Here is a 67500-nt window from a genome sequence, read left to right as displayed (position 1 = left end):
ACTGTCGGTAGAACACTAAGACGTCATGCTTTGAAATCATGCATGGCACGGAAGGTTCCTCTACTTAAGTCAGCCCATGTGTGAAGTTTGCCAATGACCATATGGATGATCTAGAGGAGTCATGTGGTCAGATGAGACCAAAATAGAACTTTTTGGTATAAACTCCACTTGCCCGGTTTGGAGGAAAAAGGATCCCAAGAAACCACACCTACTGTGAAGCATGGTGGTGGTAGCATCATGCTTTGGGGGTGTTTTTCTGCTCATGGGACAGGATGACTGTACTGTATTAAGGAGAGGATGACTGCAGCCATGTATTGTGAGATTTTGGCCAAAAACCTCCTTCCCTCAGTCAGATCATTGAAGATGAGTCGTGGCTGGATCTTCCAACATGACAATGACCCAAAGCACACGGCCAGGAAAACCAAGAAGTGGCTTCGTAAGAACCATAACAAGGTTCTGGAGTGGCCTAGCCAGTCTCCAGACCTAAATCCAATTGAAAATCTTTGGAGGGAGCTGAAACTTCATGTTACTCAGCGACAGCCCAGAAACCTGACTGATCTAGAAAAGATCAGATCTACACACAGATATCTCCACACAGATCTAGAAAAGATCTGTGTGGAGGAGTAGGCCAAAATCCCTCCTGTAGTCTGTGCAGACCTGGTGAACTCCAGGAAAACTTTGACCTCTGTAATTGCAAACAAAGGCTTCTGCACTAAATATTAACACTGATGTTCTCATGTGTGCAAATACTTATGAACCCCAGTAACACAAATAAATTATTATAAAATCATACTATGTGATTTCCGGATTTTTCTTTTTAGATGATGTCTCTAACAGTGGAAATACATCCATGATGAACATTTCACACCTTTCCTGATTTCTAAGTGGGAGAACTTGTGGAAGCGTTTATGTCCCTCCCTAATTTCCATCAACTCCTTCCTTCTGTAATATTTTTTTTTTTCTCCATTTCCAAGTTTGAGGATGAAGAGAAGTTCCAGCTCAGTGAATCCAGCATGAAGGGAGGAGGAGAAGAAGAAGAAGAAGAAGAAGAAGGAGAAGAAGAAGAAGAAGAAGAGTTGATCATAGAAGTGGAGGAGCTGCCAAATGTCAAGATGGACGACGCCTCTTCACCATCCATCATCAGCACCTACATCAAGACTTACTGCCAACCTTCTCTCTCTCACACCTCCTTCTGCTCACATCTCACTCACCTTCAGGACCATCACCTTCACCACCTTCAGGACCATGACCTGCGCCACCTTCAGGACCATGAACTGCACCACCTTCAGGACCATGAACTGCACCACCTTCAGGACCATGGCCTTCACCACCTTCAGGACCATGAACTGCACCACCTTCAGGACCATGGCCTTCAGGACCATGGCCTTCACCACCTTCAGGACCATGAACTGCACCACCTTCAGGACCATGGCCTTCAGGACCATGGCTTTCACCGCCTTCAGGACCATGGCCTTCACCGCCTTCAGGACCATGGCCTTCACAATTTTCAGGACCATGGCCTTCATCACCTTCAGGACCATCACCTTCAGGATTATGGCCTTCACCACCTTCAGGACCATGGCCTTCACCAACTTCAGGACCATCACCTTCACCACCTTGACCTGAAGGACCATCGCCTTACCCACCTTAGCATTAAGGACCATGACCTTCAGGACCATGGCCTTCACCACCTTCAGGACCATGAACTGCACCACCTTCAGGACCATGGCCTTCAGGACCATGGCTTTCACCACCTTCAGGACCATGACCTTCACCACCTTCAGGACCATGACCTTCACCACCTTCAGGACCATGGCCTTCACCACCTTCAGGACCATGGCCTTCACCGCCTTCAGGACCATGGCCTTCACAATTTTCAGGACCATGGCCTTCATCACCTTCAGGACCATCACCTTCAGGATTATGGCCTTCACCACCTTCAGGACCATGGCCTTCACCAACTTCAGGACCATCACCTTCACCACCTTGGCCTGAAGGACCATCGCCTTACCCACCTTGGCATTAAGGACCATGACCTTCAGGACCATGACCTTCACCTCCAGGACCATGACCTTCATGACCATGGCCTTCACCTTCAGGACCATGGCCTTCACCACCTTGGCCTGAAGGACCATCGCCTTACCCACCTTAGCATTAAGGACCATGACCTTCAGGACCATGACCTTCACCTCCAGGACCATCACCTTCAGGACCATGGCCTTCACCACCTTCAGGACCATCACCTTCACCACCTTGGCCTGAAGGACCATCGCCTTACCCACCTTGGCATTAAGGACCATGACCTTCACCTCCAGGACCATGACCTTCATGACCATGGCCTTCACCTTCAGGACCATGGCCTTCACCACCTTGGCCTGAAGGACCATCGCCTTACCCACCTTGGCATTAAGGACCATGACCTTCACCTCCAGGACCATGACCTTCAGGACCATCACCTTCACTACCTTGGCCTGAAGGACCATCGCCTTACCCACCTTGGCATTAAGGACCATGACCTTCAAGACCATGGCCTTCAGGACCATGACCTTCACCTTCAGGGACATGACCTTCACCTTCAGGACCATGAGGATGACGAGGAATGTTCACGCATGATGACCTTCATCCCTGCTTCACACTCCTTCACGCACACACTCGACCTCACGCTAACCCTCGATACTGTACACATAGACTGTGGTATCATATTTGATAACTCATGATAGACATCGATACTGTACACGTCGACTGTGGTATCATATTTGATAACTCACGATCAGCGTTGGGACTAACGCGTTACAAAGTAACGCCGTTAGTGTCAGCGGTAACTAGTAGTCTAACGCATTATTTTTTTATATTCAGTAACTCAGTTACCGTTACTACATGATGCGTTACTGCGTTATTTTTTATGTAGTATCGGCTAGAAACTGACAAGATCTGAGTGAGTTTTATTGGAGAGTTGCAGTGCCGTCCTTCTGAATCTTTCTGTGTCACACGGAAGAGAAGAGGTGCACTCTGTGTGTGTGTGGGGGGAGGGGGGGGTTACTAACAAGACATGGCGGAGCTGAAGTCGAGTTTCTTAACATGGAGATATTCTCACTACTTTTATTTTGTCGAGCACAAAGAAAAGAACATTTTAGTTAAATGTAAGTTGTGTCTTAGATCAAAGATCCTATCTACTGTCCAAAACAGCAATTCAAATCTGCTGAAACAGCTACAAAAGCAACATGCTTCGACAAAGCTAGTAAAGAGAGACACAGACTCTGATGCCACTTCACCTCCACTTAAGGCTTTTAGGTATCATTTATGTCAACTCACGATAGACCTTGATACTGTACACGACGACTGTTGTATCATATTTGATAGACCTGGATACTGTACACATCGACTGTGGTATCATATTTGATAACTCATGACAGACCTGGATACTGTACACGTCGACTGCGGTATCATATTTGATAACTCACGAAAGACCTCAATACTGTACACGTCAACTGTGGTATCATATTTGATACACCTCGATGCTGTACACGTCGACTGTGGTATCATATTTGAGAGACCTGGATACTGTACACGTCGACTGTGGTATCATATTTGATAATTCACGCTAACCCTCGATACTGTACACGTCGACTGTGGTATCATATTTGACAGCTCATGATAGACCTCAATACTGTACACGTCGACTGTGTGTCGACTCACGATAACTGGTTTGCTGAATTTCCCCCAGTGATCAACTTTCTATTCTATGATAGACCTCGATACTGTACACATCGACTGTGGTATCAAAACAGTATCAATCTCAGGTAGATTCCAGAGACATTCTAAGAGACCATGAGGAAGCCAGTCATGTGACGTAGATCCCTTCCACATCAACAACAATGCAGACTTTGTGAGAAACAACAAAATGATCCAGAACCTTCTAATGGTGATCCTGACTGTGATCCACAAGTCTTCGAAGTATCATGTAGCAGTATTGCTAAGTGCTAAACAACATAATAAAACAATCACTTACTGTACAATGTCTGCTCTCACTGGGAAAGACTGATGGCATATTTACATGATACATATACACTCGGGTGGCTCGGTTGGTAGAGCGGTTGTGCCAGCAACTTGAAGGTTCCAGGTTTGATCCCCACTTTAGCCATCCTAGTCACATGTAGATACGTAACATGTAGATACGTAACATGTAGATAAATGACATGTAGATACATGACATGTAGATATGTAACATGTAGATATGTAACATGTAGATACATGACATGTAGATATGTAACATGTAGATACGTAACATGTAGATATGTAACATGTAGATACATGACATGTAGATATGTAACATGTAGATAAGTAACATGTAGATACATGACATGTAGATACGTGACATGTAGATACGTAACATGTAGATACATAACATGAAGATACATGACATGTAAATACATGACATGTAGATACATAACATGTAGATACATAACATGTAGAAACATATCTTGTAGATACATGACATGTAGATACATGACATGTGGATACGTAACATGTGGATACGTGACATGTAGATACGTGACATGTAGATACGTAACATGTAGATACATGACATGTAGATACATGACATGTGGATACGTAACATGTGGATACGTGACATGTAGATACGTGACATGTAGATACGTAACATGTAGATACGTGACATGTAGATACGTGACATGTAGATACGTGACATGTAGATATGTGACATGTAGATATATAACATGTAGATACATGACATGTAGATATATAACATGTAGATACATGACATGTAGATATAACATGTAGATATATGACATGTAGATATATAACATGTAGATACATGACATGTAGATACATGACATGTAGATACATGACATGTAGATACATGACATGTAGATACATAACATGTAGATACGTGACATGTAGATATGTGACATGTAGATATATAACATGTAGATACATGACATGTAGATATGTAACATGTAGATATGTAACATGTAGATACATGACATGTAGATATGTAACATGTAGATACGTAACATGTAGATACATATCTTGTAGATACATGACATGTAGATACATAACATATACAAACGTATCATGTAGATACATGACATGTAGATACGTGACATGTAGATACGTGACATGTAGATACGTAACATGTAGATACATAACATGAAGATACATGACATGTAAATACATGACATGTAGATACATAACATGTAGAAACATATCTTGTAGATACATGACATGTAGATACATGACATGTGGATACGTAACATGTGGATACGTGACATGTAGATACGTGACATGTAGATACGTAACATGTAGATACATGACATGTAGATACATGACATGTGGATACGCAACATGTGGATACGTGACATGTAGATACGTGACATGTAGATACGTAACATGTAGATATGTGACATGTAGATATGTGACATGTAGATACATGACATGTAGATATATAACATGTAGATACATGACATGTAGATATATAACATGTAGATACATGACATGTAGATATAACATGTAGATATATGACATGTAGATATATAACATGTAGATACATGACATGTAGATACATGACATGTAGATACATGACATGTAGATACATGACATGTAGATACATGACATGTAGATACATGACATGTAAATACATAACATGTAGATACGTAACATGTAGATACATGACATGTAGATACATGACATGTGGATACGTAACATGTGGATACGTGACATGTAGATACGTGACATGTAGATACGTAACATGTAGATATGTGACATGTAGATATGTGACATGTAGATATATAACATGTAGATACATGACATGTAGATATATAACATGTAGATACATGACATGTAGATATATAACATGTAGATACATGACATGTAGATATAACATGTAGATACATGACATGTAGATACATGACATGTGGATACGTAACATGTGGATACGTGACATGTAGATACGTGACATGTAGATACGTAACATGTAGATACATGACATGTAGATACATGACATGTGGATACGTAACATGTGGATACGTGACATGTAGATACGTGACATGTAGATACGTAACATGTAGATACGTGACATGTAGATATGTGACATGTAGATATATAACATGTAGATACATGACATGTGGATACGTAACATGTGGATACGTGACATGTAGATACGTGACATGTAGATACGTAACATGTAGATACGTGACATGTAGATATGTGACATGTAGATATATAACATGTAGATACATGACATGTAGATATATAACATGTAGATACATGACATGTAGATATAACATGTAGATATATGACATGTAGATATATAACATGTAGATACATGACATGTAGATACATAACATGTAGATACATGACATGTAGATACATAACATGTAGATACATGACATGTAGATACATAACATGTAGATACATAACATGTAGATACATGACATGTAGATACATAACATGTAGATACATGACATGTAGATACATAACATGTAGATACGTGACATGTAGATATATAACCTGGAGATACATGACATGTAGATACATGACATGTAGATACATGACATGTAGATATATAACATGTAGATACATGACATGTAGATATATAACATGTAGATACATGACATGTAGATATATAACATGTAGATACATGACATGTAGATACATGACATGTGGATACGTAACATGTGGATACGTGACATGTAGATACGTGACATGTAGATACGTAACATGTAGATACATGACATGTAGATACATGACATGTGGATACGTAACATGTGGATACGTGACATGTAGATACGTGACATGTAGATACGTAACATGTAGATACGTGACATGTAGATATGTGACATGTAGATATATAACATGTAGATACATGACATGTAGATATATAACATGTAGATACATGACATGTAGATATATAACATGTAGATACATGACATGTAGATATAACATGTAGATATATAACATGTAGATACATGACATGTAGATATAACATGTAGATATATGACATGTAGATATATAACATGTAGATACATGACATGTAGATACATGACATGTAGATATATGACATGTAGATACATGACATGTAGATATATAACATGTAGATACATGACATGTAGATATATAACATGTAGATACATGACATGTAGATATATAACATGTAGATACATGGACACACACAGCTGCTTGGATTGATGGCAAATATTAGCGGAGTTAAGACGGTCCATCTAAAGTCAACTAGTGCAAGTAAAATAATTATATTTGGTAACAAATTGCTACAATTTGTGTTTTATCTTTAACAAAAGTGTTTTACTTGCTACATGACTTATCTGACTACATTTATCCATAGTTTTGTTTTCACTACTTACTAATAATTGTATTTTCTGAAAGCACAGACCAGCAGTGGCGACAATAAATCATGAAACATTTAATATGTCAATAAAAAGTTGTTTACTATATTCTAACCTGATCCTTCTTTATGGCAGACTACATGTAAGATGGAAAATTGTAAATTGTTCTTTGAGCGCAACAAGAAAAGCCCAATGTGTTTAATGCCTTTTAATTTATATTTTAACCTTCTAAAATTGTTCTTATTATTGTGTTGTACAAAAGCAGTGAAGTTGTCACGTTGTGTAAATGGTAAACAAAAAGAGAATACAACAAATCCTTTTCAACTTATATTCAATTGAATAGACTGCAAAGACAAGATATTTCATGTTCACACTGAGAAACTTCATTTGTTTTTGCAAATAAACATTAACTTAGAATTTAATGGCAGAAACACATTGCAAAAAAGTTGTCACAGGGGCATTTTTACCACTGTGTTACATGGCCTTTCCTTTTAACAACACTCAGTAAAGGTTTGGGAACTGAGGAGACACATTTTTGAAGTGGAATTATTTCCCATTCTTGCTTGATGTACAGCTTAAGTTGTTTAACAGTCTCCCTTCTCATATTTTAGCCTTCACACATTTTCAATGGGAGACAGGTCTGGACTGCAGGCAGGCCAGTCTAGTACCCGCACTCTGTTGTAACACGTGGCTTGGCATTGTCTTGCTGAAATAAGCAGGGGCGTCCATGATAACAACATATGTTGCTCCAAAACCTGTATGTACCTTTCAGCATTAATGGTGCATTCACAGATGTGTAAGTTACCCATACCTTGGGCACTAATGCACCCCCATACCTTTGCGCCTAGAACAACCCGGATAGTTCTTTTCCTCTTTGGTCCGGAGGACACGACGTCCACAGTTTCCAAAAACAATTTGAAATGTGGACTCGTCAGACCACGGAACACTTTTCCACATTGCTATCAGTCCATCTTAGATGAGCTCGGGCCCAGCGAAGCCAGCGGCGTTTCTGGGTGTTGTTGATAAATGGCTTTCGCTTTGCATAGGAGTTTTAACTTGCACTTACAGATGCAGCGACAGACTGTAGTTACTGACAGTGGTTTTCTGATGTGGTGATATCCTTTACACACTGAATGTTGCTTTTTGATGCAGTACCGCCTGAGGGATCCAAGGTGCGTAATATCATGGCTTACGTGCAGTGATTTCTCTAGATTCTCTAAACCTTTTGATGATATTATGGAGCGTAGATGGTGAAATCCCTAAATTCCTTGCAATAGCTGGTTGAGAAATGTTGTTCTTAAACAATTTGCTCAGGCATTCGTTGACAAAGTGGTGACCCTCGCCCCGTCCTTGTTTGTGAACGACTGAGCATTTCAAGGAAGCCGCTTTTATACCCAATCATGGCACCCACCTGTTCCCAATTAGCCTGTTCACCTGTGGGATGTTCCAAATAAGTATTTGATGAGCATTCCTCAACTTTCTCAGTCTTTTTTGCCACTTGTGCCAGCTTTTTTGAAACATGTTGCAGGCATCAAATTCCAAATGAGCTAATATTTGCAAAAAATAAAGTTTCTCAGTGTGAACATGAAATATCTTGTCTTTGCAGTCTATTCAATTGAATATAAGTTGAAAAGGATTTGTTGTATTCTCTTTTTATTGACCATTTACACAACGTGACAACTTCACTGCTTTTGGATTTTGTAAGATTTCCTGTTCAAATTAAGCCTATATTGACATTTTTTGTAGTTACCTTTATTTTGAAAAGTTTCGATATACATTTTGGTATCGGTAGCAAATTATTGGAATGGGGACCACCCTCGTTTGGACACTTGACTCCAGGAATGATTGTCACGTAAGTTTGGCTGCATCAGGAATAAGACAAAGGAACCCAAGTCAGTGGAGAAGTGGGCCGTACCAAAACCAAGGCACATGTGGTGTTACTAAACAAGGTGACCCTCCTCAAACTGCCTGCAGGTTCAATTCCCAATGCATGAAACTTACTTACAGTGAACTTGTGACAACAAGTAGAAGACTTCCTCACATGTCCTGAAAACAACACATTGTTCAACCTTCTTCTGGAATGAAGTGTTTGTCCTGTCAAAATAAAACTCACCCAACTAGACTATAAGCAGATGTACCTCAGGTAGAGGACACACCTGTTGGACAGGTTTATCAGCAGGTGTATTCCCGACATTAAAGGTGACATGCAGGTATATTACCACCATTGGAGGTGACATGCAGGTGTATTACTACCATTAGAGGTGCCATGCAGGTGTATTACCACGATTAAAGGCGACATGCAGGTATATTATCACCATTAGAGGTGACATGCAGGTGTACTACCACTATTAAAAGGTGCCATGCAGGTGTATTACTACCATTAGAGGTGATGTGCAGGTGTACCACCACTATTAAAGGTGACATGCAGGTGTATTACCACCATTAGAGGTGACATGCAGGTGTACTACCACTATTAAAAGGTGCCATGCAGGTGTATTACTAACATTAAAGGTGATGTGCAGGTGTACCACCATCAAAGGTGACGTGCAGGTGTACTATCACTATTAAAAGGTGACATGCAAGTGTATTATCACTATTAAAGGTGACGTGCAAATGTATTACCACTATTAGAGGTGACGTGCAGGTGTATTACCACTATTAAAGGTGACGTGCAGGTGTATTACCAATATAAAAGGTCACGTGAAGGTGTATTACCACTATTAAAGGTGACGTGCAGGTGTATTACCAATATAAAAGGTCACGTGAAGGTGTATCACCACTATTAAAGGTGACATGCAGGTGTATTACCAATATAAAAAGGTGACATGCAGGTGTATTACCACTATTAGGTGACAAGTAGGTGTCTTACCACTATTAGAGGTGACGTGTAGGTGTACTACCACTATTAGGTGACATGCAGGTGTATTACCAATATAAAAATGAGACATGCAGGTGTTTTACCACTATTAGAGGCAGCGTGCAGGTGTATTACCACTATTAAAGGTGACGTGTAGGTGTAATACCACTATTAGAGGTGACGTGCAGGTGTATTACCGGCATGAAAGGTGATGTGCAGGTGTATTACCACTATTAGAGGTGACGTACAGGTGTACTACCAATATTAAAGGTGACGTGCAGGTGTATTACCAATATTAAAGGTGACGTGCAGGTGTATTACCAATATAAGAGGTGACGTTCAGGTGTGTTACCAATATTAAAGGTGACGTGCAGGTGTATTACTAATATAAGAGGTGACGTGCAGGTGTATTACCACTATTAAGAGGTGACGTACAGGTGTACTACCAATATTAAAGGTGACGTGCAGGTGTATTACTAATATAAGAGGTGACGTGCCGGTGTATTACTAATATAAGAGGTGACGTGCAGGTGTATTACCAATATAAGAGGTGACGTGCAGGTGTATTACCAATATTAAAGGTGACGTACAAGTGTACTACCAATATTAAAGGTGACGTGCAGGTGTATTACCAATATAAAAAGGTCACATGAAGGCGTATTACCACTATTAGAGGTGACGTGCAGGTGTATTACCACTCTTAGAGGTGACGTACAGGTGTACTACCAATATAAGAGGTGACGTGCAGGTGTATTACCAATATTAAAGGTGACATGCAGGTGTATTACCACTATTAGAGGTGACATGCAGGTGTATTACCAATATAAGAGGTGACGTGCAGGTGTATTACCAATATTAAAGGTGACATGCAGGTGTATTACCACTATTAGAGGTGACATGCAGGTGTATTACCAATATAAGAGGTGACGTGCAGGTGTATTACCAATATTAAAGGTCACATGCAGGTGTATTACCACTATTAGAGGTGACATGCAGGTGTATTACCAATATTAGAGGTGACGTGTAGGTGTATTACCAATATAAGAGGTGACATGCAGGTGTATTACCAATATTAGAGGTGACGTACAGGTGTACTACCAATATAAGAGGTGACGTGTAGGTGTATTACCAATATAAGAGGTGATGTGCAGGTGTATTACCAATATAAGAGGTGACGTGCAGGTGTATTACCAATATTAAAGGTGACGTACAAGTGCATTACCAATATAAGAGGTGATGTGCAGAGTTATTACCAATATTAAAGGTGACGTACAAGTGTACTACCAATATTAAAAGGTGATGTGCAGAGGTGGGTAGAGTAGCCAGAAATTGTACTCAAGTAAGAGTACTGTTACTTTAGAGATGTATTACTCAAGTAAAAGTAATGAGTAGTCACCCAAATATTTACTTGAGTAAAAGTAAAAAGTATGTTGTGAAAAAACTACTCAAGTACTGAGTAACTGGTGAGTAACATACACACACATATCATATATATATATATATATATATATATATATACATATATACACATACATTGATATATACAGAATATCATTTATATTTATTTATTTTGCCGTTTTTGTTTACATGTTAAAGGTGTTTTAATGAATATACATGCATGTTTAACACATATAGATTCCTTTCTTCCATGTTGACAAGAATATAAGTTGGTGTATTACCTGATTCTGATGACTTGCATTGATTGTAATCAGACAGCAGTGCTTAACGTCCACGTTTTCAAATGCAGGAGAAAAAAAGTTCCTCCTTTCTGTCTAATACCACATGAAAGTGGTTGGTTTTTGGTATCTTATTTGTCCAGCTTCCATATTCGTTTTCACACACTTTACAAGAACTACATTGGCGGCAAATTCCGAGGCTTGCTAGCTTGTTTGCGCTGGCTTTCGGAAACTCTTATTTTGAAAGCGCAGGCGCGATGGAGCGGCACTTTTATTGTGAAGACAGGAACTGTGCAGTCAGTCTTTAGGCTTGTGACGGGATGTACATTTGAAATAAAAAAGTGTCTTTTTTCCTTCACACTTTTGATTGATTGATTGAAACTTGTATTAGTAGATTGCACAGTACAGTATATATTCCGTACAATTGACCACTAAATGGTAACACCCCAATAAGTTTTTCAACTTGTTTAAGTCAGGTCATGTGACCGCCTAGCTCTGTTTGATTGGTCCAACGTCACCAGTGACTGCATCTGATTGGTGGAACGGAGTCAAACGTCACTAGTGACTGCATTTTATTGGTGGAACGGAGTGAAACGTCACCAGTAACGCAGGCACTTTGAAGGTCTGTCTGACAGACCAAAACAAACAAAGCGTGCATTAACAGATCGATAAAAATGATTAGCGAGCTGAATGTAGATAAAAGTAGCGGAGTAAAAGTAGCGTTTCTTCTCTATAAATATACTCAAGTAAAAGTAAAAGTAAGTTGCATTAAAACTACTCTTAGAAGTACAATTTATCCCAAAAGTTACTCAAGTAGATGTAACGGAGTAAATGTAGCGCGTTACTACCCACCTCTGGTGATGTGCAGGTGTATCACCAATATAAAAGGTCACGGGAAGGCGTATTACCACTATTAGAGGTGACATGCAGGTGTATTATCACTATTAGAGGTAACGTGCAGGTGTATTACCAATATAAGAGGTGACATGCAGGTGTATTACCACTATTAGAGGTGACGTACAGGTGTACTACCAATATAAGAGGTGGCGTGCAGGTGTATTACCACTATTAGAGGTGACATGCAGGTGTATTACCACTATTAGAGGTGATGTGCAGGTGTATTATCACTATTAGAGGTAACGTGCAGGTGTATTACCAATATAAGAGGTGACATGCAGGTGTATTACCACTATTAGAGGTGACGTACAGGTGTACTACCAATATAAGAGGTGGCGTGCAGGTGTATTACCACTATTAGAGGTGACATGCAGGTGTATTATCACTATTAGAGGTAACGTGCAGGTGTATTACCAATATAAGAGGTGACATGCAGGTGTATTACCACTATTAGAGGTGACATGCAGGTGTATTATCACTATTAGAGGTAACGTGCAGGTGTATTACCAATATAAGAGGTGACATGCAGGTGTATTACCACTATTAGAGGTGACATGCAGGTGTATTATCACTATTAGAGGTAACGTGCAGGTGTATTACCAATATAAGAGGTGACATGCAGGTGTATTACCACTATTAGAGGTGACGTACAGGTGTACTACCAATATAAGAGGTGGCGTGCAGGTGTATTACCACTATTAGAGGTGACATGCAGGTGTATTATCACTATTAGAGGTAACGTGCAGGTGTATTACCAATATAAGAGGTGACATGCAGGTGTATTACCACTATTAGAGGTGACATGCAGGTGTATTATCACTATTAGAGGTAACGTGCAGGTGTATTACCAATATAAGAGGTGACATGCAGGTGTATTACCACTATTAGAGGTGACATGCAGGTGTATTATCACTATTAGAGGTAACGTGCAGGTGTATTACCAATATAAGAGGTGACATGCAGGTGTATTACCACTATTAGAGGTGACGTACAGGTGTACTACCAATATAAGAGGTGGCGTGCAGGTGTATTACCAGTATTAGAGGTGACGTACAGGTGTACTACCAATATAAGAGGTGGCGTGCAGGTGTATTACCAGTATTAGAGGTGACATGCAGGTGTATTACCACTATTAGAGGTGACGTACAGGTGTATTACCAATATAACAGGTGACGTGTAGGTGTATTACCACTATAAGAGGTGACATTAGAAGTTGTCAAAATGAAAAGACCATGAGAAGAATTGAGCGACCATCTTTATTTAGCGACAGAGGCATCAATAGCAGGGCTGGACTTCACACATGTTGAGCGCAGTGAACCACTACATTTCTTTCAGAGCCATGATGCAGTGGTGCGTGTGGCAGAGGAGGAGTGTGTCAACAGTTAGCGGGGGAAAGAACTCAATGACCTAAGGTTGCTTCCTGGGAGCACGAGAAGAAGAGGTGTTTGAAGAAGAAGAAGAAGAAGAAGAAGAGTAGAAAAGAGCAAAGCGGCGGTCCAGTGCACGACAGAAGGGGAAGGGCGGATGGCACAATGCGCGACTACAAGATGCGCTCTGAAACAAATGGTGTGAAGCCAGAAGTAGAAAACCTGGAGCAATGTGCTGCTCCACAGTAGCAACAAGTCCTTGGTTTTGCTTTCCATTGGCTAAAAGGCAGTCCTCACCTCCACTCCATCATTGCTTTGCTGAAGGATCCAAACATGCAAGGTGCTCAGGAGGCTTCAAGCCAAGGCGGGAAAGGCCTCGGGGTCGTCCACGTTGGGCACTGAGGACGACGACTGACGAGGGAGGGGCGCTGATTAGTCAACATTCCTGAGTGAGGATGATATGCTCTTCAAACTTTACCTTCTCGCTGCGTCCTCCGCGTGCTGGCCTGGGGGCCACCTCGCTGCCGCCGACAACGCTGCTGCTGCTGCCGCCGGGGCCGGTGCTGCCGCCGGGGCCGCCGCGCCCACGTCCGCCCCGTCCGCCACCGCCGCCGCCACGCGGGCCGCCGCGTCCACGGCGCCCCAGCTCTCCAAAGTTGATGTCCAGCTGAGACGTGATGTCGTTGGCCGGCTTGCGGAAGTGGTGCTCGTTGTCGTCCATCTGCCAGGAGAAGTGTGATGAAGGCCATAGAATACACAACCACGTACATCAACACCAGGCTCACCTTGGACTCAAAGGATTCCGGGTCTATCAGCTCATCTTTTTTGCCCTGAGGGAGAAGCCAGAAGAAACGGTTGGTCAACTTTGGTCAGAGTGAGCATCCTCTCAACTCTAAAGGATCTGTGTTTCTTCTCATCTTTAAGGTGATTCCACTGAATAAATACAACATTGTGATGGAAAGTAGATCATGAATGTTCACACCTGTGGAAAATATGTCTTCTACAACCCTTATTGCACAATAATGAATATATCAATTACCATGCCATAATTATATATGTATATGTAATGTTAGTAAAACGATTGTAAAATAATACAGCAATAACTAGTAATACCTTCAGTTGTCCATAGAGGGTGCTACAGTATATGTAATGTTAGTAAAAAAGATTGTAAAATAATACAGCAATAACTAATAATACCTTCAGTTGTCCATAGAGGGTACTACAATATATGACGTGCAATGTTAGTAAAACGATTGTAAAATAATACAGCAATAACTAGTAATACCTTCAGTTGTCCATAGAGGGTGCTACAGTATATGATGTGTAATGTTAGTAAAAAGGTTGTAAAATAATACAGCAATAACTAGTAGTACCTTCAGTTGTCCATAGAGGGTGCTACAGTATATGTAATGTTAGTAAAAAAGATTGTAAAATAATACAGCAATAACTAGTAATACCTTCAGTTGTCCATAGAGGGTGCTACAGTATATGTAATGTTAGTAAAAAAGATTGTAAAATAATACAGCAATAACTAGTAGTACCTTCAGTTGTCCATAGAGGGTGCTACAGTATATGTAATGTTAGTAAAAAAAGATTGTAAAATAATACAGCAATAACTAGTAGTACCTTCAGTTGTCCATAGAGGGTGCTACAGTATATGTAATGTTAGTAAAAAAAGATTGTAAAATAATACAGCAATAACTAGTAATACCTTCAGTTGCCCATAGAGGGTGCTACAGTATATGTAATGTTAGTAAACAAGATTGTAAAATAATACAGCAATAACTAGTAATACCTTCAGTTGTCCATAGAGGGTGCTACAGTATATGAGGTGTAATGTTAGTAAAAAAGATTGTAAAATAATACAGCAATAACTAGTAATACCTTCAGTTGTCCATAGAGGGTGCTACAGTATATGTAATGTTAGTAAAAAAGATTGTAAAATAATACAGCAATAACTAGTAATACCTTCAGTTGCCCATAGAGGGTGCTACAGTATATGTAATGTTAGTAAACAAGATTGTAAAATAATACAGCAATAACTAGTAATACCTTCAGTTGTCCATAGAGGGTGCTACAGTATATGAGGTGTAATGTTAGTAAAAAAGATTGTAAAATAATACAGCAATAACTAGTAATACCTTCAGTTGTCCATAGAGGGTGCTACAGTATATGTAATGTTAGTAAAAAAGATTGTAAAATAATACAGCAATAACTAGTAATACCTTCAGTTGTCCATAGAGGGTGCTACAGTATATGTAATGTTAGTAAAAAGGTTGTAAAATAATACAGCAATAACTAGTAATACCTTCAGTTGCCAATAGAGGGTGCTACAGTATATGATGTGTAATGTTAGTAAAAAAGATTGTAAAATAATACAGCAATAACTAGTAATACCTTCAGTTGTCCATAGAGGGTGCTACAGTATATGTAATGTTAGTAAAAAAGATTGTAAAATAATACAGCAATAACTAGTAATGCCTTCAGTTGTCCATAGAGGGTGCTACAGTATATGTAATGTTAGTAAAAAAAAGATTGTAAAATAATACAGCAATAACTAGTAATACCTTCAGTTGTCCATAGAAGGTGCTACAGTATATGTAATGTTAGTAAAAAAGATTGTAAAATAATACAGCAATAACTAGTAATACCTTCAGTTGTCCATAGAGGGTGCTACAGTATATGTAATGTTAGTAAAAAAGATTGTAAAATAATACAGCAATAACTAGTAATACCTTCAGTTGTCCATAGAGGGTGCTACAGTATATGTAATGTTAGTAAAAAAGATTGTAAAATAATACAGCAATAACTAGTAATACCTTCAGTTGTCCATAGAGGGTGCTACAGTATATGTAATGTTAGTAAAAAAGATTGTAAAATAATACAGCAATAACTAGTAATACCTTCAGTTGTCCATAGAGGGTGCTACAGTTAATGTTAGTACAACTAAAACCTTCAAATGATTGTATGCAAGTCATCAACTTTGTACAGGTGCACCTAGTGTTGAGTGTGAAGGACTCACTTCTGCCTTGGACTTGTGCAGCACAAATCCTTTGTTCCAGTCAGCTCCCTCGTTGGCTTTGCGGATGTTGAAGTCCATCTTGGTGCGCTCCTTGTTCTGCATGGCCTTCCACTCGTCCAATGTCATCTCCTTGGGTCCTTCCTCCTTCACCTCCTCCACCTCATTCTCCCTTCAACACACACACACGCAAGCACGCACAAACACACACACACACACATGTGCAAACACACGCGCACACACACACACACACACACACACACACACACACACACACACACACACACACACACAATGAGTCAACTGCACGACCCCAAACCAAACTCCAAGCATAAGAAGAACTTACTTGTTCTCAGAGTCGGCGGGTGGATGTTCCTCTCCTTCAGCGTTCTCCTCCGTCACGTTTGATTGGTTAAGTTCACTGTCAACATCAAACAGTCAACACTTTACAACTATAATATATCATAACTACATCAAGTCATTATTTCACTGTATAACTACATCACATGTCATTATTTCACTTTATAACTACATCACATGTCATTATTTCACTTTATAACTACATCATGTAATCATTTCACTTTATAACTACATCATGTAATCATTTCACTTCATAACTACATCACATGTCATTATTTCACTTTATAACTACCGGTACATCACGTCATTATTTCACTTTATAACTACATCATGTCATTATTTCACTTTATAACTACATCATGTAATCATTTCACTTCATAACTACATCACATGTCATTATTTCACTTTATAACTACCGGTACATCACGTCATTATTTCACTTTATAACTACATCATGTCATTATTTCACTTTATAACTACATCATGTCATCATTTCACTTTATAACTATATCATGTAATCATTTCACTTTATAACTACATCAAGTCATTATTTCACTTTATAACTACATCACATGTCATTATTTCACTTTATAACTACATCAAGTCATTATTTCACTTTATAACTACATCAAGTCATTATTTCACTTTATAACTACATCATGTCATTATTTCCCTTTATAACTACATCAAGACATTATTTCACTTTATAACTACATCAAGTCATTATTTCACTTTATAACTACATCACGTCATTATTTCACTTTATAACTACATCAAGTCATTATTTCACTTTATAACTACATCACAAGTCATTATTTCACTTTATAACTACATCAAGTCATTATTTCACTTTATAACTACATCACATGTCATTATTTCACTGTATAACTACATCAAGTCATTATTTCACTTTCTATATACATCACGTCATTATTTCACTTTATAGCTACATCAAGTCATTAATTCACTTTATATCTACATCACGTCATTATTTCACTTTATAACTACATCACATGTCATTATTTCACTTTATAACTACATCATGTCATTATTTCACTTTATAACTACATCATGTCATCATTTCACTTTATAACTATATCATGTAATCATTTCACTTTATAACTACATCAAGTCATTATTTCACTTTATAACTGCATCAAGTCATTATTTCACTTTATAACTACATCAAGTCATTATTTCACTTTATAACTACATCAAGTCATTATTTCACTTTATAACTACATCATGTCATCATTTCACTTTATAACTACATCAAGTCATTATTTCACTGTATAACTACATCACATGTCATTATTTCACTGTATAACTACATCACATGTCATTATTTCACTTTATAAATACATCATGTCATTATTTCACTTTATAACTACATCACATGTCATTATTTCACTTTATAACTACATCAAGTCATTATTTCACTTTATAACTACATCATGTCATCATTTCACTTTATAACTACATCATGTAATCATTTCACTTTATAACTACATCAAGTCATTATTTCACTTTATAACTACATCACGTCATTATTTCACTTTATAACTACATCACGTCATTATTTCACTGTATAACTACATCACATGTCATTATTTCACTTTATAACTACATCAAGTCATTATTTCACTTTATAACTACATCATGTCATTATTTCACTTTATAACTACATCACATGTCATTATTTCACTTTATAACTACATCAAGTCATTATTTCACTTTATAACTACATCATGTCATCATTTCACTTTATAACTACATCATGTAATCATTTCACTTTATAACTACATCAAGTCATTATTTCACTTTATAACTACATCACGTCATTATTTCACTGTATAACTACATCACATGTCATTATTTCACTGTATAACTACATCACATGTCATTATTTCACTTTATAACTACAAGTCATTATTTCAATTTATAACTACATCACATGTCATTATTTCACTTTATAACTACATCATGTCATTATTTCACTGTATAACTACATCACATGTCATTATTTCACTGTATAACTACATCACATGTCATTATTTCACTTTATAACTACATCAAGTCATTATTTCACTTTATAACTACATCATGTCATTATTTCACTTTATAACTACATCACATGTCATTATTTCACTTTATAACTACATCATGTAATCATTTCACTTTATAACTACATCAAGTCATTATTTCACTTTATAACTACATCACGTCATTATTTCACTGTATAACTACATCACATGTCATTATTTCACTTTATAACTACCGTATTTTCCGCACTATAAGGCGCACCTAAAAACCACAAATTTTCTCAAAAGCTGACAGTGCGCCTTATAACCCGGTGCGCTTTATATATGGATAAATATTAAGATTCATTTTCATAAAGTTTCGGTCTCGCAACTTCGGTAAACAGCCGCCATCTTTTTTCCCGGTAGAACAGGAAGCGCTTCTTCTTCTACGCAAGCAACCGCCAAGGTAAGCACCCGCCCCCATAGAACAGGAAGCACTTCTTCTTCTACTGTAAGCAACCACCCGCCCGCGTAGAAGAAGAAAAAGCGCGCGGATATTACCGTACGTTTCATTTCCTTTGTGTGTTTACATCTGTAAAGACCACAAAATGGCTCCTACTAAGCGACAGGTATCCGGTTCATGAAAAGACGCAATCTCTCCATCCGCACACGGATTACTATTTCACAGCAACTGATATTCCTGTGAACCGCACTGTGGATACAACGGGAGCACGCACGGTGAATATTCGCACCACAGGGAATGAGAAGTCATCCTTCACTGTGGTTCTAGCTTGCCATGCTAATGGCCAGAAACTTCCACCCATGGTGATATTCAAAAGGAAGACCTTGCCAAAAGAGACCTTTCCAGCCGGCGTCATCATAAAAGCTAACTCGAAGGGATGGATGAAGAAAAGATGAGCGTGTGGTTAAGGTAAGTTTAAGTTTACGCGAAGAGGCCGGGTGGCTTTTTTCACGCAGCTCTGTCCATGTTCACCTACTCAGTGGCCTAGTGGTTAGAGTGTCCGCCCTGAGATCGGTAGGTTGTGAGTTCAAACCCCGGCCGAGTCATACCAAAGACTATAAAAAATGGGACCCATTACCTCCCTGCTTGGCACTCAGCATCAAGGGTTGGAATTGGGGGTTAAATCACCAAAAAAATGATTCCCGGGCGCGGCACCGCTGCTGCCCACTGCTCCCCTCACCTCCCAGGGTGTGAACAAGGGGATGGGTCAAATGCAGAGGACAAATTTCACCACACCTAGTGTGTGTGTGACAATCATTGGTACTTTAACTTTAACTTTATGTTGATATACGATTCCATGCGCGCCCACATCACGCTGGATTTAATATATTATTAAAGTTTGACTGACCTATCTGACTGTTTTTTTGACATTCCTTTAGCGCAGTTAGATGCGGCTTACAACACGGGGGCGGCTTATAGGTGGACAAAGTTTTGAAATATGCCGTTCATTGAAGGCGCGGCTTATAACCCAGGGCGCCTTATGGTGCGGAAAATACGGTACATCACGTCATTATTTCACTGTATAACTACATCACATGTCATTATTTCACTGTATAACTACATCACATGTCATTATTTCACTTTATAACTACATCATGTCATTATTTCACTTTATAACTACATCAAGTCATTATTTCACTTTATAACTACATCATGTCATCATTTCACTTTATAACTACATCATGTCATCATTTCACTTTATAACTACATCAAGTCATTATTTCACTTTATAACTACATCACGTCATTATTTCACTGTATAACTACATCACATGTCATTATTTCACTGTATAACTACATCACATGTCATTATTTCACTTTATAACTACATCAAGTCATTATTTCACTTTATAACTACATCACATGTCATTATTTCACTTTATAACTACATCATGTCATTATTTCACTTTATAACTACATCACATGTCATTATTTCACTTTATAACTACATCATGTCATTATTTCACTTTATAACTACATCAAGTCATTATTTCACTTTATAACTACATCATGTCATCATTTCACTTTATAACTACATCATGTAATCATTTCACTGTATAACTACATCACGTCATTATTTCACTGTATAACTACATCACATGTCATTATTTCACTGTATAACTACATCACATGTCATTATTTCACTTTATAACTACATCAAGTCATTATTTCACTTTATAACTACATCACATGTCATTATTTCACTTTATAACTACATCAAGTCATTATTTCACTTTATAACTACATCACATGTCATTATTTTACTTTGGCAATTAGGTCTAACTGATGACTGAACAGAACGAAGCTGTTCTTTGAGCAAAAGCATGCAGCTGAAGGCATTTAACTTCAGGTGTAAACTGAAACTCACTTGATTTCATCTTTGACGTTGCCCCAGTTGTGAGATCCACTGCCGCCTCGCTTTTCTTCCCCTTTCAGACCACTGGAACAACATTTGCTTTAGGCAGGATAACACACGTTGAAGCACTACCATCTTACACCACAGCTGCTAATCGGACCAATAAAGTACACTACCATCAATATTTATCATCTGCGGATCATTCTGATCAATAATATTTCTTCAAACACATTTGTGACAACAAAAATATCCCGTTTGCAATACAAAGCGGGGCTTCTAAAAGGGGTGTACTTGAGAGAACTGCCATATTTCATGAATATTCTGGCATGTTCCCAGTGTTGAACAGAACCAAAGGCTCATGCTAACTGTGCGGTGGTATGGTATTAGTGATAACGGAGGTAAAAACAAACAAAAAAACACACAGTTCGTATTACCGTATTAAAACTATGGAAAAACGTGATTCAAAAACACATTTTACTCAATCCATGTGAGGTGAATTCTATTTATATAGCGCTTTTCTCTAATGACTCAAAGCCTTTTACATAGTGAAACACAACTGTATCCAAGTTATAGTTAAACCAATGTGGGTGGCACTGGGAGCAGGGGGGGGGTCAAGTGTCTTGCCAAAGGACAGTGACCAGGATGGCGGAAGCGGGGATCGAACCTGGAACCCTCAAGTTGCTGGCACGGCCGCTCTTCCAACCGAGCCACGCCGACGCCCCATGCTCCCTACATGTGGCGCACGGCCATGGCAAAATAAAAGCCGCCACACTTTAAAATAAATGTTTTTTTAAACACGAAAACAAATTGAAGTAATTTATTGTATGAAAGAATGTACTCTTTAGACTATTATTTACATACCAGCTCAAATATACAAATGTTCCTCCATGCTTTAAATTGAAAGAAAAATGTGCATCTTGTTTTCCAGTAACTATTTGGAATTGAATGTAACTCCTATATGTACAAGAGCGCTCAAAAGAATCGTGTTTATACCGATTCAACATTTTCAAAAATGGATTAAATAAATCAAATGAGAATGTTGAACAACTATGAATAACTTCTGTGATGGCAGTTGTCGCTGCTTCTGTGTGGACATAAACGTGCAGGTACCAAAAGATACAATACTACATGGCTATTTTAGGACAGTGCAGTACAATGTAGTACTGCTAAATATAAATGTTACTGCACAAAGACATAATAGTGTACTGATGTCTTCATAGGTAGAAAAGTACTTCTGAATGTAGTACTGTTTAATATTGATATTACAGTACAAAGACATTATGGTGTACCGATGTCTTTACAGGTAGAAAAGTACTTCTGAATGTGGATATTACTGTAGAAAAAGATGTACTGATGTCTTGAGAAGTAGACAAGTACTTCTGAATGTGGATATTACTGCAGAAAAAGCGTACAGACGTCTTGAGAAGTAGAAAAGTACTTCTGAAAGTAGTACTTCTGAATGTGGATATTACTGTAGAAAAAGCGTACGGATGTCCTAATTAGAAAAGTACTCCTGAATGTGGATATTACTGTAGAAAAAGCGTACCGATGTCTTGAGATGTAGAAAAGTACTTCTTAATGTAGTACTTCTGAATGTGGATATTACTGTAGAAAAAGTGTACAGATGTCTTGAGATGTAGAAAAGTACTTCTGAATGTGGATATTACTGTAGAAAAAGTGTATGGATGTCTTAAGTAGAAAAGTACTTCTGAATGTGGATATTACTGTAGATAAAGTGTACCGATGTCTTGAGATGTAGAAAAGTACTTCTTAATGTAGTACTTCTGAATGTGGATATTACTGTAGAAAAAGTGTATGATGTCTTAAGTAGAAAAGTACTTCTGAATGTGGATATTACTGTAGAAAAAGTGTACCAATGTCTTGAGATGTAGAAAAGTACTTCTTAATGTAGTATTTCTGAATTTGGATATTACTGTAGAAAAAGTGTACCGATGTCTTGAGATGTAGGGAAAGTACTTCTTAACGTAGTACTTCTGAATGTGGATATTACTGTAGAAAAAGTGTACCAATGTCTTGAGATGTAGAAAAGTACTTCTTAATGTAGTACTTCTGAATGTGGATATTACTATAGAAAAAGCGTACCGATGTCTTGAGATGTAGAGAAAGTACTTCTTAACGTAGTACTTCTGAATGTGGATATTACTGTAGAAAAGCGTACTGATGTCTTGAGATGTAGGAAAGTACTTCTGAATGTAGTACTTCTGAATGTGGATATTACTGTAAAAAAAGCCTACTGATATCTTGAGAAGTAGAAAAGTACTTCTGAATGTAGTACTTCTGAATGTGGATATTACTGTAGAAAAAGTGTACCGATGTCTTGAGATGTAGAAAAGTACTTCTTAATGTAGTACTTCTGAATGTGGATATTACTGTAGAAAAAGTGTATGGATGTCTTAAGTAGACAAGTACTTCTGAATGTGGATATTACTATAGAAAAAGCGTACTGATGTCTTGAGATGTAGGGAAAGTACTTCTTAACGTAGTACTTCTGAATGTGGATATTACTGTAGAAAAGCGTACTGATGTCTTGAGAGGTAGGAAAGTACTTCTTAACGTAGTACTCCTGAATGTGGATATTACTGTAGAAAAAGCGTACCGATGTCTTGAGATGTAGAAAAGTACTTCTTAATGTAGTACTTCTGAATGTGGATATTACTGTAGAAAAAGTGTATGGATGTCTTAAGTAGACAAATACTTCTGAATGTGGATATTACTATAGAAAAGCGTACCGATGTCTTGAGATGTAGGGAACGTACTTCTTAACGTAGTACTTCTGAATGTGGATATTACTGTAGAAAAGCGTACTGATGTCTTGAGAGGTAGGAAAGTACTTCTTAACGTAGTACTTCTGAATGTGGATATTACTGTAGAAAAAGCGTACCAATGTCTTGAGAAGTAGAAAAGTACTTCTGAATGTGTATATTACTATAGAAAAAGCGTACTGATGTCTTGAGATGTAGGGAAAGTACTTCTTAACGTAGTACTTCTGAATGTGGATATTACTATAGAAAAAGCGTACCGATGTCTTGAGATGTAGGGAAAGTACTTCTTAACCTAGTACTTCTGAATGTGGATATTACTGTAGAAAAGCGTACAGATGTCTTGAGAGGTAGGAAAGTACTTCTTAACGTAGTACTTCTGAATGTGGATATTACTGTAGAAAAAGCGTACCAATGTCTTGAGAAGTAGAAAAGTACTTCTGAATGTGGATATTACTGTAGAAAAAGCGTACAGATGTCTTGAGATGTAGAAAAGTACTTCTTAATGTAGTACTTCTGGATGTGGATATTACTGTAGAAAAAGCGTACCGATGTCTTGAGATGTAGAAAAGTACTTCTTAATGTAGTACTTCTGAATGTGGATATTACTGTAGAAAAAGTGTACGGATGTCTTAAGTAGAAAAGTACTTCTGAATGTGGATATTACTGTAGAAAAAGTGTACCGATGTCTTGAGATGTAGAAAAGTACTTCTTAATGTAGTATTTCTGAATGTGGATATTACTGTAGAAAAAGTGTACGGATGTCTTAAGTAGAAAAGTACTTCTGAATGTGGATATTACTGTAGAAAAAGTGTATTGATGTCTTGAGAAGTAGAAAAGTACTTCTGAATGTGGATATTACTGTAGAAAAGGTGTACTGATGTCTTGAGAAGTAGAAAAGTACTTCTGAATGTGGATATTACTATAGAAAAAGCGCACCGATGTCTTGAGATGTAGGGAAAGCACTTCTTAACGTAGTACTTCTGAATGTGGATATTACTATAGAAAAAGCGTACCGATGTCTTGAGATGTAGGGAAAGTACTTCTTAACCTAGTACTTCTGAATGTGGATATTACTGTAGAAAAGCGTACAGATGTCTTGAGAGGTAGGAAAGTACTTCTTAACGTAGTACTTCTGAATGTGGATATTACTGTAGAAAAAGCGTACCAATGTCTTGAGAAGTAGAAAAGTACTTCTGAATGTGGATATTACTGTAGAAAAAGCGTACAGATGTCTTGAGATGTAGAAAAGTACTTCTTAATGTAGTACTTCTGGATGTGGATATTACTGTAGAAAAAGCGTACCGATGTCTTGAGATGTAGAAAAGTACTTCTTAATGTAGTACTTCTGAATGTGGATATTACTGTAGAAAAAGTGTACGGATGTCTTAAGTAGAAAAGTACTTCTGAATGTGGATATTACTGTAGAAAAAGTGTACCGATGTCTTGAGATGTAGAAAAGTACTTCTTAATGTAGTATTTCTGAATGTGGATATTACTGTAGAAAAAGTGTACGGATGTCTTAAGTAGAAAAGTACTTCTGAATGTGGATATTACTGTAGAAAAAGTGTATTGATGTCTTGAGAAGTAGAAAAGTACTTCTGAATGTGGATATTACTGTAGAAAAGGTGTACTGATGTCTTGAGAAGTAGAAAAGTACTTCTGAATGTGGATATTACTCTAGAAAAAGCGCACCGATGTCTTGAGATGTAGGGAAAGTACTTCTTAACGTAGTACTTCTGAATGTGGATATTACTATAGAAAAAGCGTACCGATGTCTTGAGATGTAGGGAAAGTACTTCTTAATGTAGTACTTCTGAATGTGGATATTACTGTAGAAAAAGTGTACTGATGTCTTGAGAAGTAGAAAAGTACTTCTGAATGTGGATATTACTGTAGAAAAAGCCTACTGATGTCTTGAGATGTAGAAAAGTACTTCTTAATGTAGTACTTCTGAATGTGGATATTACTGTAGAAAAAGCGTACAGATGTCTTGAGATGTAGAAAAGTACTTCTTAATGTAGTACTTCTGAATGTGGATATTACTGTAGAAAAAGTGTACTGATGTCTTGAGAAGTAGAAAAGTACTTCTGAATGTGCATATTACTGTAGAAAAAGTGTACTGATGTCTTGAGAAGTAGAAAAGTACTTCTTAATGTGGATATTACTGTAGAAAAAGCCTGCTGATGTCTTGAGATGTAGAAAAGTACTTCTGAGTATGGATATTACTGATGTAAAAGCGTACTTACGATAGTAGAAAAGTACTTACGATCGGTCGCTGCCACTGTGCCTGTCAAATTCCCGTTTCCCTCTGGAGTCGAAGCCGTCGCTGCGACCCATGCCGCGCCCTCTGCCCCCTCGGGCTCCACGGCCGCCGCCGCCACGCCCTCTCATTGGCCGGTCGCCAACTGGTCTGAGGGTGGAAATCAAACATGAGAACTGGCCCACCTGGATTCTTCTGGGAAGGGGAACCTACTTCTCCACAGAGAACTCTCCGCCCTCAGGCTTGTCGCTGGCGTCAGTTGGGGGTCTTTCGAAGCGGCGGGGTGGTGGCCGCCTGTCCATCGGCCGTCTGTCTGCGGGAAAACGTCCCTCTCCCTGTTGGCCGCCCTGGGGTCTCGGACCCTCGCCCTCTGGCCTGCGGCCCATTCTCCTCATGCCGGCACCTAGGGAGGACATCACATTTGAGGATGACAGACTGCTACAAATATATTTATTCAAACAATGCAGTAAACCTTTTTGCGGGTCTCTTACAACAACAAAGGCTTCCATTCCCATGTTCAAAATGACCATTTGATTCAGCACCAATTCACAATAATTGCTTACAAATCCCTGGATAGTTCAAACTGCTGTAAGATGCACAGATGTTGGAAAAGTAGCATTGCTTGAATGATGATGTTCAACCACGTTATTGTCCATTTTTAAACACTAACTTGTGACAAATATTTATTTTTGCTTACCTTGCAGATAATACTTTCCCTTGTTTTAGCCCTTCCCTCTTTAGCCTATGCCCCTTTGTTTTAGCTCCCGTGATGCATCAGGGTTTCCCCTTAATGCAAGTGAATGTGGCATTTTATTATTACCAAACCTTGAAAATAAGGGCATCTTTTTTTCTTTTCTTTTTTTTACTTAAAAACTAAATATATTGTAGCCCTCGGAGGAAATGTTTTTACCTTTTATTACCAATCTTATGATAACAACCAAGAGCACAATTCCAACAGGTTTGAGCTCCCATGAAAACACTTTTGTCTCCTTGAGTCTTTGTTTACCTGGACACACAACACTTCCTCATTCTCCGCCAATCACCTTTCAGGCACGGACGGTGTGTTTGCAAACGTGGGAAAAACTGACATCAAGTCCAAACCACAGGAACATAAAACATTAGCTGGTCGCTACAGTATGAATTTATATATGTATAGCCTATTATTTGAGCACTATTGACTAGTGATGTACCGAAAAAGATTTTGATCACCCAAAACGGATGTTAACAAAACGCACGGCATTGTCTGAAGCGTTGTCAGCATGTCTGTGATGTGGACGTGCGACGTGGTATATTGCAGACATACAAAATGTGCAAACATTAAGAGGACAGTAGCGGCTTTTTAAAAGAGAAAGTGAAACTAGAGCAAAAGCGCCAAGCAAGTATGACGTCGTGCTTGCCGCAGTGCTCTTTGGTCATGGGTCATGGAGGGACAGATGTAGAGTCCCCAAACATGACTACCTTCTATAATAACACCAGAAGAAGACGCTACATGTGTTGCTAGTTTAAAACCCTTGTGTAATGTTCATATTGTTGTTACTCAACCAGAGTAACAACAATATGAACGTTGCACGGAAAATTTATTTGCCAGTTTCTGCATCCCACAGGGATTCTTCTTTTGTGTTTCTGCACCTGCGGCTCCCACACAAGGTTGCAACATTGTCAACACTGTCTGCTCTCATTTTCTCGCACATTTGACCCTCTGATGTTCTGGGTATCTACACTCTGTCCTCCTCCTGTCTAGGCCTACTGTGTGTGTGTGTGTGTGTGTGTGTGTGTGTGTGTCTGTGGTACACAGAACATACATTTCTACACTTCTATTAGGACAATAGATGACATTAGAGTGTTATTTTGTGGCTGCTATGCCCAAATACAACTGCAAATTATCCAACGTCAAATCCTCGTAATAATTACTGTTATTTTTATATTTTTTTTTATATATATGTAATAGAAATGTGTAGGGTGGGTGTATGGTTTGTGGTCATTAAATATGTATTGTGATATTAGGGCTGCAACAACTAATCGATTATAATCGATTATAAAAATAGTTGGCGATTAATTTAGTCATCGATTCGTTGGATCTATGCTATTGATCTAGGCAATTTTTTCTTTTTTTTTTAATTAAACCTTTATTTATAAACTGCAACATGTACAAACAGCTGAGAAACAATAATAAAAATAAGTATGGTGCCAGTATGCTGTTTCCCCCCCCCAATAAAATACTGGAAAGGATAGAAATGTAGTTTGTCTCTTTTATCTGATTATTAATCGATCAATCGAAGTAATAATGGACAGATTAATCGATGATCATATCAATTGTTAGTTGCAACCCTATCTGATATATGTTCTTCACAGAAAATGAGCCAAAGTCAGTGAGTCTCAGTTTGAAAAATTAATTAATTGTATAATTTTTCTTTTAATAAAAAAATGAAAACGGGTCCCACAGACCCAAACACCACACAAGGGTTAAAAGTCATTAAAAGTCTGTAAACACCTGAAAAAATTTCAACAAGGTACACTACAAAACGCAGCAACAATTGAAAATATGGCAAAACGATAAAAAAATATATATGTTAATCCTAATGAATAAAAACGGATTTGTTTCAAGTGTATGTATACATTTGTTGAGCCTTTTTAAACAAAATCATATTGAAAATTAAGCAAATTACTTAATGACATCATGTGACCACGCCCCCACATCCACAGGTATCTTGGCAGTTTAGGGGAAACCCAGTTACATTCACCCTTTGCTGCAAACACATGTGAGACCAACGTGGAACAACAGAACTGGCGGATGCATTTTTTGGCAAAGGAACACGCGTTAATGATCCACAACAAAAAGGTCCGTTTCCTTCTTGATGGAGACAGGCGAAAGACCAAAAAGAGCCCCAGCAAAGCTACCGTACTTACAGCGGAGCCAATGGGAGGCCCTCTATTCCGCTCATAAAACCCAATAAATAACCATCCATTAACTGCAAAACAGTACTCCATTTACATTTCGTGACTTGAATATTAACAAAGTATAAGTCAAATTGTTATTATACGCGCATATGAACTATTTATAGCAGCGCCGATGTTGACATCATCGAGCGGTAAGATGTTTCCTCGCTTGTTTATTCTCGGTCATGTCTCACCTGGATAGTAGAAGGCCGAGGTCGTATTCCGACAAGTTGGGACAATTTGACAGCCAATTAAGACCTGGTTACGGCGAGAATGACACGAAAAGACATTTTGTTCCACCCCCCTTTTCTTCGTAAGGATGATGAGGCATTCTTCATCTAAATGGGAATATATGAACATCCTAGCGGTCGGCATGCTAATGACAGCAGACTTTGTACAGTAAGTGATGTTTGATTATGTTTGTAGGCTCTCATGTAACAATCGGTGATGTATTTGGGGGGGAAAAGCAAACGTTGTAATGCGTTTTATGCTTAAAATGATCAAAAGTAAATATATAGGTGCCCGTTACAACCATAGACATCTTATAAGTAAATGATAAATAAATGATAAATGGGTTGTACTTGTATAGCGCTTTTCTACCTTCAAGGTACTCAAAGCGCTTTGACACTACCGGTACTTCCGCATTTACCCATTCACACACACAATCACACACTGATGGAGGGAGCTGCCATGCAAGGCGCTAACCAGCACCCATCAGGAGCAAGGGTGAAGTGTCTTGCTCAGGACACAACGGACATGACGAGGTTGGTACTAGGTGGGGATTGAACCAGGGACCCTCGGGTCGCGCACGGCCATTCTTCCACTGCGCCACGCCGTCTCCCGACGCAGCATTGGCTGCTGTGACGCGAGAAATTTGGCCGCCATCTTGAAGTGGTGATGAGGAGCCGGCAAGCAGCCTAAACTGACAGTTGACAGGTAGAAAACAAAGATGCCGAGCTGGTGTTCAGCGTTTTCCTGCTCAAATGAGCAGACTGTTGAAAATAGGAATCGGGGGATTACTTTTCACAAGTATGCTTTAACATTCACGTACTATTGGTTGTATTTTGTGAAAAGAATATTACCACAGAGTTGAGAAGGAGCAAAGATCTTCGATTGTTCATTGTTGGGTAAGACAGAATTTGCTTTTCTTCTGAATCCAGTGAAACAGATTGGTGGTTTTAGCTGATAAAGACTTTCAGTTGTTTATATATGTTTATGTTGAAGTATTTGGCAGACGCTTTTATCCAAAGCGACATACATCAAAAATACATATTAAACAATCACTGTAAACATGATCATTTAAGGTAAGAATGTAATATAAAGTGTCAAGACAGAATAAACTCTGCTGCTGCAGCAACAGAGATACAGTCTATAAGATATATAGATATCTAATGTAGGGCTGCAGCTAACGATTATTTTTCTATCGATTAATCTATAGATTGTTTTTTTCGATTAATCGGTTAATCTATAGATTATTTTTTTCGATTAATCTATAGATTATTTTTCCTTTTACCGATTTTTTTTATTTATTTAAAATTAAGATGAAAAAAATAAATTTAGGCCATTTTTTTCAAAAGGCATGGCTTTTATTTACAAAAAAAAAAGAAAAAAAAAGAGTATGGCCACTCAGTCAACATTGAAAACATGGCAAAACATTCTGTAACACTGTAAACATTTGTGCCAATCTAAATATTCTGGAGCACTGTAAACATTAAGTATTGCTTTTAAAATGTGCAAAATAAACATCCAGTCCAACACAGTACACTATAACCAATTCTACTCATTCCAGTGAGTGACTAACAGTTGTAATGAAGAAAGGTTAGCATGTCTACATGCTCTGGGGTGAGGCTGGTTCTTTTCTTGTTTACAATATTTCCAGCAGCTGAAAATAGGCGCTCAGGAACTGAGAGGTAAGACCGAGCCAGCATTGCCAGATTTGGAAACCTTGCCTGATGTTCTTACCACCATTTTAATGGGTTTTCATCCTTGGAAATGGGGGATTCTCCAAAATAAGACACTAACTCGTTTCTGACCATTTCAGCATCATTACTGTCATTGTTGTCTTCCTCATTGTTGCTGAGTTCATCTGAATCTGAGCCAAGAAGTGTGTCTAGTAAAGATACAGGCCGCCTGTCAGCATCTGGTCTTTCCACTTGCATTGCTGTGCCCTGTTGAGCGTGTGTCTCCTTTTCCCTTCTTTTCTCCTCCAGAACTATTGCATGCAGCTTGTATTGAACTTTTAAACACTCATCTGCAGTCAGGAATTTCAGCTTCCTGAATCGTGGGTCAAGTGCAGCTGCTAATATGCACACATTTGGTCCATCATCTTTGAATGTGGTCTCGGCTTCCCACCTGGATGTTATCTCACGTGCAGCAGTGACCTGGAAACACTTGATTGACGCATTTTCAAAAGCAGTTTGTGTAGCCTTCCGAAGCCCTTTGACCAGCAGAGGGACAGCGGAAACTGTTACATAAGATTCTCCACTCAGGTACACAGTTGCACATTCAAAAGGTTTCAGAACTTGTTCAAGTTCTTCAAGCAAGCTCCACTGGTCAGCCTTAAGATCCAGAAAATGCTTCCCTCTTTGAGTGACCTCCGGATCTGACAGAGTTGCTGTTATTGGCCACCTCTGCTCAAGCAGGCGACTAATCATGTAAAAGGAACTGTTCCATCTCACAGACACATCTTGTATGAGGCTGTGGTCTGGAGAACCCATTTGTTTTTGCTTAACCTTTAGTTTTGTACTGGATAGCTCACTTTTTCTGAAGTGCTCGACCAAACTTCTTGCTGCTCCTAAAGCTCTGCTGATGTGGTTGTCCTTTAGAGCATGGTTAACTACAAGCTGTAGAGTATGGCCAACACATCTGAGGGATGAAACACCATGTCTTTCCTCAAGAACTCTTAAAGCTGCAACAACATTTGCAGCATTGTCATGTACAATGACTTGTACTAGTTTTATGTTTATTTCAAACTTATTGACAACATCCTCAATCCAAGAGGCAATGTTTTCTGCAGTGTGCTTTTCATTGAGGGGCACTGTTGTCAAGTTAATTGAGGTAAGCTCCCTCTCATCATTAACAAAGTGAATGGTGACACCAAGGTAAGCTTCAGTGGCCATACTTGCCCATGCATCAGTTGTGAGTGTCAGTTTTCCTTTCACATTTTTCAGGATTGCTTTGACTTCATTCATTTTCTTTGTGTATTTTTGCTCCATAAGCTTAGTGAAGTGGGTTCTTGATGGTAGTGTGTAGCCAGAGTGAAACCGTTTGATCATTTTTTGAAACCCTTCCCCTTCTACCATATTTAATGGCCTCATGTCTATGACCATCATTTCCAGGACACCATCAGTCAGGTCAGCGGCCACTTGGGGTGTGCATTCAGTCCCATGCCTCTTTGGAAAAAAATCCTGGACACTGCTTTGTCGTTTGCTGCAACATAAGAGACAACAATTAATTTTCATTTTAAATATACCCAAATACAGCTTACTTTAATACAAAAGGTTAATTAAACTACACACATTATCTTGTTAAATTGGTTTAATAACACAACAATGATAGTATGATTAAAGTGAAGTTAATTGTTCGTTTGTACATAGTATATGTAACTGTTAATGTTGTAAAAGGTATTTGCACAATTTAACGTTAGCGTTAAAGATAGTATATGTAACTGTTAATGTTGTAAAAGGTATTTGCACAACTTATTAACGTTAGCGTTAAAGATAGTATATGTAACTGTTAATGTTGTAAAAGGTATTTGTACAACTTATTAACGTTAGCGTTAAAGAGGAGCGTGTCTTTGTAAACACTGAACAGGCACGCCAAACGCGCCTCTCAGAGCAAAACGGTGCTTTAGTTTATGAATTTACAACGCAGATACAAATGACACATTCATGTTTTTGTGTAATGATGACAACGTATACTCACGCGGATGATTGACTCGTTGATGGTGATGGGAAGAACGCTGTCGGATGTTTTCTTTTTAGATGCTCGTTCATAGCCGTTGTGCTGCTGTGATACGCCATTTCCGCTCGACACAGTGTGCATAAAACAACATTATTAGGCCGTTTATTAAAATACTCCCACACTTTTGACGACTTTTGGCGTGTTTTTTTCCCCTCGCTCGCATCGTTTGCTCTGCGCTCCGCCATGACAGTGGTGTGGCGTAAATATGCAACGCGTCGACGCACAAAAATGACGTCGACGTATTTACGTAACCGATGACGTCGACTATGTCGACGCGTCGTTTCAGCCTTAATCTAATGTATTCATACATTGTTTATGTAGGATATACGCATGTATATATAACCTAATCATATTGTTTCTTCAACTTAAAAATAGCTGATCGTTTCCCCCCCCCTTCTCTGGGATTATATTCCCAGTTTTGATCTCGGACGTCTGGTCACTTATAGCATATAAGAATATTCTATTACTGTTAATCAAACTATGAATAATAAAACGTGTCCGTTATCATAGCTACACGTATGACAAAAAACGTGTGAAAATCAGTGGTATTCAGAGAGGTAAGATGAATTAAATGCGCTGACAGTTCATTGCTCCTGCCAAAGCAATTGCACTGAGTGGAGCGGATCACCACTCCAAGATGGCGGCCCCGCGTCTCGTCAGCGCCAGTAAGCAGTAGCGCTCAATGCTGCGTACACTTATAAGATGTCTATGGTTACAACATTACATATAAACATACATTAACGAAGGTGTTTTGGATGTTAAAGGGCTTTTATAGGCAGAATAGAGCGGCTCCCATGGCTCCATTGTAAGCAGGACTTTTAATAGCATTTATTTATTACTATTTAAAATGCATTAAAAATTAAAAACATGTGTTCTTGTCTTACATAATGATTGTGACTGAAGTTCCAAAAAAAGTGCAGTTCCCCTTTAATGTCTCTTGTATTTGTGTTAGCATTCAAGCTAGCTAGCTAGCTTAGCTTGCATGTTTCTACGGTAAATGAGCAGTACAGCATCACCGGTCTTTGAGTTTCAGTTAGGGCTGGGCGATATGGCCTTTTTTTAATATCGCGATATTTTAAGGCCATATCGCGATACACGATATATATCTCCATATTTTGCCTTAGCCTTGAATGAACACTTGATGCATATAATCACAGCAGTATGATGATTCTATGTGTCTACATTAAAACATTCTTCTTCATACTGCATTAATATATGCTACTTTTAAACTTTCATGCAGAGAAGGAAATCACAACTAAAAAAAATCACGATTTTTTTTTAATATGGTGTTGATCTGGAAATGTTTGCCTCTGCATTTTGATGGTGTGGGCGTGTGGCACCGAACGGAGATGTTGACTGCGGCGTAAGCACTGTTCATTCCCTAGCTAGTGTGTGTGTGACAATCATTGGTACTTTAACAGGTGACTTTTCAAATGATGCTACATATTAGCAGTAATGCTACTTTTTATAGCACACTTGACAAATTACGGTTGTCCATTCGACATATTCCCACTTGAAGCCAAACCACCGCCAGACGATGGACCCTCTGCTGTTTTTGGGGGGAATTAATTCTTCCTTCATTTGTTACCAGAGTCGCACCTTCTTTCGCCCGTATTACCGCGAGCATCACAGCTAACGCTACCCATGCTGCTACCTCTCTGCTGCGCGAGGGCGTATACGTATGTGACGTATGTCGTGACAGTATGTGACGTGTGTAAGAAGGTGCGCTTGCTGTCTGTGAGAAGGAGAGACAAGAAAGAGCGAGTAGAACCTGTAGTGTAATGTCCGCAGCTAAAAGCAACTGAGTGAGAACGCATACTCGAATATCACGATAGTAATTTTCTATATCGCGCAGAGACCAACCCGCGATATATCGCGCATATCGATATATCGCCCAGCCCTAGTTTCAGTGTTACCAATCAGATTTACAATAATTCTAATTTAAAACGGTAACACTAACCGCAGCTTATCATTTTAGCCTTTATCTCTAAAAGTGTTGCACTGAAAACAGGCAGGAAGCTACACTGCTTAGATCAGTTGTTTTTAACCTGGGTTCAATCGAACCCTAGGGGTTCGGTGAGTCGGCCTCAGGGATTCGGCGGAGCCTCCACTGCGGAGGTCAAGACGCACCCGACTGATCGTGTAAATAAAAACTTCTCCCTATCCACGTATTATGGATACCCCTAAACTATGTTCCTTCTAATTTTCCATCTGATTTGCAGGTGTGTAATTTGTTGTGAGTACATGCACTGTGTTGGTTTTGTTCTTTGAACAAGATGATGTTCATGCACAGTTCATTTTGTGCACCAGTAAAAAAAACTGTCTTGAATTTGGAAAAAAAAAAAAAACTTTTATTTTTCACTAAAGAAGGGTTCGGTGAATGCGCATATGAAACTGGTGGGGTTCGGTACCTCCAAAAAGGTTAAGAACCACTGGCTTAGATGATTGATAGATACCTTATTCATCTTTAAAGTATCTAACTTGCACTTCATACAGAGTAAGTAGCATGTTCTAAAAGCTATACAGCATAGGGTTGCAGTGATGTTAGGTTTCCATGGTAGTGAATCCCCGAAACCCACTGCTAGTGATTGGAGGGGTCTCTGGGAAACTCACAATGCCCCCAATTTAAAAAACAACATACTATATCTTAAATTGTCCACTGAGACGATGGTATTGGTATTAACATATAATTAATTTAAGTTCAAAACGTTGACCGCCATTCAAAGTAAGTTTATATCAGTAGAGCATTAAAAGAGCATTGACACAAAGGAAAGGTTATGACCTGGGTTTCCCCCAACTTGCCAATATACTTGTGGCCGTGACTAAAGTCTATGTCCATGGCTGTGCCTGAAACATTGGCGTTTGTGCTTTGTAATTGATACCGCTAATTGTTACATTCCTGTTTCATTCGTATTACAGATGTCACGATGCTGATCATCGGATAGTTACCTTTTTTTAACTGATGGGTGGTTGGCTGTCTCGGATACAAGATGGCTTTAAGGGGCAAAAACCCAATAGTTTTATATTTTGTTTTTCTTTATCGTGCACTAAACACTTTATTGTATGTGGCATTCAACACTACAAATTAGGGTTGTACGGTATACCGGTACTAGTTAAGTACCGCGATACTAATGAATTATATTCTGTACTATACCACCTCTAAAAAGTACCAGTTCTTTTTTTTTTTACTGGCATGACGGCGTGTCACGTCGTGACATTGCTGGTTTTACGAGCAGAGGAGCATGTTCTGCAACGCACAATCACAGAGTACTTACAAGCAGACACAGTGTGTAGACAGAAAAGGGAGAATGGACGCATTTTGGCTTAAAAACTAACGATAAAGGTGAAGCTACAACACTGAAAGGCCCTCAAAGGGGTACTTTAAAACTTGGCTAGCTAGCTAGCGGCTAACGCCCGTCCACCGTCAGCAGTGTTTTATCTACTTCTAAATCACTAATCCTTATCTCCATGGTGACAAAGTAAGTTTCTCACAAGTATCATCCCTGCAGGACGAGGAATAGCTAAACATGCTTCACTACTGTAGCTCACTGGAGTCACAATGTAAACAAACACCATGGATGAATCTACACCTGACATCCACTGTAATGATACCAAGTACAAGAGCGTATCTAGTCGATACTACTACGATTACATGTATATTATGTTCATAAAGTCAGGAAATACGTCCCTGGGCACATGAGGACTTAAAATATGACCAATGTATGATCCTGTAACTACTTGGTATCGGATCGATACCCAAATTTGTGGTATCATCCAAAACTAATGTAAAGTATCAAAGAGAAGAGTAAGTGATTATTACATTTTAACAGAAGTGTAGATAGAACATGTTAAATGAAAAAGTAAGCAGATATTAACAGTAAATGAACAAGTAGATTAATAATTCATTTTCCACCACTTGTCCTTAATAATGTTGACAAAATAATAGAAAATGACAACTCAGTGGCCTCGTGGTTAGAGTGTCCGCCCTGAGATCGGTAGGTTGTGAGTTCAAACCCTGGCCGAGTCATACCAAAGACTATAAAAATGGGACCCATTACCTCCCTGCTTGGCACTCAGCATCAAAAGCTGGTATTGGGGGTTAAATCACCAAAAATTATTCCTGGGCGCGGTTACTGCTGCTGCTCACTGCTCCCCTCACCTTCCAGAAGGTGATCAAGGGTGATGGGTCAAATGCAGATAATTTCGCCACACCTAGCGTGTGTGTGTGACTATCATTGGTACTTTAACTTAATATGTTACTGCATACATCAGCAGACTAATTAGGATTCTTTGTTTGTTTACTTACTAAGACAAGTTGTCTAGTGTGGTCACTATTTTATTTAAAGGCCTACTGAAAGCCACTACTACCGACCACGCAGTCTGATAGTTTATATATCAATGATGAAATCTTAACATTGCAACACATGCCAATACGGCCGGGTTAGCTTACTAAAGTGCAATTTTAAATTTCCTGCGAAACTTCCGGTTGAAAACGTCTAGGTATGATGACGTATGCGCGTGACGTCGATGGTTGAAACGGAAGTATTGGGACGCCATTGTATCCAATACAAAAAGCTCAGTTTTCATCGCAAAATTCCAAAGTATTCTGGACATCTGTGTTGGTGAATCTTTTGCAATTTGTTTAATGAACAATGGAGACTGCAAAGAAGAAAGCTGTAGATGCGATCGGTGTATTAGCGTCTGGCTACAGAAACACAACCAGGAGGACTTTGACTTGGATAGCAGACGCGCTATCCGACGCTAGCCGCCGACCGCATCGATGATCGGGTGAAGTCCTTCGTCGCTCCGTCGATCACTGGAACGCAGGTGAGCTTCGGTGTTGATGAGCAGATGAGGGTTGGCGTAGGTGGAGAGCTAATGTTTTTATCATAGCTCTGTCGAGGTCCGTAGCTAAGTTAGATTCAATGGCGTCGTTGGCAACAGCATTGCTAAGCTTCGCCAGGTAAGAAAGCATTAACCGTGTAGTTATAGGTCCATGGTTTAATACAGGGGTGCTCATTACGTCGATCGCGATCTACCGGTCGATCTCGGAGGGTGTGTCAGTCGATCACCAGCCAGGCATTAAAAAAATAGTCCTAAAAATGAGCGATCATAAATCTTCACTATGACGTCACTTTTGTCACTTGATTGACATTCACGGCACCCGAGGGTCTTCTGAGATGACGCTGGCTGCTGCCAGCTCATTAAAATTAACGAATGAAAGGCGAGAAATACTTTATTTCAACAGACTCTGGCGCCGTACCTGTCGTCAAAACTCCAAAGGCCTGCGCTACCAAAATAAGAGTCTCAGAAAGCTGGCGTGCACAAGCTAGCAAGCTACGGAATTTTCCGACAATGTATTTCTTGTAAAGTGTATACAAAGGAGTACGGAAGCTGGACAAATAAGATGGCAAAAACCAACCACTTTCATGTGGTATTGGACAGAAAGGAGGACTTTTTTTCTCCTCCATTCGAAAATGCGGACGTTATCATCACCACTGTCTAATTCCAATCAATGCAAGTCATCACAATCAGGTAATACACCAACTTATATTCTTGTCTTCATGAAAGAAAGGAATCTATATGTGTTAAACATGCTTGTATTATCTTTAACCACCTTTAACTTGTTAACAATATTAACTATATGTGTTAAACATGCTTGTATTATCTTTAACCACCTTTAAGTTGTTAACAATATTAACTACCGTATTTTCCGCACTATTAGCCGCACCTAAAAACCACAAATTTACTCAAAAGCTGACAGTGCAGCTTATAACCCGGTGCGCTTTATGTATGGATTAATATTAAGATTCATTTTCATAAAGTTTCGGTCTCGCAACTACGGTAAACAGCCGCCATCTTTTTTCCCCGTAGAAGAGGAAGCGCTTCTTCTTCTACTGTAAGCAACCACCCGCCCGCGTAGAAGTAGAAGAAGAAGAGCGCGGATATTACGTTTCATTTCCTTTGTGTGTTTACATCTGTAAAGACCACAAAATGGCTCCTACTAAGCGACAGGTTTCCGGTTCATGAAAAGACGCAATCTCTCCATCCGCACACGGATTACTATTTCACAGCAACTGCCTAAAGACTTTCAAGAAAAGCTGGCTACTTTCCGTGCATATTGTAAAAACAAGATAGCTGAAAAAAAGATCCGGCCAGAGAACATTATCAACATGGACGAGGTTCCACTGACTTTTGATATTCCTGTGAACCGCACTGTGGATACAACGGGAGCACGTACGGTGAATATTCGCAACACAGGGAATGAGAAGTCATCCTTCACTGTGGTTCTAGCTTGCCATGCTAATGGCCAGAAACTTCCACCCATGGTGATATTCAAAAGGAAGACCTTGCCAAAAGAGACCTTTCCAGCCGGCGTCATCATAAAAGCTAACTCGAAGGGATGGATGGATGAAGAAAAGATGAGCGAGTGGTTAAGGTAAGTTTACGCGAAGAGGCCGGGTGGCTTTTTTCACGCAGCTCCGTCCATGTTGATATACGACTCCATGCGCGCCCACATCACGCTGGTTTTTAATATATTATTAAAGTTTGACTGACCTATCTGACTGTTTTTTTGACATTCCTTTAGCGCAGTTAGATGCGGCTTATAACACGGGGCGGCTTATAGGTGGACAAAGTTTTGAAATATGCCGTTCATTGAAGGCGCGGCTTATAACCCAGGGCGGCTTATGGTGCGGAAAATACGGTATATGTGTTAAACATGCTTGTATTATCTTTAAACACTTTTAACTTATTAACAATATTAACTATATGTGTTAAACATGCTTGTATTATCTTTAAACACCTTTAAGTTGTTAACAATATTAACTATTTGTGTTAAACATGCTTGTATTATTTTTAACCACCTTTAACTTGTTAACAATATTAACTATATGTATTAAACATACTTGTATTATCATTAAACACCTTTAATGTATTAACAATATTAACTATATGTGTTAAACATGCTTGCATTATCATTAAACACCTTTAACTTGTTAACAAAAACATATATTTCATAAATAAGTAAATATAAATTATATATATGAATGAGGTAGATCCCCACGACTTGATCAATTGAAAAGTAGCTCGCCTGCAGAAAAAGTGTGAGCACCCCTGGTTTAAGAGTATTGTTGATTTTTTGTCTATCCTTCCAGTCAGGGGTTTATTTCTTTTGTTTCTATCTGCAGTTAAGCCCGATGCTATCACGTTAGCTCCGTAGCTAAAGTGCTTCACCGATGTATTGTCGTGGAGATAAAAGTCACTGTGAATGTCCATTTCGCGTTCTCGACTCTCATTTTCAAGAGGATATAGTATCCGAGGTGGTTTAAAATACAAATCCGTGATCCACAATAGAAAAAGGAGAGAGTGTGGAATCCAATGAGCCCTTGTACCTAAGTTACGGTCAGAGCGAAAAAAAGATGCGTCCTGCACTGCACTAATACTTCACTCACGTTCCTCATCCACGGATCTTTCATCCTGGCTCAAATTAATGGGGTAGTCGTCGCTTTCTCGGTCCCAATCGCTCTCGCTGCTGGTGTAAACAATGGGGAAATGTGAGGAGACTTTCAACTTGTGACGTCACGCTACTTCCGGTACAGGCAAGGCTTTTTTTATCAGCGACCAAAAGTTGCGAACTTTATCGCCGTCGTTCTCTACTAAATCCTTTCAGCAAAAATATGGCAATATTGCGAAATGATCAAGTATGACACAGAATGGATCTGCTATCCCCGTTTAAATAAAAAAAATTCATTTCAGTAGGCCTTTAAGGACACAATTGCAATAATAAAGTTTCATGTACCTTAAGATTTTTTTGTTAAAATAAAGCCAGTAATGCCATTTTTTGTGGTCCCCATTATTTACAAAAGTATGAAAATGTATAGAAATACATTTTGGTACCGGTACCAAAATATTGGTATATGGCAGGGGTGCTCACACTTTTTCTGCAGGCGAGCTACTTTTCAATTGATCAAGTCGTGGGGATCTACCTCATTCATATATATAATTTATATTTACTTATTTATGAAATATATGTTTTTGTTAACAAGTTAAAGGTGTTTAATGATAATGCAAGCATGTTTAACACATATAGTTAATATTGTTAACAAGTTAAAGGTGTTTAATGATAATACAAGCATGTTTAACACATATAGTTAATATTGTTAACAAGTAAAATGTGTTTAAAGATAATACAAGCATGTTTAACACATATAGTTAATATTGTTAATAAGTTAAAGGTGTTTAAAGATAATACAAGCATGTTTAACACATATAGATTCCTTTCTTTCATGAAGACAAGAATATAAGTTGGTGTATTACCTGATTCTGATGACTTGCATTGATTGGACAGTGGTGCTGATAACGTCCGCATTTTCGAATGGAGGAGAAAAAAAGTCCTCCTTTCTGTCCAATACCACATGAAAGTGGTTGGTTTTTGGCATCTTATTTGTCCAGCTTCCGTACTCCTTTGTATACACTTTACAAGAAATAAATTGTCGGCAAACTCCGTAGCTTGCTAGCTTGTGCACGCCAGCTTTCTAAGACTCTTATTTTGTTAGCGCAACTGTGCAGTCGGTCTTTGGAGTTTTGACGACAGGTACGGCGCCAGTCTGTTGAAATAAAGTGTTTCTCGCCTTCCAGTCGGTAATTTGAATGAGCTGGCAGCAGCCAGCGTCATTCCAGAAGACCCTCGGGTGCCGTGAATGTCAATCAAGTGACGAAAGTGACGTCATAGTGAAGATTTATGATCGCTCATTTTTAGGACTATTTTTTTACTGCCTGGCTGGTGATCGACTGACACACCCTCCGCGATCGACCGGTAGCTCGCGATCGACGTAATGAGCACCCCTGGTATATAGGATATACAACAATACCAGCAAATTCAACATGTAATAAGATAAGCTTTCTGAACGCGTCTGCTGTGGTAACTTGCTACAAAACATTCCATGATCTATTGTCAGTTGGGAATCAGGACTCAAAAGCGGATCGTATCTGATCAGGACATTCCTAATTTGAGACACTTGTGATTTAGGGCTATATAAATAAACATTGATTGATTGATTGATAATTGACATTGTGATACATACCAATATTGAATCACATATAATTAATACTTTGACCCACATCATGCAGGTTGTAATGGCCATAGGGGTCCATCGAGGCGTATATATATAATGAATATTGCCAGTCACAGTTAACTTGTGCTCAGCTGGGAAAATAAATATATATATATACTTATTATGACATCCATTTACTTATTATAAACTGTTACAGGCGTATCAAATAATCATATTAATATTAAAAATGTAACTTAATAATATGTGGGGATATAAAAGGCATCCGGTGCTAACAGACCGGGCAGAAGCGGAAATTGACGTCATAAACCACCTAGGAGCACCTGTCAGACCCGGCGTTTTTGCTACGGAGCCACTTCTTGGAAGAATCCTCATTTTTTACCTTTTTTGTGGACTTTCCATTGGCCTGTGGAGAACCGGCACAACAGACTCTTTTTCCAGGAGGACTTTGATTTGGATGCGCAGACGCGGTGCCGTGAGTACGCAGTTGCGGCTTCCAAACATTTAATCGCTAGCCCGTACGTGCATGCCTCGATGTGCATGTCACGTACGTAACTTTGGGGACTTTGGGGAAATGTATGTGTTGTATGAACTTCGGGAAAGTGCATGGTACTTTGGGCTGTGGGATTGAGTGTTTTGTGCGGGTGTGTGGTTTTGTATTGGCGGGTTATATGGACGGGAGAGGGGAGGTGTTATATGTGGGATTAATTTGTGGCATATTAAATACGAGCCTGATTGTATTGTGGCTAATAGTTATACATGTCTTGTGTTTATTTACTGTATTGATCATTCCCAGCTGAATATCAGGTCCCACCCGTGACTCCTTAATTGCGTAGTGGCAGAGACACCCGGAGAACTTGGGTGCGTTTGTTACAAGGTTTGTGATAGTGCTCCAACAAAGAATGATGATGTCATTCTAAGTGACAATTTGACTGCATGGCTAACAAACATGGCTGTTTTCCAAGATGGTGCTGCTGGTGTGTGTGCAGGAGGAGGTGATCATGGCTGACGAGCAGAGAGAGTCGTCCTCCTTACAGAAATAGACCCATGTAGCAGCTGTGCAGTACACAGGAGCACCTGTTCCATCTTCTCTGAGGCCAGCACACCCACATTTACACTCAATGCCAAACTGCTTCACCGCCCTCTGCCGTCCGCCAATCCCCACCGCCTTCTGCTGCGGCTTTGTCCACTTCACCACATTTGTCGCCTTTCAGAGTGTAAAACACCACCCGCCTTGAAGAGGGTGTATTTTATTTTGAAAGGTAACCACATACTTTATTTAGTGTTGCTTGTCCAACACTAGCGGATTTGACCAAAATTGAACGGATTTGTTGCAGCGTCAGCAAAAATAGGAGCTATGTGTATATTTAGCGCTGGAATGCGCAACGGCTGCGGCGTGTCGGTGACGTTCCTCGGGCGCGATGACTTGAAGAAAAACGGAAAGAGTACGCCGGCGTGCGTGAGTTGGTCCGCGGCACTCTCGCAAATCCTGAATTATTCATGCGCGCGTGCTAATTAGAACCAACAGTTTCATGCACCAAAGCACATCTTTTACACGTGCTAATTAGAACCAACAGTTATTCATGCGCTAAAAACACCTTTTACACGTGCTAATCAGGACCAACAGTACTCATGCACTGCGTTCTAAAGCACGCGTTTTATACGTGACAATCAGGACTAGGGATGTCCCGATCCGATATTTGGATCGGATCGGCCGTCGATATTTGCCAAAAAATGCGTATCAGATCCAGTTTTTTTTTTAAAACTCTGGTCCGTGTTTTCCAACGCACCTATCTAATAATTTCATTTTTCTGCTGCTCCCTTATTTCCGTTCCGCATTTTCCAGCACACCTTCAACACATCCACAGGTCTGTGGATTCTCACGCAGTTGCTTTTAGCTGCTGGCATTACACGACAGGCTCTTCTCACTCTTTCCTGTGTCTCCCTCTCACAGACAGCAAGCGCACCTTCTTACACACGTCACATACTGTCACGACATACGTCACATACTGTCACGTCATACGTCACATACGTATACGCCCTCCCCGAGCAGAGAGGTAGCATGGCTAACGTTAGCTGTGATGCTAGCGCAGCCGTGCTAGCAACACTCCCTCTAAGGTGCGCGCTTGTGCAATTGCGCAAGGCAAATCTATGCCACGCACAAAATCAAATAAAAAAATAAGCGCATAACAATTTTCGACACACGGACACGACAAAGAAAACAGTTTTCGTCATCATTGTTCAAATATTGTAACGTCTGTCGAGACGCTTATCTCCATTCGGTGCCACACCTCCACACCATCAAAATGCCGAGGCAAACATTTCCAGATCAACACCGTATGAAAAAATTTGTGATTTTTTTAGTTGTGATTTCCTTCTCTGCATGAAAGTTTAAAAGTAGCATATATTAATGCAGTATGAAGAAGAATGTTTTAATGTAGACACATAGAATCATCATACTGCTGTGATTATATGCATCAAGTGTTCATTCAAGGCTAAGGCAAAAATATCCACATATATGATGTATCATGACATGGACTAAACATATCCACATATATATGGTGTATCGTGACATGGACTAAACATATCCACATATATATGGTGTATCGTGACATGGACTAAACATATCCACATATACAGTCAAGAAAATAAGTATTTGAACACCCTGCTATTTTGCAAATTATCCCACTTAGAAATCATGGAGGGGTCTGAAATTTTCACGGTAGGTGCATGTCCACTGTATGAGAGATAACCTAAAAAGAAAAATCCAGAAATCACAATCTATGATTTTTTAACAATTTATTCATGTGATACAGCTGAAAATAAGTATTTGAACACCTGTCTATCAGCTAGAATTCTGACCCTCAAAGACCTGTTAGTCCGCCTTTAAAAGTCCTCCTCCACTCCACTGTATTATCCTGAAACAGATGCACCTGTGTGAGGTCGTTAGCTGCATAAATACACCTGTCCACCCCATACAATCAGTAAGACCCAAACATTCAGCATGGCTAAGAGCAAAGAGCTGTCCAAAGACACCAGAGACAAAATTGTACAACTCCACAAGGATGGAAAGGGCTACGGAGAAATTGCCAAGCAGCTTGGTGAAAAAAGGTCCACTGTTGGAGCAATCATTAGAAAATGGAAGAAGCTAAACAAGACTGTCGATCTCAATCGGAGTGGAGCCCCATGCAAGATATCACCTATTGGGGTCTCAATGATGCTAATAAAGGTGAGGAATCAGCCCAAGACTACACGACAGGACTTGGTCAATGACCTGAAAAGAGCTGGGACCACTGTTTCCATGGTCACTGTTGGTAATACACTAAGACGTCATGCTTTGAAATCATGCATGGCACGGAAGGTTCCCCTGCTTAAACCAGCACATGTTAAGGCCCGTCTTAAGTTTGCCAATGACCATTTGGATGATCCAGAGGAGTCATGGGAGAAAGTTTTGTGGACAGATGAGACCAAAATTGACCTTTTTGGTCATAATTCCACTGTGTGTGTTTGGAGGAAGAAGAATGATGCGTACCATCCCAAGAACACCATCCCTACTGTGAAGCATGGGGGTGGTAGTGACATGCTATGGGGGTGATTTTCTGCTCATGGGACAGGACGACTGTACTGTATTAAGGAGAGGATGACTGCAGCCATGTATTGTGAGATTTTGGCCAAAAACCTCCTTCCCTCAGTCAGATCATTGAAGATGAGTCATGGCTGGATCTTCCAACATGACAATGACCCAAAGCACACAGCCAGGAAAACCAAGAAGTGGCTTTGTAAGAACCATATCAAGGTTCTGGAGTGGCCTAGCCAGTCTCCAGACCTAAATCCAATTGAAAATCTTTGGAGGGAGCTGAAAGTCTGTGTTACTCAGCGACAGCCCAGAAACCTGACTGATCTAGAGAAGATCTGTGTGGAGGAGTGGGCCAAAATCCCTCCTGCAGTCTGTGCAAACCTGGTGAAGAACTACAGGAAACGTTTGAACTCTGTAATTGCAAACAAAGGCTACTCTACCAAATATTAATGTTGGTGTTCAAATACTTATTTTCACCTGTATCACACAAATAAATTGTTAAAAAAATCATAGATTGAGAGGTTATCTCTCATACAGTGGACATGCACCTACCATGAACATTTCAGACCCCTCCATGATTTCTAAGTGGGAGAACTTGCAAAATAGCAGGGTGTTCAAATACTTATTTTCTTGACTGTATATGGTGTATCGTGACATGGACTAAACATATCCACATATATATATATATATATATATATTGTATATCGTGACATGGCCTTAAAATATCGCAATATTAAAAAAAGGCCATATCGCCCAGCCCTAGTTTCAATAATGCCATTTCTGTTTGTCATGTATAATTTTGTCTATTTTGTGTTTGTCCTTGAATAAACAGGTCAGTTTCTTGTTACCAACCATTGTGTATTATTCAAACTCCCCTAATTCAGCTGGCTAGTTGTTATCAAGAGTACTAAAACCCTTTTCAACATGATTCTGACAACTAAGTAGGCTAAATAACTTTAAACTTCAATACATGCTCGGATAGGCCAGTATCGGTATCGGATCGGAAGTGCAAAAACAATATCGGTATCGGATCGGAAGTGCAAAAACCTGGATCGGGACATCCCTAATCAGGACCAATAGTTATTTATGCGCTGAAGCACACCTTTTACACGTGCTTATTATAACCAACACAGTGCTTATGCACTGCGTTCTAAAGCACACCTTGTATACATGCCAACCAGGACCAACAGTTTTATGTGCCAAAGCACGTCTTTTACACGTGCTAATCAGAACCAACAGTTATTCATGCACTGAAGCACACCTTTTATACGTGCTAATTAGAACCAACAGTTATTCATGCACGAAAGCACACATTTTACACGTGCTAATCAGGACCAACACAGTACTCATGCACTGCCATATTAAAGCACACTTTTTATAGGTGCCAATCAGGACCAACAGTTATTCATGCCCTAAAGCACACCTTTTATACGCGCTAATCAAGACCAACAGTTATTCATGCACTAAAGCACACATTTTACATGTGCTAATCAGGACCAAAACAGTTCTCATACACGACTTTATTAAAGCACACCTTTTATTACACGTGCTAATCAGGACCGACACAGTACTCATGCACTGCCATATTAAAGCACACTTTTTATAGGTGCCAATCAGGACCAACAGTTATTCATGCCCTAAAGCACACCTTTTATACGCGCTAATCAGGACCAACAGTTATTCATGCACTAAAGCACACATTTTACATGTGCTAATCAGGACCAAAACAGTTCTCATACACGACTTTATTAAAGCACACCTTTTACATGTGCTAATCAGGACCAACACAGTACTCATACACAACTTTATTCAAGCACACCTTTTACACGTGCTAATCAGGACCAACACAGTACTCATACACTGCGTTATTAAAGCACACTTTTCATAGGTGCCAATCAGTACCAATAGTTTTTCATGCACTAAATTACACATTTTACATGTGCTAATCAGGACCAACACAGTACTCATGCACTGCCATATTAAAGCACACCTTTTATACGTGCCAATCAGGACCAACACAGTACTCATACACATCTTTATTAAAGCACACCTTTTACACGTGCTAATCAGGACCAACACAGTACTCGTACACAATTGGAACAAGAGCCCAGTCGTCTTTGGGTGACTTACCCAAAGCTACACATCAACTAAAACTACATTTCTGACTACAACAATAAACACGTTTGTGGGCTTTCTAAATAGTTGTTTTTAATTTTACATCAAGTGAAGTGAATTATATTTATATAGCGCTTTTCTCTGGTGACTCAAAGTGCTTTACATAGTGAAACCCAATATTTAAGTTACATTTAAACCAGTGTGGGTGGCACTGGGAGCAGGCGGGTAAAGTGTCTTGCCCAAGGACACAACGGCAGTGACTAGGATGGCGAAAGCGGGAATCGAACCTGGAACCCTCAAGTTGCTGGCATGGCTACTCTACCAACCGAGCTATGCCGCCCCCTCTTCACGTTATCTTTTAATGAATTATCTGTGTCACAAGAATTACAGACTTCCCCAATAAAAACATCCAAAAACTACACTTAACTTGTGATCAAACACAAAACAAATCCTCGTAAAGTTGAATATGATTTGTTGTTTACTTATTATAATATATAATATTTTAGAAAATACTGACAATCAAAGAAAATAAGCAGAATGTGCACATCGAAAGTTAAAATGTTGGTAAAATATGGAACATGTGAGCTAAATATATCTAAAAAAACAATTGAATACATTGATATTGATGCTTTTATTTGAACAAGTGGGTTTATTCTTACTGTTATACATGTTTAGGTCCCAACAATCCCTTTAATAAAAGTGAAATAAAGCATAGTATGAGGGTACTGGATGGGGCACTTTGGGTTGTGCCCCACTATTTGGAGACCTAAACACGCGTGTTGTGCGTTTATAACAATTAAAACTAGACAAATGTCCTACTTTTTAAGTGTGAAAGATTAAAAGACAGGTTTAGTTTAGTTTATTAAGGTGAAGTAGTTTGGGTCACATGAGGGGCACTTTGGGTTGTGCCCCACTGACTGGAGACCTGTACACTTGTGTTGTGCGTTTAAAACAATACAAACTAGACAAATGTCCTACTTTTTAAGAGCGAGAGATTAAAAGACAGGTGGAGTAGTTTGGGTCACATGAGTGTGCTGCATGGGGCTCTTTGGGTTGTGCCCCACCATTTGGAGACCTAAACACTCGTGTTGTGTATTTAAAACAATAAAAACTGACATATGTCCTACTTTTTAAGTGTGAAAGATTAAAGGACAAGTGTAGTAGTTTGAGGGTACAGCATGGGGCACTTTGGGTTGTGCCCCACCATTTGGAGACCTAAACACTCGTGTTGTGTATTTAAAACAATTAAAACTGACATACGTCCTACTTTTTAAGTGTGAAAGATTAAAAGTAAACCTGCAGCTAACGATTATTTTTCTATCGATTAATCTATAGATTATTTTTTTCGATTAATCGGTTAATCTATAGATATTTTTTTTTCGATTAATCTATAGATTATTTTTCCTTTTACCGATTATTTTTTTATTTAAAATGAAGATGAAAAAATAAATGTAGGCCAGTTTTTTCAAAAGGCATGGCTTTTATTTACAAAAAAAAAAAAGTATGGCCACTCAGTAAACATTGACAACAACATGACAAAATATTCTGTAACAATGTAAACATTTAAAACTTTTAACATTTAACAAAATTAAAAGTATCTTATTTGCTTTTTAATGTGCATATATAAAATAAACATACAGTGCAAATCTTAATATTCTGCAATAGTATAAGCATTTCAAAAGTAAAAGTATTGCTTATTTTGCTTTAAAATGTGCAAAAATAAAGATAAACATCCAATACAAAAAAGTGCGTATTTCCTTGAAATGGCGCTGGGTGTATAGTATTCGCATGCCTCCAATTACTGCCGTGTCAAACTCGTTTCGCAAAATAATTAGCGCATGCTTGGCCTTACCGCCGGCTCAGGATTAACGCTGGATCAAACTCGTTTCGCAAAATATTAATTTTATTAGCGTATGTCTGGAATTTTCGCCGGGTCAAACTCGTTTCGCAAAATAATTAGCATATGTCTAGAACTTCCGCCGGGTCAAACTCGTTGTGTCATGAGTGACACTTCACCTGTCATCATTTTCAAAATGGAGGAGGCTGATTTCAATCATTTGAAATCGCATAAAGGGAAGAAGATTAAGAGCTATTCAGTAGGATTTAAGGTCCAAGCTATTGAATATGCTAAAAAGAACAGTAAGCAGCTATGTTTTATTAATATACCGTAGCTGCGTGTGTCAAATATGAGTCATTAAATGACTCCCGCCTCCTGGTGGTAGAGGGCGCTAGTGATCCTTCTTGCGACTACCGGTACTGCAGAAGACCGGTGCTGCAGAAGAAGACAACAAGCCACAAGAGTGAGCAGCGATCGTTTGCTTGCACTTTTAAAATGGAGGATTACATATCTAAAATAAAACAACTGGACTTTCAATGGAAGCAGGAGGTAATACTTAAAGGAAGATCTCCATCGAGACAGAGATTTTTAAAACTGAAGAAAGATAAGGAAGACTTCTATAAACCAGTTATCAATGCTTTTGATCAGAAGCAGCTGCGCATGGACTTCATTTATAAGTAAATGTAAGACCATAATAACGTTTTTTTTATTAAATGTGCTTTTCATGATGGTATCCTTACATCACTCAAATTTATAAGCGCAGGCCTAAATTTACCCCACGCCTTTTGGTAAGCGCAGGAGTGAGAAGAGGTTTTAAATTAATTAGCGCCCCGGCGGCTATTCAAGGAAATACGGTATGCGACGCGTCGATGCCGTTTTCGTATTTACGTAATCTATGATGTCGACTAAGTCGACGCGTCGTTTCAGCCTTAATTAAAAGACAGGTTTAGTTTAGTTTATTAAGGTGAAGTAGTTTGGGTCACATGAGGGTACAGCATAGGGCACTTTGGGTTGTGCGTTTAAAACAATACAAACTAGACAAATGTCCTACTTTTTAAGAGCGAGAGATTAAAAGGCAGGTGGAGTAGTCTGGATCACATGAGGGTACTGCATGGGGCACTTTGGGTTGTGCCCCACCGTTTGGAGACCTAAACACTCGTGTTGTGTATTTAAAACACTAAAAACTGACAAATGTCCTACTTTTTAAGTGTGAAAGATTAAAAGTCAGGTGAAGTAGTTTGAGGGTACAGCATGGGGCACTTTGGGTTGTGCCCCACTATTTGGAGACCTAAACACACGTGTTGTGCGTTTATAACAATTAAAACTAGACAAATGTCCTACTTTTAGGCGAGGGATTAAAAGACAGGTGGAGTAGTCTGGGTCACATGAGGGTACTGCTTTTGATTGATTGATTGACACTTTTATTAGTAGATTGCACAGTTCAGTACATATTACGTACAATTGACCAGTAAATGGTAACACCCGAATAAGTTTTTCAACGTGTTTAAGTCGGGGTCCACGTGGGGCACTTTGGGTTGTGCCCCACCGTTTGGGGACCCAAACACGCGTGTTGTGTATTAAAAAAAATAAAAACTGGACAAATGTCCTACTTTTTAAGTGTGAAAGACTAAAGTCAGGTGAAGTAGTTTGAATGTACTGCATGGGGCACACGCGTGTTCTGTATTTAAATCAATAAAAACTAGACACATGTCCTACTTTTTAAATGTGAAAGATTAAAAGACAGGTGAAGTAGTTTGAGGGTACTGCATGGGGCACGTTGGGTTGTGCCCCACTATTTGGAGACCTAAACACTCATGTTGTGTATTTAAAACAATAAAAACTAAACACATGTCCTACTTTTTAAATGTGAAAGATTAAAAGACAGGTGAAGTACCGTATTTTCCGCACTATAAGCCGCCCCGGGTTGTAAGCCGCGCCTACGCTGCGCTAAAGGGAATGTCAAAAAAACAGTCAGATAGGTCAGTCAAACTTTAATAATATATTACAAACCAGCGTTCTAACAACTCTGTTCACCCCCAAAATGTAATGTGCAAATGTGCAATCACAAAAATAGTAACACTCAAATTACTGCAGAGCAATAGCAACATCAATAACTCAACGTTGCTCGAACGTTAATGTCACACAACACACAAAATAAACATTTAAAGCTCACTTTCTGAAATTATTCCTCATCCATAAATCCCTCGAATTCTTCTTCAGTGTCTGAATTAAAAAGTTGGGCGAATACGGCATCCAAAATGGCCGGCTCCGTCTCGTCGAAGTCATTAGAGTCAATGTTGCTGTTGTTGTCCAGCAGTTCCGTGAATCCTGCCTTCTGGAAAGCTCGGACCACAGTTGAGACCGATATATTCGCCCAGGCATTTACAATCCACTGGAAGATGTTGGCGTATGTCGTCCGGCGCTGTCTCCCTGTCTTAGTGGCGCAGGTCATCTTGTTGCTTCCTCTACCTACGCACCATTTATGTTCACTTCTCTCGTTGCTGCTCTATTTCCGTGTTCTACTGCGTGACTTATTGCCTTGAGTTTGAATTCTGCGTTGTACGCGTGTCTCTTAATAGGAGCCATTTTGTGGTCTTTACAGATGTAAACACACAAATGAAATGAAACGTAATATCCCCGCCCTTCTTCTTCTATGGGGGCGGGTGGTTGCTTACAGTAGAAGAAGAAGCGCTTCCTCTTCTATGGGGGCGGGTGCTTACCTTGGCGGTTGCTTACCGTAGAAGAAGAAGCGCTTCCTCTTCTACGGGGAAAAAAGATGGCGGCTGTTTACCGTAGTTGCGAGACCTAAACTTTATGAAAATGAATCTTAATATTAATCCATATATAAAGCGCACCGGGTTATAAGCCGCACTGTCAGCTTTTGAGAAAATTTGTGGTTTTTAGGTGCGGCTAATAGTGCGGAAAATACGGTAGTTTGAGGGTACTGCATGGGGCACTTTGGGTTGTGCCCCACCGTTTGGAGACCTAAACACTCATGTTGTGTATTTAAAACAATAAAAACTAAACACATGTCCTACTTTTAGGTGAGTGATTGAAAGACAGGTGATTGATTGAAAGTTTTATTAGTAGATTGCACAGTTCAGTACACATTCTGTTTAATTGACCACTAAATGGTAACGCCCGAATACGTTTTTCAACTTGTTTAAGTCGGGGTCCACGTGGGGCACTTTGGGTTGTGCTCCACCGTTTGGGGACCTAAACATAGTGTTGTGTATTTAAAACAATACAAACTAGACAAATGTCCTACTTTTTAAGTGTGAAAGATTAAAAGACAGGTGAAGTAGTTTGAGGGTACTGCATGGGGCACTTTGAGTTGTGCCCCACCGTTTGGAGACCTAAACACTCGTGTTGTGTATTTAAAACACTAAAAACTGACAAATGTCCTACTTTTTTAGTGTGAAAGATTAAAAGTCAGTCTTTTAGGTGAGATGTTTGAACTACAGGTGGAGTAGTCTGGGTCACATGAGGGTACTGCTTTTGATTGATTGAAAGTTTTATTAGTAGATTGCACAGTTCAGTACATATTCTGTTTAATCGACCGCTAAATGGTAACGCCCGAATACGTTTTTCAACTTGTTTAAGTCGGGGTCCACGTGGGGCACTTTGGGTTGTGCCCCACCGTTTGGAGACCTAAACACGCGTGTTATGAATTAAAAAAAAAAAAAATACTAGACAAATGTCCTACTTTTTAAAGTGTTAAAGATTATAAGACAGGTGAAGTAGTTTGAGGGTACAGCATGGGGCACTTTGGGTTGTGCCCCACCGTTTGGAGACCTAAACACTCGTGTTGTGTATTTAAAACACTAAAAACTGACAAATGTCCTACTTTTTTAGTGTGAAAGATTAAAAGTCAGTCTTTTAGGTGAGATGTTTGAACTACAGGTGGAGTAGTCTGGGTCACATGAGGGTACTGCTTTTGATTGATTGAAAGTTTTATTAGTAGATTGCACAGTTCAGTACATATTCTGTTTAATCGACCGCTAAATGGTAACGCCCGAATACGTTTTTCAACTTGTTTAAGTCGGGGTCCACGTGGGGCACTTTGGGTTGTGCCCCACCGTTTGGGGACCTAAACATAGTGTTGTGTATTTAAAACAATACAAACTAGACAAATGTCCTACTTTTTAAGTGTGAAAGATTAAAAGACAGGTGAAGTAGTTTGAGGGTACTGCATGGGGCACTTTGAGTTGTGCCCCACCGTTTGGAGACCTAAACACTCGTGTTGTGTATTTAAAACACTAAAAACTGACAAATGTCCTACTTTTTTAGTGTGAAAGATTAAAAGTCAGTCTTTTAGGTGAGATGTTTGAACTACAGGTGGAGTAGTCTGGGTCACATGAGGGTACTGCTTTTGATTGATTGAAAGTTTTATTAGTAGATTGCACAGTTCAGTACATATTCTGTTTAATCGACCGCTAAATGGTAACGCCCGAGTACGTTTTTTCAACTTGTTTAAGTCGGGGTCCACGTGGGGCACTTTGGGTTGTGCCCCACCGTTTGGAGACCTAAACACGCGTGTTATGAATTAAAAAAAAAAAAAATACTAGACAAATGTCCTACTTTTTAAAGTGTTAAAGATTATAAGACAGGTGAAGTAGTTTGAGGGTACAGCATGGGGCACTTTGGGTTGTGCCCCACCGTTTGGAGACCTAAACACTCATGTTGTGTATTTAAAACAATAAAAACTAAACACATGTCCTACTTTTAGGTGAGTGATTGAAAGACAGGTGATTGATTGAAAGTTTTATTAGTAGATTGCACAGTTCAGTACATATTCTGTTTAATCGACCGCTAAATGGTAACGCCCGAATACGTTTTTCAACTTGTTTAAGTCAGGGTCCACGTGGGGCACTTTGGGTTGTGCTCCACCGTTTGGGGACCTAAACATAGTGTTGTGTATTTAAAACAATACAAACTAGACAAATGTCCTACTTTTTAAGTGTGAAAGATTAAAAGACAGGTGAAGTACCGGTAGTTTGAGGGTACTGCATGGGGCACTTTGAGTTGTGCCCCACCGTTTGGAGACCTAAACACTCGTGTTGTGTATTTAAAACACTAAAAACTGACAAATGTCCTACTTTTTTAGTGTGAAAGATTAAAAGTCAGTCTTTTAGGTGAGATGTTTGAACTACAGGTGGAGTAGTCTGGGTCACATGAGGGTACTGCTTTTGATTGATTGAAAGTTTTATTAGTAGATTGCACAGTTCAGTACATATTCTGTTTAATCGACCGCTAAATGGTAACGCCCGAGTACGTTTTTCAACTTGTTTAAGTCGGGGTCCACGTGGGGCACTTTGGGTTGTGCCCCACCGTTTGGAGACCTAAACACGCGTGTTATGAATTAAAAAAAAAAAAAATACTAGACAAATGTCCTACTTTTTAAAGTGTTAAAGATTATAAGACAGGTGAAGTAGTTTGAGGGTACAGCATGGGGCACTTTGGGTTGTGCCCCACCGTTTGGAGACCTAAACACTCATGTTGTGTATTTAAAACAATAAAAACTAAACACATGTCCTACTTTTAGGTGAGTGATTGAAAGACAGGTGATTGATTGAAAGTTTTATTAGTAGATTGCACAGTTCAGTACACATTCTGTTTAATCGACCGCTAAATGGTAACGCCCGAATACGTTTTTCAACTTGTTTAAGTCGGGGTCCACGTGGGGCACTTTGGGTTGTGCTCCACCGTTTGGGGACCTAAACATAGTGTTGTGTATTTAAAACAATACAAACTAGACAAATGTCCTACTTTTTAAGTGTGAAAGATTAAAAGACAGGTGAAGTAGTTTGAGGGTACTGCATGGGGCACTTTGAGTTGTGCCCCACCGTTTGGAGACCTAAACACTCGTGTTGTGTATTTAAAACACTAAAAACTGACAAATGTCCTACTTTTTTAGTGTGAAAGATTAAAAGTCAGTCTTTTAGGTGAGATGTTTGAACTACAGGTGGAGTAGTCTGGGTCACATGAGGGTACTGCTTTTGATTGATTGAAAGTTTTATTAGTAGATTGCACAGTTCAGTACATATTCTGTTTAATCGACCGCTAAATGGTAACGCCCCGAATACGTTTTTCAACTTGTTTAAGTCGGGGTCCACGTGGGGCACTTTGGGTTGTGCCCCACCGTTTGGAGACCTAAACACGCGTGTTATGAATTAAAAAAAATAAAAATACTAGACAAATGTCCTACTTTTTAAAGTGTTAAAGATTATAAGACAGGTGAAGTAGTTTGAGGGTACAGCATGGGGCACTTTGGGTTGTGCCCCACCGTTTGGAGACCTAAACACTCGTGTTGTGTATTTAAAACACTAAAAACTGACAAATGTCCTACTTTTTTAGTGTGAAAGATTAAAAGTCAGTCTTTTAGGTGAGATGTTTGAACTACAGGTGGAGTAGTCTGGGTCACATGAGGGTACTGCTTTTGATTGATTGAAAGTTTTATTAGTAGATTGCACAGTTCAGTACATATTCTGTTTAATCGACCGCTACATGGTAACGCCCGAATACGTTTTTCAACTTGTTTAAGTCGGGGTCCACGTGGGGCACTTTGGGTTGTGCCCCACCGTTTGGAGACCTAAACACTCATGTTGTGTATTTAAAACAATAAAAACTAAACACATGTCCTACTTTTAGGTGAGTGATTGAAAGACAGGTGATCGATTGAAAGTTTTATTAGTAGATTGCACAGTTCAGTACACATTCTGTTTAATTGACCACTAAATGGTAACGCCCGAATACGTTTTTCAACTTGTTTAAGTCGGGGTCCACGTGGGGCACTTTGGGTTGTGCTCCACCGTTTGGGGACCTAAACATAGTGTTGTGTATTTAAAACAAAACAAACTAGACAAATATCCTACTTTTTAAGTGTGAAAGATTAAAAGACAGGTGAAGTAGTTTGAGGGTACTGCATGGGGCACTTTGAGTTGTGCCCCACCGTTTGGAGACCTAAACACTCGTGTTGTGTATTTAAAACACTAAAAACTGACAAATGTCCTACTTTTTTAGTGTGAAAGATTAAAAGTCAGTCTTTTAGGTGAGATGTTTGAACTACAGGTGGAGTAGTCTGGGTCACATGAGGGTACTGCTTTTGATTGATTGAAAGTTTTATTAGTAGATTGCACAGTTCAGTACATATTCTGTTTAATCGACTGCTAAATGGTAACGCCCGAATACGTTTTTCAACTTGTTTAAGTCGGGGTCCACGTGGGGCACTTTGGGTTGTGCTCCACCGTTTGGGGACCTAAACATAGTGTTGTGTATTTAAAACAATACAAACTAGACAAATGTCCTACTTTTTAAGTGTGAAAGATTAAAAGACAGGTGAAGTAGTTTGAGGGTACTGCATGGGGCACTTTGAGTTGTGCCCCACCGTTTGGAGACCTAAACACTCGTGTTGTGTATTTAAAACACTAAAAACTGACAAATGTCCTACTTTTTTAGTGTGAAAGATTAAAAGTCAGTCTTTTAGGTGAGATGTTTGAACTACAGGTGGAGTAGTCTGGGTCACAAGAGGGTACTGCTTTTGATTGATTGAAAGTTTTATTAGTAGATTGCACAGTTCAGTACATATTCTGTTTAATCGACCGCTAAATGGTAACGCCCGAATACGTTTTTCAACTTGTTTAAGTCGGGGTCCACGTGGGGCACTTTGGGTTGTGCTCCACCGTTTGGGGACCTAAACATAGTGTTGTGTATTTAAAACAATACAAACTAGACAAATGTCCTACTTTTTAAGTGTGAAAGATTAAAAGACAGGTGAAGTAGTTTGAGGGTACAGCATGGGGCACTTTGGGTTGTGCCCCACCGTTTGGAGACCTAAACACTCGTGTTGTGTATTTAAAACACTAAAAACTGACAAATGTCCTACTTTTTTAGTGTGAAAGATTAAAAGTCAGTCTTTTAGGTGAGATGTTTGAACTACAGGTGGAGTAGTCTGGGTCACATGAGGGTACTGCTTTTGATTGATTGAAAGTTTTATTAGTAGATTGCACAGTTCAGTACATATTCTGTTTAATCGACCGCTAAATGGTAACGCCCGAATACGTTTTTCAACTTGTTTAAGTCGGGGTCCACGTGGGGCACTTTGGGTTGTGCCCCACCGTTTGGAGACCTAAACACGCGTCTTATGAATTAAAAAAAAAAAAATACTAGACAAATGTCCTACTTTTTAAAGTGTTAAAGATTATAAGACAGGTGAAGTAGTTTGAGGGTACAGCATGGGGCACTTTGGGTTGTGCCCCACCATTTGGAGACCTAAACACTCATGTTGTGTATTTAAAACAATAAAAACTAAACACATGTCCTACTTTTAGGTGAGTGATTGAAAGACAGGTGATTGATTGAAAGTTTTATTAGTAGATTGCACAGTTCAGTACATATTCTGTTTAATCGACCGCTAAATGGTAACGCCCGAATACGTTTTTCAACTTGTTTAAGTCGGGGTCCACGTGGGGCACTTTGGGTTGTGCTCCACCGTTTGGGGACCTAAACATAGTGTTGTGTATTTAAAACAATACAAACTAGACAAATGTCCTACTTTTTAAGTGTGAAAGATTAAAAGACAGGTGAAGTAGTTTGAGGGTACTGCATGGGGCACTTTGAGTTGTGCCCCACCGTTTGGAGACCTAAACACTCGTGTTGTGTATTTAAAACACTAAAAACTGACAAATGTCCTACTTTTTTTAGTGTGAAAGATTAAAAGTCAGTCTTTTAGGTGAGATGTTTGAACTACAGGTGGAGTAGTCTGGGTCACATGAGGGTACTGCTTTTGATTGATTGAAAGTTTTATTAGTAGATTGCACAGTTCAGTACATATTCTGTTTAATCGACCGCTAAATGGTAACGCCCGAATACGTTTTTCAACTTGTTTAAGTCGGGGTCCACGTGGGGCACTTTGGGTTGTGCCCCACCGTTTGGAGACCTAAACACGCGTGTTATGAATTTAAAAAAAAAAAAATACTAGACAAATGTCCTACTTTTTAAAGTGTTAAAGATTATAAGACAGGTGAAGTAGTTTGAGGGTACAGCATGGGGCACTTTGGGTTGTGCCCCACCGTTTGGAGACCTAAACACTCGTGTTGTGTATTTAAAACACTAAAAACTGACAAATGTCCTACTTTTTTAGTGTGAAAGATTAAAAGTCAGTCTTTTAGGTGAGATGTTTGAACTACAGGTGGAGTAGTCTGGGTCACAAGAGGGTACTGCTTTTGATTGATTGAAAGTTTTATTAGTAGATTGCACAGTTCAGTACATATTCTGTTTAATCGACCGCTAAATGGTAACGCCCGAATACGTTTTTCAACTTGTTTAAGTCGGGGTCCACGTGGGGCACTTTGGGTTGTGCCCCACCGTTTGGAGACCTAAACACTCGTGTTGTGTATTTAAAACAATACAAACTAGACAAATGTCCTACTTTTTAAGTGTGAAAGATTAAAAGACAGGTGAAGTAGTTTGAGGGTACTGCATGGGGCACTTTGAGTTGTGCCCCACCGTTTGGAGACCTAAACACTCGTGTTGTGTATTTAAAACACTAAAAACTGACAAATGTCCTACTTTTTTAGTGTGAAAGATTAAAAGTCAGTCTTTTAGGTGAGATGTTTGAACTACAGGTGGAGTAGTCTGGGTCACATGAGGGTACTGCTTTTGATTGATTGAAAGTTTTATTAGTAGATTGCACAGTTCAGTACATATTCTGTTTAATCGACCGCTACATGGTAACGCCCGAATACGTTTTTCAACTTGTTTAAGTCGGGGTCCACGTGGGGCACTTTGGGTTGTGCCCCACCGTTTGGAGACCTAAACACTCATGTTGTGTATTTAAAACAATAAAAACTAAACACATGTCCTACTTTTAGGTGAGTGATTGAAAGACAGGTGATCGATTGAAAGTTTTATTAGTAGATTGCACAGTTCAGTACACATTCTGTTTAATTGACCACTAAATGGTAACGCCCGAATACGTTTTTCAACTTGTTTAAGTCGGGGTCCACGTGGGGCACTTTGGGTTGTGCTCCACCGTTTGGAGACCTAAACACTCGTGTTGTGTATTTAAAACACTAAAAACTGACAAATGTCCTACTTTTTTTAGTGTGAAAGATTAAAAGTCAGTCTTTTAGGTGAGATGTTTGAACTACAGGTGGAGTAGTCTGGGTCACATGAGGGTACTGCTTTTGATTGATTGAAAGTTTTATTAGTAGATTGCACAGTTCAGAACATATTCTGTATAATCGACCGCTAAATGGTAACGCCCGAATACGTTTTTCAACTTGTTTAAGTCCACGTGGGGCACTTTGGGTTGTGCCCCACCGTTTGGAGACCTAAACACGCGTGTTATGAATTAAAAAAAAAAAAAATACTAGACAAATGTCCTACTTTTTAAAGTGTTAAAGATTATAAGACAGGTGAAGTAGTTTGAGGGTACAGCATGGGGCACTTTGGGTTGTGCCCCACCGTTTGGAGACCCGCATGCTCGTGTGGAAGCACGAGGTGCGCGCCTCTGTTGACAAGCTGCTCTCCACAGTGACTTCGTGCTCGTCCACATCGGCCACTTTAATTCTCCCACGGACACACGCGTGTATCGTGCAGGTTATTAACACGTAACGTGAGCTGGCTAACTGGTTAGCGCGGCTAATGACGAGAAGCAAGCCGTAGAAGAGTCTAGTGTGCCGGGGCAGGCCCGTGCCAGCCAGGAGGACTCCCACAAAGCAATATGTAACGTGATGCGAGAAGCCCACTTAGCGGGGATAAAAGCATGTTTTGGGCGGCCATTGTTCCACGGAGAGGCAGCCATGCCGTCACCGCGGCTCGACGCGCTTTGCTAACAGGCTATGAGCTAACATTTGCTCCGAAAGGAGGCTTTAAAGCACAAATATGCTCACCGTCCTTCTTGAGCGGGGCCGGCGTCTGCGTCTCTTCCTTCTTGTCGCCCAGCGGGGTTTTCCTGTCCTTCTGGGACTCCTTTTTGGGCTGCCTGCTGGCCGGCGCTGCGGGCTTGGCGGCACCAGCAGCGGCAGCCTCCTTCTTCTTCTTCTCGGCCTGCTTGATCAGCTCAAACGGGTCCGATTCATCGTCCAATAACTGGTCGTATCGGTTGGCCACGGCGATGCCGAAACCTTCTTGCATTTGTCCGGGCATGATGGCGCCCCTTCAGCAGGATGTTCCTCCGATTCTATGAGGCTTGGTGCGAACTCTTCGCTCGGTGAAGCCACAAGATGGCTGGGGAAAAGGAGCTGCTTCTCTTCCGGCGCGATACACATCCGTGATCTTCCGACAGCGCGGATGGGGTTTGTAGTCTGGATGACGCCCCGAGCAATGGCAAACACGCCGGATACAACTACATTACCCACAATGCAACAAAAGTCATGCATTTCAAACACTGCTCTTGTTTGCAGTCACTAAGAAATTCGTCACACCTTTTATTTGCCAACTTTCGACTCTAAACTGTTTTACACACTGGCCAACACGCTACTCATGACGATATTGATGCAAACATGTTTACAAAACATTGGGTTATTATTTCTGTCAGATTTGATAAATACGCAATTTAGAAGCCCTATTAGAAGTCGGTAACCTTCAAACACAGTAACTACATTGATGAATGATGTTTTAATGTAAATATTGTATATTTTTTAATTTTATATATACAGGTAAAAGCCAGTAAATTAGAATATTTGGAAAAACTTGATTTATTTCAGTAATTGCATTCAAAAGGTGTTACTTGTACATTATATTTATTCATTGCACACAGACTGATGCATTCAAATGTTTATTTCATTTAATGTTGATGATTTGAAGTGGCAACAAATGAAAATCCAAAATTCCGTGTGTCACAAAATTAGAATATTACTTAAGGCTAATACAAAAAAGGGATTTTTAGAAATGTTGGCCAACTGAAAAGTATGAAAATGAAAAATATGAGCATGTGACTCCTCCTCCTTTTCAAAAAGTCCAACAGGGGATATGACTCCTCCTCCTTTTTGAAAAGTCCAACAAATATGTGACTCCTCCTTCTTTTTAAAAAGTCCAACAGAGACTTTTTGGAATATATATATATATATATATATCTATATATATATATATATATATATATATATATATATATATATATATATATTTCTGTAATATGCAATATATTGTTCTCTGTATTCAGAAAGTTACATTAAAATTGTAAAATGTAAAATATATGTTTATTAAACTTAATTTATATACAGTAGTTCTAACCTTTGTTTATGTATATTTAATTATATTTGTTGATATATATATATATATATATATATATATATATATATATATATATATATATATATATATATATATATATATATATATATATATATATACATATATATATATATATAAATATATATATGTATATATATATATATATATTTCTGTAATACAGAGAATGTACTGCATATTACAGAAATATATATATATATATATATATATATATATATATATATATATATATATATATATATATATATATATATATATATATACAATATACTGCATATTACAGAAATATATATATATATATATATATATATATATATATATATATATATATATATATATATATATATATATATATATATGTGTATATATATATATATATATATATATATATATATTCCAAAAAGTCCAACAGGGGATAGGACTCCTCCTTCTTTTCAAAAAGTCCAACAGGGGATGTGGCTCCTCCTTTTCAAAAAGTCCAACAGGGGATGTGACTCCTCCTTTTCAAAAAGTCCAACAGGGATGTGACTCCTCCTCCTTTTCAAAAAGTCCAACAGGGGATATGACTCCTCCTCCTTTTTGAAAAGTCCAACAAATATGTGACTCCTCCTTCTTTTTAAAAAGTCCAACAGGGACTTTTTGGAATATATATATATATATATATATATATATATATATATATATATATATATATATATATATATATATTTATATATATATATATATATATATATATATATTTCTGTAATATGCAGTATATTGTTCTCTGTATTCAGAAAGTTACATTAAAATTGTAAAATGTAAAATATATGTTTATTAAACTTAATTTATATACAGTAGTTCTAACCTTTGTTTATGTATATTTAATTATATTTGTTGATATATATATATATATATATATATATATATATATATATATATATATATATATATATATATACATATATTTCTGTAATATGCAGTATATTGTTATCTGTATTCAGAAGGTTACATTAAAATTGTAAAATGCAAAATATATGTTTATTAAACTTTATTTATATACAGTAGTTCTAACCTTTGTTTATGTATATTTAATTATATTTGTTGATATATATATATATATATATATATATATATATATATATATATATATATATATATATATATATATATATATTCGACTTGTCCAGGGTGTACCCCGCCTTCCGCCCGATTGTAGCTGAGATAGGCTCCAGCGCCCCCCGCGACCCCAAAAGGGAATAAGCGGTAGAAAATGGATGGATATATATATTTCTGTAATATGTTCTCTGTATTCAGAAGGTTAAATTAAATTGTAAAATGGGTATCAGACCAACGTTAATCCAGAGTTTTGTGACTTGTATTTATAATGTGATGAAGTTTTCAGTGTCAGGCTTGCTACTGACAGTGTTTGGTGTTTCACTTCCTGTCCTGGTGCTCTTGTTTTGTCGGTGTTTCCTGTTTGGTCTCTGTGTTTTGAAGCACCTTTACTTTCTGCTTCATGTCCTGCCAGCACAGTTTGGTCATGTTTGGGTTTCCCTGGGTTTGGTGTTTCACTTCCTGTCCTGGTGCTCTTGTTTTGTCAGTGTTTCCTGTTTGGTCGCTGTGTTTTGAAGGACCTTTACTTTCACCTGAGTCTCATGAATGACTTCTATTTAGTTCCACCTGGGTCGCCCCCTGCTGTGCTGGCTCTTTCTACCTGTTGGTCCACTTCCTGTCGCCAATAAATACACTTTCACCTGCACGCCGTCTGTCTGAACACAGCATCAGGAAGTGTGTGTGTGTCACCTGAACGCAGCATCAGCAAGTACCCTAACCCTAACCCTAACTCTAAACCTAACCCTAAGACTTTTACAAAAACAAAGGGGTACGCAAGGATGACTTCAAGTTTGTCAAAGTTCAAACTGATGATGTGTTAAAGAAACCCAGCTCGCCGTAGCCAAACAAAGCCACGGGACGTGATAATATTCCCACCAGATTTCTCAGAGATGCAGCTGTCACGATTGCCCCAATGGTCGCTCATATCACCAACTTGTCTATCAATCAGTGTCATGTCCCACAACTTGTCTATCAATCAGTGTCATGTCCCCCAACTTGTCTATCAATCAGTGTCAAGACCCCCAACTTGTCTATCAATCAGTGTCATGTCCCCCAACTTGTCTATCAATCAGTGTCATGTCCCCCAACTTGTCTATCAATCAGTGTCATGTCCCCCAACTTGTCTATCAATCAGTGTCATGTCCCCCAACTTGTCTATCAATCAGTGTCATGTCCCCCAACTTGTCTATCAATCAGTGTCATGTCCCACAACTTGTCTATCAATCAGTGTCATGTCCCACAACTTGTCTATCAATCAGTGTCATGTCCCCCAACTTGTCTATCAATCAGTGTCATGTCCCACAACTTGTCTATCAATCAGTGTCATGTCCCACAACTTGTCTATCAATCAGTGTCATGTCCCACAACTTGTCTATCAATCAGTGTCATGTCCCACAACGTGTCTATCAATCAGTGTCATGTCCCACAACTTGTCTATCAATATATATTTATATGTGGTTATAGTGTATATATATTTATATGTGGTTATATATATTCATATGTGGTTTATATATATTTACATGTGGTTATAGTGTATATATATTTATATGTGTTATAGTGTATATATATTTATATGTAGTTTATATATATTTATATGTAGTTTATATACATTTATATGTGGTTATAGTGTATATGTATTTATATGTGGTTATATATATTTATATGTGGTTTATATATATTCTTATGTGGTTATAGTGTATATATATTTAAATGTGATTATTGTGTATATATATATTTATATGTGGTTATAGTGTGTATATATTTATATGTGGTTTATATATATTTATATGTGGTTATAGTGTATATATATTTATATGTGGTTTATATATGTATATGTGGTTATAGTGTATATATATTTATATGTGGTTTATATATATATTTATATGTGTTATAGTGTATATATATTTATATGTGGTTATATATATTTATATGTGGTTATAGTGTATATATATTTATATGTGGTTATATATATTTATATGTGGTTTATATATATATTATGTGGTTATAGTGTATATATATTTAAATGTGGTTTATGTATATTTATATGTGGTTATAGTGTATATATATTTATATGTGGTTATGTATATTTATATGTGGTTATAGTGTATATGTATTTATATGTGGTTTATATATATTCTTATGTGGTTATAGTGTATATATATTTTTATGTGGTTATAGTGTATCTATATTTATATGTGGTTATAGTGTATATATATTTATATGTGGTTATAGTGTATTTATATTTATATGTGGTTATAGTGTATTTATATTTATATGTGGTTATAGTGTTTATATAGTTATATGTGGTTATAGTGTATATATATTTATATGTGGTTATAGTGTATATATATTTATATGTGGTTTATATATATATTTATATGTGGTTATAGTGTATATATATTTATATGTGGTTATATATATTTATATGTGGTTATAGTGTATATATATTTATATGTGGTTTATATATATATTTATATGTGGTTATAGTGTATATATATTTATATGTGGTTATATATATTTATATGTGGTTATAGTGTATATATATTTGTATGTGGTTGTATATATTTATATGTGGTTATAGTGTATATGTATTTATATGTGGTTTATATATATTTATATGTGGTTATAGTGTATATATATTTATATGTGGTTATAGTGTATATATATTTATATGTGGTTATAGTGTTTATATATGTATATGTGGTTATAGTGTATATATATTTATATGTGGTTATAGTGTATATATATTTATATGTGGTTTATATATATATTTATATGTGGTTTATATATATATTTATGTGTGGGTTATAATGTATATATTTATATGTGGTTATAATATTTATATGTGGTTATAGTGTATATATATTTATATGTGGTTGTATATATTTATATGTGGTTATAGTGTATATGTATTTATATGTGGTTTATATATATTTATATGTGGTTATAGTGTATATATATTTATATGTGGTTGTAGTGTACTTATATTTATATGTGGTTTATCTATATATTTATATGTGGTTATAGTGTATATATATTCATATGTGGTTTATATATATTTATATGTGGTAATAGTGTATATATATTTATATGTGGTAATAGTGTATATATATTTATATGTGGTTATAGTGTATATATATTTATATGTGGTTATAGTGTATATATATTTATATGTGGTAATAGTCAAATCACCTGACATGTATACTGTGTATATGTACATAATTCATCCATTTTTGTAACGTCATTTTTTATATACATGTTACAGGTTGTATATCTTTTATTATTGAACGTATGAAATGTGATGAATATTTAATGGACCACAATGGAAACAAGTCTTTTGGCTTTTTGTGCCATCCATTTGCCTTTTTAAAGCATTACATGGATTACATTCTTTAACATGTCAATAAACTTCTCAATCAATCAATCAAGTGTGTGTGTCACCTGAACGCAGCATCAGCAAGTGTTTGGGTGTCACCTGAACGCAGCATCAGCAATTGTGTGTGTCACCTGAACGCAGCATCAGCAAGTATTTGTGTGTCACCTGAACGCAGCATCAGCAAGTATTTGTGTGTCACCTGAACGCAGCATCAGCAAGTGTTTGTGTGTCACCTGAACGCAGCATCAGCAAGTGTTTGTGTCACCTGAACGCAGCATCAGCAAGTGTTTGTG

At 38.4% G+C, this 67500-nt stretch overlaps 3 protein-coding genes across 5 annotated transcripts in view; 1 reads left to right on the top strand and 2 right to left on the bottom strand.

The window, feature by feature from the left end:
• Positions 1–4016, top strand: part of il12rb2 (interleukin 12 receptor, beta 2a) — a 56848-nt gene extending 52832 nt beyond the window's left edge. Inside the window, exons 16-17 of one of the 2 annotated variants that reach the window (XM_072915060.1) lie at positions 975–1691; positions 1827–4016. In XM_072915060.1, coding sequence (XP_072771161.1) covers positions 975–1691; positions 1827–2717 — 1608 coding nt within the window. In that variant the 3' untranslated portion in view covers positions 2718–4016. Of the gene's footprint in view, positions 1–974 lie in introns of both variants that reach the window. The other variant, XM_072915059.1, reaches the window with a different exon arrangement.
• A 10012-nt stretch (positions 4017–14028) lies between these two features.
• On the bottom strand, positions 14029–61757 carry LOC133617512 (SERPINE1 mRNA-binding protein 1-like). Of its 2 annotated transcripts, none has more exons than XM_061977485.1 (9): positions 61377–61757; positions 27192–27381; positions 26985–27128; positions 21948–22019; positions 17524–17598; positions 17181–17352; positions 14944–14988; positions 14637–14879; positions 14029–14569 (listed from the first exon to the last, which is right to left on the bottom strand). In XM_061977485.1, the coding sequence occupies exons 1-9, from the start codon at positions 61630–61632 to the stop codon at positions 14513–14515; spliced, it is 1254 nt and encodes a 417-aa protein (XP_061833469.1). In that variant the 5' UTR covers positions 61633–61757; the 3' UTR covers positions 14029–14512. The 2 variants fall into 2 exon arrangements, with proteins under 2 accessions (XP_061833469.1, XP_061833470.1); XM_061977486.1 differs by having other exon boundaries at positions 17181–17349; positions 61377–61754.
• On the bottom strand, positions 29716–35599 carry LOC140679546 (E3 SUMO-protein ligase ZBED1-like). Its single transcript, XM_072915140.1, has 3 exons — positions 33840–35599; positions 32268–33344; positions 29716–29725 (listed from the first exon to the last, which is right to left on the bottom strand). Exons 1-3 carry the CDS (start codon positions 34061–34063, stop codon positions 29716–29718), a joined length of 1311 nt encoding a protein of 436 aa, XP_072771241.1. The 5' UTR covers positions 34064–35599.
• Positions 61758–67500: the final 5743 nt, after the last annotated feature.

The sequence above is a fragment of the Nerophis lumbriciformis genome, linkage group LG18 (genome assembly GCF_033978685.3).
Source record: "Nerophis lumbriciformis linkage group LG18, RoL_Nlum_v2.1, whole genome shotgun sequence".
Lineage (NCBI taxonomy): Eukaryota > Metazoa > Chordata > Actinopteri > Syngnathiformes > Syngnathidae > Nerophis > Nerophis lumbriciformis.
The sequence above is the reverse complement of the archived record's forward strand: the minus strand, read 5'-3'. Positions and strand labels throughout refer to the sequence as shown.

Bases quoted from the DNA above. Each gene is read 5' to 3' on its own strand.
- LOC140679546 (XM_072915140.1), bottom strand. From the start codon at position 34,063: ATGGCGGAGCGCAGAGCAAACGATGCGAGCGAGGGGAAAAAAACACGC. The intron at 33,345-33,839 runs GTGAGTATACGT...CTTATGTTGCAG, and splicing joins TCAACGAGTCAATCATCCGC to CAAACGACAAAGCAGTGTCC.
- LOC133617512 (XM_061977485.1), bottom strand. From the start codon at position 61,632: ATGCCCGGACAAATGCAAGAAGGTTTCGGCATCGCCGTGGCCAACCGA. The intron at 17,353-17,523 runs GTAAGTTCTTCT...GTGTGTGTGTTG, and splicing joins CCCGCCGACTCTGAGAACAA to AAGGGAGAATGAGGTGGAGG. The intron at 14,570-14,636 runs GTAAAGTTTGAA...CTCCCTCGTCAG, and splicing joins GCGGAGGACGCAGCGAGAAG to TCGTCGTCCTCAGTGCCCAA.